The sequence below is a fragment of the Aythya marila genome (assembly GCF_965140915.1).
Source record: "Aythya marila genome assembly, chromosome: 2".
Lineage (NCBI taxonomy): Eukaryota > Metazoa > Chordata > Aves > Anseriformes > Anatidae > Aythya > Aythya marila.
Window position 1 is genome coordinate 34,751,207 of NC_139043.1, and position 72,089 is coordinate 34,823,295.

Below are 72,089 nucleotides of genomic sequence, written 5' to 3' on the forward strand. Positions count from 1 at the left end.
AGTTAAACTGAGTGTACAATTACCTTTGATCAAGCCATCCAATTACATAACTTTATTCTTCTAAATTGTTGCTAATGCAGGCTTAAATGCCACCTTACTGCAAAATCCTCTCTAGTCTCTTTCTTTTCCAGCCTAACTAGGGAAGAACAGCTTGAAAAAAAAAAAAAAAAGTCTTTTGTCATTTCATAAAGGTGCTGATGAAAGCTTCACAATGCTCTTTATGCAAAGCATCTTAATCATTTCAGAAGGCTGCAGAGCTGGGTGAGGTTACCTTCTGCACCTAGGGCTGCTCGATGAGGATTTTGGCATGGTGAAAGCTGTTGAGTTCTGCATAGCCATAAAAGCACCAAAATAAACACTGCTTCTAAAAAAATCTGTCAGTAATTAACTACAGCTTGAGCATCTCTACTAACAAGAAAGGAAACTGATGTTGGTTAATACTAGGTCTGCCTTCCTATTTGCAGGAAACACTTGTGCATTCAGTTTAAAAAAAGTCACTAAACAGAGTAACAGTAACAAATGTCTCAGTGGTTAATCTTAATTCTTGTCGTGTACTGGGACTAACAGCCCTTCAGAACTCGATCATTAAGCATGCTGTTCTACCTGACATAACTCAGAAACATCAGTTCTATAGCACACCTACAGCTTCCATGCTATTTTGAGTTTTCCACCCCATCCAATTTAGGAAGTGCAGCAAAAGTAGTGTTAAAAAACAGGTAGGATAGCCTAGCTGTGCTGGTTCTGGTTTGAAATGCTTTCTGACCTTGCCACGCTGACCACTTTTCACACTAGCTCCATTAGCATTTACTCCTTTCATGCTGAGCTTGTGCTTGTCTTGTAATGACAAAGCCAGACACCCAACTTTCCTCTTTACCCCCACTGTTCCTCACTTAAATTTCACACAATACAGAAAACGAAACTTTCAATACTTTTAATTTATCAGGTTGATCACTCTGAGTTGTGCTTGTGTTGTACACAGTAAATACATTCATCTGTACAATTCAATTAATTTGAAGAAAATGCAGTTAAAATGCTGCATTACACATGAAACAGACCCTTCTGTAGTGCTATAGGCTCCAGGTAGGCGCATAGGAAGACAATTTCCTTTTAGTCTACCAGTGCATTTATTCCTGTACCTGTTCATCAGAAGTTGCTTTTAAACAGTAGATTTTAGGTTAGTGCTTTTGCTGAAGTAAGATTTTATTAACTCTCAACTTGGTCTTTAGTAATTATCTTTCCAGAACATGTTTTTCTTTCATTACACTACAAATGGTTGTTTTCTAAAGATTTACTGAACACAGGCTTTCAACAATATTTACAAGAAATGAAGACGTTTCTGGAGTTATACTCTACTGGTGCATGCAACTGTCAAAGCCCATATAAATCAAGTAACATGCTTCCCCGGATAAAAGTGCCTAAGCACAGTTATCATTTCACAATTAGTAAGAAAGTGAAATTGTGTTCTTATCCCAAGTTTTAGACAGATTAATATATACCACAACACCCTGTACTGATCAAATTTAGAACTTTTTCTCTCTCTATATTTTTTAAAGTAAATCTTTAAAGTAACGTCACAGACTTATGGTGGAAGATGCCAAGGCCCATCCTCCTTTTTCATCTGGCAGAGTTGGGCTGCTAAACCTGTTCCATTATTAACAATTACTCATTCAATGTTTTTTTAAACAATAAAGAGGCCAGAAGTGTTGTTTTGTTTTTTTGTTTTTAATTCCATAATCAAGAATGACTGAACATTATATTCATTTGAACCAATCCAATTACATAGCTTCCATAAGTTAGTGGCTGCCAAACAAGCGTGTAGTCCAGCACCCCACCATGAGCAACGTTATCTGATGGTTAAGACCAATTTTAAGGTTAGACATGGTACATGTAAAAATAGAACATTTAAAAACCAATCTCGTCACAGATATTTGCATTGCCATCTCCTTTGTGAAATAAATAAGGCAGCAGATAACTTCTACTTCGCAGTGGCATCTTTCAGATATGCTATCAAGTCTGCTCTCTCAGACTTCTTCTTAATACCCGCGAAAATCATCTTTGTTCCTGGGATGTACTTCTTTGGATTTTCCAAGTACTCCATCAGGGTATCCTCACCCCAGGTGATACCTGGAAGAAAAAAGATAAGATGGTTAGAGCTGTCAAAAGTGAAACACACTTATTTCCTTGTCCTCCATGTTATTTTGCTTTCCGGCAGTCTTTAGTACTTGTAAGACTACCATCAAGGACTGAATGTTCTGGTCTGCAGTAGCTCAGAGAAGCAGCTTTACGCTTACCTTTGTTCTTATTAGCATCTGTGTAGGAGAAGCCCTCAGCCTGCCCGGTCTTGCGCCCAAACAGGCCGTGTAGGTTGGGGCCGGTCTTGTGCTTGCCTCCCTTCTCAACCGTATGGCACTGGGAGCACTTCTGCACGAAGATCTTCTTGCCCTTCTCCACGTCCCCCATCTTCAGCGCTAGAGCAGGAACACAGCGAGAGGTCAGCGCGCCGGCACCAAGGTCAAGCACCTCCGGGGGGCTCTGCCGGGACCCGCGCTGGCTCCCAGCACCACACCCGCGGCCCGCGCGCCCAGTACCGGTCCCGAAGGCCCATCCCCAGGCTGCACCCGCCGGGAGTGACCGTTACACGCAGCCAGCCCCCCTCGGCCATAACGGTCCCTAACGGTCCCTAACGGTCCCCAACGGTCCCGCCGGGACACGGCAGCGCCGGGTCCAGGCCCCAGCCCCCGCGGTTGGAAGCGGAGCCCACGCCCGCTAGGCCTCAGCCCAGGCCCCCCGCAGGCCGCGGCCCCCGCACCTGCCCCGCTGTCGCTCCCCGGCCGCCCCGCACCGCCCGGCGTCTGCCCAAGGACACGCCGGACTCCGCCCTATGTAACCCGGTGTCGGTGCAGCCAACCGCGCCGCAGCCTGCCGCCCGCCCACTCCGGCGCGCCAGCCAATCAGACCTCCGCTATCGGGCTTCTGATTGGTTGGAACGCCCGTCTGTCAATGTGAACGTCACGGCGCCGCCGGCTAGCGCGGTAGGTTGCGGCCGGCCTCGCGTTTCCTGCGGAAGGCGCCGTGCGCCGCGCTGTGACGTAACGACAAGCGGGGCGCGCGGGGAAAGGGGGGCGGGCGCTCGGCGCATGCGCACGGCGGGAGGCGAAGCAAAGGTCGCGCGGCGCCCCGAGCGCGCAGTCAGGGCGGCCCCGAGGGGGGGGGGCGGTGCCCGTGACGTAACGGCGCGCTCCGCCCCGCCCCGCCCCGCGGTTGCTAAGGGGAAGGGACCCGTGGCCTGGGCCTGGGGAGTGCCTCGGTGCCTGGCGGGGGCCTCACGGGGATATAATTGTTGTATAAGCAAATTAGCGCTCCTGGGTTGATGAGGGCACGTTTTTATCTGCTACATGTCATACCTGGAGCGTCACACATAACTTTGTCCGCTTCCCAGCGTTTCACCACTCAGCACACACAAAATACACATACACCGTGCCAGTCTGCTGCAGAGCTTTAGCAATTAGTGCTGTTCTCAGCTGTAGCATTACCCTAATAAAACTCATTTGCTTACGGTGTAGTTAAGTTCATTACTTTGTGGGGAGCAGGGTGACGTGACATGTGCAAGGGAACCACCTCAAAATGGCATCTTGACTTCTGTTGCCCAACTCAGATCTCAAACCAGGCTCCCAGAGTTAGGAGGTTGACTGAAAATATGCTACCTTAAATTTAGACAATAAATACATTGACTTTTAGACGATAAAGACATTATTTGCTATTTGGTTTTGAACCTTCGTCGTGCACTCGGCTCAGGCTTTTACACTTGTTGCCATTGTTGCAAGCACCATAGACTGCATTTTTTTTTTTTTTTTTAATAAGGGTTATGTGTCTCATATGACTTCAGGTATCAGATGTATGTAACTTAATGCCACAAGACTCCTGACATGACCCCTGGCCTCTTTCATCTTTAAAAGAGAAAGAGCAGAAAGTGCCTTTTAAGCTGCTTTAAGAAATCACAGTGGTGTAAATTCTTAAGCTTCTTTAAGCACTTCATGTGGACTGATGCAAGCTTCTTTAAGGACTTGATGTGTGCTAATTACTGACATCCATTCAAAAGGTTTCCTTTTCTTCATGGAATGCAGACTTCAGGCATCTTTAATTCCTTTAATTTCTTTTAGGTTTTGGTGTCTAAAAATGTATGCTCCATACTAGGCATTGCATGTTGAGCTTCACAATTACTCCTTGTGATGCATGTGGAAGGACATTGCAGCAATTTTTTTTTTTTCCTCAGGGATGCTGTTTATGAAAACTGTGCCTTGATTGAAGATGGTGGAATCCAGTTTTATTAAACATATAAAATAAGAAAATGTTCTCAGGGAAGATACTGAACCTGGGAGGCTTTCAGCACTGAAGGTGGATATGCCAAAGATCCGTCTGTAAAATGAAATGTTACCTACTTATAATTGTTCATGTCTTCTCTTCTAATATCTGCCTTACACCTCACCACCCAGATGCTGACATTATGATGCAGTACTGTTCCATGAAGGTGTAAATATTACAAAAGGGAACATTCACGGCTTTGCATACTGTATTGTTTGTAGAAGTTATATTGTAGGACAGAATATATTGTGGTATATCTAGAGGCAATGCAGAAGACAAAGTCAGGGCTTTTGTGGCTTAGCATTGCAGGAGTAAACTAAATTGACTCATTTTCAATGCACAATTACTTTCCCATGTATTAAAATTAATTGAAATGTTTGCTTTGATGTGGTTTGCCTGGAACGTTTGCGTTTCAGTCTGTCAGTTATTCCCTGTGGTTACACCTGAAATGCCTTTGTATTTTTACTACCTCAGACCATTATAAACTAGAACAATGGTTCTTTTGCAGTCAAAATTACTGCTATGAAATTCTGTCCTGAAGGAAGAAAAGATAAACCAAATATGCACTGAAGTCCAGTAGTAAAGAAAATGTAGCAAAACAGCCAAATGGTTCTCTTAAGAGGTATACTACAGATAAAAGAAGAAAGAAGGCCTTATAGGACTAGGCCGGAACTGAGGAAAGTACGGTTTATTTCTCAGTTTTGTGATAAACGTCTTGTGTGGTCTTTGACAAATATGTTATAACCAGTTCCTTGTATTGACATCATTCAGTGTTGGTGGATCAGCGATTTGTGCTGTGGTCACAGTGGTGTGCACTGGTTTTAAGAAAGATCTGTACAGTGAGTCATAAATCTCACCAGGTCACAAAACAATACTGGCTACTTTGTACTGTTAGGATTTATTATTATTTTAGGCTGTTCAGAGGACCTGGATCGTCTTGTCTCAGAGAGAGGCCAGACAGTCCAGGCAATGCACAAAGCAGAGCGGGCAGCTGGGAAATTGCCAACATATTTCCTAGCTGAATCAATCGCACAACCATTATAATGCAATGACTTACTGACTGTTAAATTTACTGATGATTTTAACAGGTGTGAAAATATTGAAGTACTTTGTCCTCTCTTTCATGCTGCAGATTTATGTTACAAGCATGGGTATGCATTTTATAGCCATTTAGTAGAATCTTCAGGACTGGGGCAGGTAGAAATCTCTGTGTCATTCCCAACAGCTGGCCTGTGGGGAGCTGGGTAGATTAAGAAGATCCAGGATAAAGAGTCACTCTTCATCAACTTAAAATGGCCACAGAGCTCTGACTGTCAGCCTTAACTCAAGTGGATTGCCTCACTCAAGCATTTTTTCTAGTACCTGCTTATACACTGACAGAGGTTGAATTATCTGTAGAGTAAATGAAGATTATAATGAGGTCTTAGACCTCAACATAACGTAGGCAGAAGCATGGAATACAACTGCTCTGTTATCAGTTTTTGTTTTGAAGCAAGAAACACAGCAGTGATGTCTGGTCAGGATGAGTATAGAAGAGTAGCGGGTACAAAACATAAATGAATGAAGTCGGGTAATTTGCAATGGAGCATGAAACAGCAGGAGAGGACCTCCAGATGCAAGAGTTGTCACAGGATAGTACTGAATCAGTTTCTGTTGAGAAACTATGAGAAAACTCATCCAGAATCCTTACAAACGAGGTCTTGTAGTGAAAGCAGCATAAAAACATAGATGATTCAAGATAGGGGAGGGGAGGGGAAGGGAAGGGAAGGGAAGGGAAGGGAAGGGAAGGGAAGGGAAGGGAAGGGAAGGGAAGGGAAGGGAAGGGAAGGGAAGGGAAGGGAAGGGAAGGGAAGGGAAGGGAAGGGAAGGGAAGGGAAGGGAAGGGAAGGGAAGGGAAGGGAAGGGAAGGGAAGGGAAGGGAAGATTTCTGGACTCAAGTCCAAAGTTACTTAATTTAACTCACAGGGAGTTTCAAATTTCAGAAATTCAGGATGTAGCAATTTGTCAAAAGTTTAGCTTTTCTTAGAAACAGTGTTGTTTTTTTTTTTGAGGTTTTGGAAAATAAATTTAAAATTAAGGGCTACTGAATTAAAAGACAAATGAAAGGGTGTCCTTTTTTGAAGTCTACTGTTTTAACTTTAAATGTAATCTCGTGTTATTGTGTAGTCTGATAGGGTTTACTGGAAAGCTTAGACTAAAAGAGGTATAATAAATGTCCATGAGCATTGTCTGAAAGAGTCTGATTCCATCTGACAAAAACATACTAGAAGAGTACTAATATCCACTGGCCTCAATTTCAGTTTATAGATGGCAAGAAATCAGTCAAATTACCACATTTTAAATTTATTTTTTGAATGACTTTTCATTTTAATGAATCAAATGGTTTGAAGAATTTATCTGTAGGAAAGGCCTGGAGCATCTCCTCTATGAGGAAAGGCTGAGAGACCTGGGTCTGTTCAGCCTTGAGAAAAGAACACTGAGAGGGGATCCTAGCAATGTGTATAAATATCTCAACTGTGGGAGACAGAGGGATATGGCCAACCTCTTTTCAGTGGTTTGTGGGGACGGGACAAGGGGCAATGGCCACAAAATGGAGCCCAGGCAGTTCCGCACCAACATGCAAAAGAACTTCTTCACGGTGAGGGTGACAGAGCACTGGGACAGGCTGCCCAGGGAGGTTGTGGAGTCTCCTTCTCTGGAGATATTCAAGGCCCATCTGGATGCCTACCTGGGCAGCCTGCTCTAGGGAACCTGCTCTGGCAGGGGGGTTGGACCCGATGATCTCTCGAGGTCCCTTCCAACCCCTACAATTCTGTGATTCTGTGAAGAGGGGCCTATTATCCTAAAGCATGAAGTCAGTCTCATAGCACTAAGAACGCTTACCAAATCTACTAACATTGCAAACGTTTTTCTTATGCTCCAAGGATTTGCCTCTAAGCCTTTTTTTTAATGATACTGAGCTCTTTGCCTTCTACATATACCAAGCAGAAAATTAAACAAGTAAATTAGAATGTGCTTCCCAAGTTCCTTATTTTGATTTTATGAGTTTGATCAAACAAAAATTTTCATTATGGGACTTATAGACATATGATACAAATGACTGATATGACTTTTATGTAGCAAGTATATTTTATATACTTGTCATTAAGTTGTAGTTTCTATTTTATTTGTTTCTTTGTTGGCTGGTTGGTTTTTGTTTATTTGTTTGTTTTCCAGAAAGAACAAGCTCAGTTTCTCATGTCTTTCTTGTTAAGTAACAAATTCCCTGATTTTAATAATGCTGAACCCCGATTTTAATAACCCTGAACTTTGAAAATTGGCTTGAAGGAAGAGTGGAGTATATCTGATCTCTCAATGGAACATCTTAGAAGACTGCAGTGAAGAAAGTCTTGATAAAAATAGAAAGGTATTTTGCTCCTTCTTCAGGTACTCTCTGAGAAACAACTGAATAGGCCCTCTTTTAATTAACCAGTTAAAACAAACAAACAAACAAAAAACAAATGTACATGTGCTGTTTCTGCTTTTTTAATCACTACCTGGCTTCTAGCTCCTTAAGGTATTCATTAAACCAATATTAGTTATGTTACCGAATTTTGGGAAACAGTGATCTCCTAGCTCACAGAAAACAGCAATTTAAACTTATTCTTTGCATCCCTTTTGCAAAACCAGCTGGTAATCCGTGAGGTGGCTTTCCAATAAATTTACTGTTGCACTGTTCTTATTTTTGAAAGGCTTTGCAAACAGGATTTCAGATGTTTAAAAATAATGTGTTTGGTGATTTTGTTGTTGTTGTCATTCATGTGTCCCCTCTCAGCTTCTTGTACACCCCTGGCCTCCTCATTGACACAGCAGCATGAGAAGCAGAAAAATCCTTTACTCCTGTGCAAGCACTGCACAGCAACAACTAAAACATCGATGTGTTATCAACAATATTTTCATCACACATGCAAAACACAGCACCACGTGAGCTACTATGAAGACAACAAATTATTTCAGCCATAACCGGTACACAAGAATAGACATGCTACGTTGAAGTACTTTTTATTTGTTAGTATTTTAAAAAGACCAGGGAATGTGTCAGTTATGGAAATAAAAAGCATTGAATCCATAGAATTTGTGTCTCCTTCCCTCAGTGATGTTATCTCTGAGATCTTTTGTCTCTCCATTGATAGAATCATGAAAACGTTTTTGTGCTGCTGTCTTAGAGAAGGAATCCTGCAGCTCCAGCAGTGCTGTTGGGCGCTGAAGAACCTCAAAGCCAGGGATCCATTCAGGCAGTGCTGTCTCTGTTTGCCTCTCTGGTCTCCATGCAGGCTGACTTGCTTCTTGGTACCAGAGGTTGTGCAATTCAATTCTTCTTTCCTCGCTGTTTACATCCTGTGGTAAGACTGGTTTATTTAGGCTGACTGGGTTTTCCCATACTGTATGTTGGTCCAAACGTTTGGGCTTGATATCTTCACAGGAAAGGCAATGTGCGCGTTTTGGAAGGGATTCAAGTTCAGACATTCCTGAAAACTGCCTCTTGTACAATGCTTCTGTTTGCCACGCGTCAGCGATTTTCTGAAATTCGTTTATTGGCAGCCCTGTATCCAGATAATGATCTTTCTGGTAACACAGGCAAGGCAGTTGGGCCTGCTCCTGGCAGGAGCCCTCTTCTTGCAGAATAGATTCATGGGGACGTCGTCCTTGAAGTAAACGTGCATTGCGCCCTTCAAGAGGTCTCACTTGTGAGAGACTAGACAGAAAGGTTTCTTTCTAATGGAGGAAGGAAAAGAATTAACACTGTAATTAGCAGGGATTGAGGCAACCATTTTCTGGGACGAGTGAAATTTACTCAGTTACGTGTCTATCTTTACTGCCCCACATTGTGGAAAGTGAGGGAAGCATTATTCCTAGGAACTTGGAGTACTGTGCCAGGTGTGAGAACTTTGTCACTCGTGGCCACTACTTCGCTCTGACAGTATGCAAAACAGGCTGGCAAAGGGAATCAGTCCATCAGTCCAGACAGTCATTACTGCCCTGCCATACGGAGAGATTAGAGCTGGTCTGTATGCTTTGGAAAAGACAAAATATTCTGCTCCATCCCTATTAGCTTAGGGATATAGTTTAGTGGGGACTGTTAGCATTAGGTCAGAGGTTGGACTCGATGATCTTGAGGTCTCTTCCAACCTAGAAATTCTGTGATTCTGTGATTCTGTGATATGCACAAGATGCAAATGGATATAATTAGATTGTGCTGTCTTTTTTCCTTTTTTTTTTTTTTTTCTTCTTTTCTTTTTTTCTTTCTGTAAGCATCTGTTTTCCAATTTGTGGTCTCCTAAATAATGTGATAGTATAAACAGTGACTATAATGGGCCTGGCTAAGAGCAAAGTCAGCACCCTGAACTTTAGAAGATCCAACTTCCAGCTGTTCAAAGAATTAGTGGACGAGATCCCATGGGACACAGTCTTCAGGCTTCTGATTCTTCACAGGCTTCAGATACCAGTGCAGAGACAAAGCTACATTGTATAGGGACTGTTCATACAAAGTAAGTTTGAGTCCTGTACCCAAAGAGTGGGCTTCAGCAATTACTGTGCTGAACAATCAGAATTTTTGATATTTAATGTATGTATCTTTTAAGTGGGATAATGATGCTCAGATAAATTAGCATGGCCTCTACTGATCACACTTTGGAAGCCAGAGGGCAATAAAACTGCTCTGTTTTGAATTAATGTAAGCCGCTAGTTTGGATTTTCATTTCCAGAGACAAGCTGTTGAAGGTGTTCTTTGAAGTTTTCATTGTCACAAAGCAAAACATTTGTTTCTTTATCATGCTGGAGAAAAAGCCAGACAACTTTTCCGATTCAGTTATCAAAGACTTGTAAATACCATTTCAAAAGGGATTTAATTTATTGGAATTAAAAATAATAATAATAATAATAAAAAGCACAACAATTTGGGGACTTTTTATCCAGGGCAATTTTTTGACTATAAACAAAGAAAATGATAGCATCTTACTTTGGTTGCCCTGCTTTTCATATATTTGTGCAATCACATATGAAGGCATTAGAGACAAAGAAGTTTGAACCTGCAAGCGCTGTTAAGTGAGCAGTGCTGTGAAAAGGTGAGCAGGAATCTGTTTTACATGCAAAATTGCTTAGTTGGTAACAATCAATTATAACTGTGTATGTACTCAGCATGACAATGTGCAGGTGTCACTGAAAGGGCTTAAGCCATTAGAGGTAATGATGCATTAGCAAAAAGCAAAACAAGTTGATTTGCTATTCCTACCTACCATGTTATGCTTTGTTTGCAAGGGTAGCATTTAATAAAATAGTATTTTTTGACTTTCTAAGAGGCCACATTGAATATCAAAGTTTTTGAAGACAATGAACATGGAGTTTCCATATCTATGTTCATGCCTATGTTCTTAAAAGTAAATAGTTGCAATGAAACAGAATTTGGCAAATTTACTGATGCATCCTAAGGGAAAAAAAAGCAAACCACTCACATAAATGGAGAAGGATGAATCACAAGAACTCTGCCAAACTTAAGCTGGTATAGTTAGTAAGGACATAGGAGTCTGCAATGATACTAGGCCACTTATCAAATAAAGCAATAAAGACAATAAGCTGATGTGGAGCTGTGCTGATTAACACCAGCTAAACGTCTAGCCAGTATGTTTCAGTCTCTGCAGTACTGCATGGTTCATAAGAGCTGCCAACTCATTTTATGGAGAATATTACTTCTACTTTCCAAGGCAAAAGGTCCTTTGAATTGCTGTCATGAGTTGGTGGCAGCTTTAAATGATAAGATAAAAAAATATTCAGATGATCACTGTAACCTACCCCCAGCACCTCATACCCTGAACAAATCACTAATCCATTACATAAGTTCTGTAAAGCAGCTCTGTCAGGAGTCATTTAGTATACTGAACTTTACCCTTTCTCTTAGAATGATTCTTGCCTTGCATTTAAGTATTATTAAAGGGAAGGCTTAATTCTTTTAGTTGAATCTGGAAATATTCTTGTCAATGTTACTGTGGTGAAAGCATCTGAGTTTTAGTAAAGACAGTACTTACAAGTTCCACGTCTGTACCTAGTTCTCCAGTTAGTCTGCCAACTGCTTTCATGTAATAGTCATCCAGTACAAGGGGATTCATAGGGCCTCTTCCTTAATGGAGACATATTTTATTATCACATATTTTTATTAGTTAGGAAAATGAAAATTAGTGCTCAGCCCCCCTGAAAAATCTCAGATAATTTACAGATTTTGAGACCTTTGTTACTAAATGACTTTTTTTTTTTAATTTTTTTTTTTTTTTTTTTAGAAAGAATTAAAGGGTGACATCTTGTGGTCTTTCCAAGTAAATGGAAAGGAAAGGAAAGGAAAGGAAAGGAAAGGAAAGGAAAGGAAAGGAAAGGAAAGGAAAGGAAAGGAAAGGAAAGGAAAGGAAAGGAAAGGAAAGGAAAGGAAAGGAAAGGAAAGGAAAGGAAAGGAAAGGAAAGGAAAGGAAAACAATTGCTTACCTGTGAAGTTGCGACTGTATGTTGTGATCCCCTGAGCCCTTTCAGTGTTTCGTAGCATGTTGGTTGTTCTTGGAGAGAGGTTATGTTCTAGCTCTTTAAAAGTGGAATTAGGGGCTACCATCTTTGGTGGATAAGGGTAGTATATTTGACCCTTTTCTTCAGCAAATTTAGGAAGCTGAAGGATAAGAAGAAACAGGTAAGGCATAAACCAAATAAATAAAATAACAATGTTCTAAAGGTTTAAAATATCCCTTCCATAGTATGCTAAATTAGCGTATTAGAAAATGCTAATAAAAATCTTCAGTACAGTATTTCTACTCAAATAGGAAGATTTAACAGGCACATAATTCAGCTGAATTCATTTCAAAGAACTTGGAATCAACTTAGGCATGGTAGCCACACCAAGGCAGAACATTACATGCTATATAAAGTTTCTTTTGCAGTCACAATAACAGCCTGAAAATGGACTGCCACTTTGATTTTCCCCTGCCACATCCATAAGATTGTCTGTCTCCAAAGGCTGTATCTTTCTTTGTTTACCACTGTCTTTTGCTACATTCTTCATGGCTTTTATCTGTCATCAAACTTCAGGCTATATCCCCCTAGGAAGAGAACAGCTGTTTAACAACTGTTTAGGCCGAAGAACAGTAGAAACCCAATCATTCATGACCAGTTTCACTCTTGTGTTTCATGGATCAGCCTAGTCTCCATCATTACAGCTGTGGAAAGCAAGGTTAGAGTCAGTGACCATTCACAATCTGTTTCCTTCAGAACATGGAAATAGAGACACCAGCCTGTCAGTATGCTGGCAGGACTTGTGGAGAGGTAAGAAGGAGCAAAAATCTGTTGCTGCTCAAATCCATTTATTTCTAGGGCTGGAGAGTGTAATCTGGGTTTCTTTAGCAACACCTCCCCCCATACGCTGTATGAATTACCTACTTGGAAGTATGTGTATTGTCCTGGCCAGTGCAAAGCTTTCTTCAGGGAGTCAGGGGGAATGCTGACAACCTCATGCCTGTATGGATTACCTGAAGGGGATATATTTAACATGTTCTAATGTAACACCATTGATCAGAATGACAGATGTATCTGCATATCAAGCTGTAGACGTATTATGCTCAGTTTATAGACAGCTGTGCTGGTGGAAGAGGTTCTTTCTGGAGCTGCTGCTGCTGTCTTTTCTACCTTGGGAGACTTACCTCATGGATCTGCAGACAGAACTCATCTTCACTCTGTAGTACAAAATCAGCAGAGCTAAATCAGATCAGATTAACTATTTAGGCAGCCTACGTTAACCCTCCTGCCTTGCTGGAAGTCTTCACATGAGCATCTGCACCACCAGATAGTTGTCTCAGGCAGAGGGGATGGTGACAAGTTGCTGAAGGTTGGATCTTATACCCCTGCTAGAGCTGACTGACACATGCCCGTGACCAATTGTAGGAGCTCCGGATTAATTCACACACCAGCAGATTCTTACTGCATTTTCTGTGCATGATTTTTACAAACAACAACAGCAAACAGTAAGATCAAGAAAGTTTCATGAGTTGTTGAAGCTGGTTTTGTACTCATAATGTCACCTTCAGCAGAATAACAGAATTCTTCCAGATGTCTGATAAAAATGAAACTGCAGAGTATGCTTGCAAGAGCTTTGTTTCTCACCCTGGCTCTGTAATTGACTACATAATAATTACTCTGAGTTTTGTAGAAGCAAGATGTAGAAAGGGAAAAATAAATAAATAAATAAATAAAATTTAAACATAACCTTGCTGTGAAAAATTTTAAACACAACTTTCCAGTGGTAAAAGTCACCCACATGTGATCTGTGTCATCTGTTCTTAACCAGAGGTTTCTCCTTCAGTCAGTGAGGAGTGGAGCATCCTGATCAAATGAAGTGAAGTTGTTTTTGGAGTGCCAGCAGTAGCTGCCCCCTTATCTTGTAATTCCGAACCTGTTAAGCTTTGCTGGAAATAGAGCTTGGCCTCCAATGATCCTTCTGTTGTGCAAAAATAGGCTTTGTAGTTGCTATAAACCCAGCTCCCCACATGTGATTAGTGTTTCTTACATTGAAAAATGATCACTGAAAAGTGACTAAAAATGACTGCTCCTGACATTATATGCTCTGTGGAGAGATATTTTGTTTGGATAGACAAATACCTCACAAAAAAAAGGCTCACATATCCAATTATATACATAATTGTACAGTACTGGCAGTGACTGGGAATGGCAGCTCATTAGTGCAAATTAACCTACTACTTAACATTATCAGCTTTTATAGTACTGAAGAGCTTCTTAGACACGCCAGTGTATGCTTCTTCTATTCCACAGTTTTGCCAAACCCCTTCTGAGGAGCAGTGCCATGGCACTGAGAGGTGCTGGCTTTCTGCTGTCCCAAATTCCCTGAGCCTGTGTGGCCAACAGCTGCTAAAGACTGCTCATCAGTTCATGCAGGTGATCAGCAGAGCCATACAGAATGAAGTACCTGTCAGAATCCCAATGCAGCAGACTGTCCCCAAGGAAAAGCACAATTTTTCATCTGATGCATTATGTAAGCCACTCCCAGGACAAAATTCTGCTGGGGTTAAAAACTAACATGTCACAATGGCTTACATGCTGTTCTGTAAAAAATCAGTTACTATGTGATTCTAGACCTTGTTCCACCACCTGTATGGTGATAAAATATTTTAAATCATTCAGCACTTCTTTCAGGGGTAACTTTTTGTCCTCAGCAAAGGTGTGGCAGACATGGCGTTTGCCCAGAATTTGTTAATTTTTGATCCCTCTTAAGGCATTTTTTTCCTTTCCCCACCACTCCCTCAGACTGTGAAGAATCATTTCCCTGCCAGAAGGTATCAGATACACTGAATGATACATATTTATGGAGAATACCATTTAAGAGCTTTAAGAACACTGCTGACTTCTGAAGCTACAAGGTCTTTGTATGAGACAGACATTAATTCATCACTCTCAGTGCTGAGGTATCTCCCTTGGAGAATGCAACCATCAGCATGAAGAGCTCCAATTTAAGCCAAGATGCGTAGCTTGGTCACTAATATTCTCAGATCCTAGCTGCATGGAGCTTCATTAGAAAGGAGTCACAAGACTTAAGCAGAATTTCTAAATAATATTCAAGAATAAACGATAAATCATCAGAGAATAGATGATAAATCCTCAGAGAGCAGTCTTACCTTTGGTCTTCCTTAGAACAACCACATCATAAGGCTTGCTAGGGATATTGGGGTGGAAAGGCTGATGATTGCTTGCATCGATCCCGGTGTCTCGATCCTCAGGTGATCTGAAGTTTGGGAACATGGCATACCTAGAGATGTGTGTCTGGTAGGGATGAGAGATGGGAAACGGCAGGCACAGCGGTCTTGGATTGGTTTCAGTTGTCAGGAGGATGAACAGAAAGAAAGAAAATTTCCTTATTTCACATTTCCTTATTTCACATTTCACAGAGCTTTAGCATTAAATATAACACTTCGCAAGAACTGGGAGAGAATTAAGAAGCAGAAAGGTGATGTCTTTTTTTTAAAATCCCATTTGGCTTGTACCCTACAATGAATTTACAATGATCATTCCCTTGCCTGCTCCTGTATTGTCTGCTTACGTGAAAGAGAATCGTTAGATTTACATTTGCAACTTGCATAACTGCATACCCAGGCCACCAACACTCCCCAGTCGAAGGTGCAGTGGCTATGCCTCTCAGACATGTCCAACAGTGACGTGGGTCTGTTGGTTATAGCAATTTTTACCTGATGCTTAACAACAGATCCAGTCGAACAGGAGAAAAGATGCCTCTGTCAGACCCCAAATGCAAGTAAAAATGTTTGCTTCTATCATTATAGTCTTCCTGTTAGCTACAATTACTATGAATAAGTCTTTCAGAGCAACACAATTGCTGTGAGTCTATCACAAACCATATTGGATATCATCATATTCAGGGATTTACTCTGCCCTTGATGGAATGCAGGGCAGGATTGCGCTTCAGAGAGAGGTGCCCACTCCAGAAATCATAAATAACTGAAGAATTGATGAGAAATCTTTCCAGGGGAAATTTATTTCCTGTAGACTCCAAAAACGACAGAGGTGAAAGGGGGAAGTAAAGCAAGATTGTCATGAGGAACAGTGTGAAAAGAGATGGTGGTGGTGGTGGTGGTGGGAATAACGAGTGAAGAAACCCCATCACAACAGAAGCAGTCTTATCTGCCATTTGGACTAGGACTAGGACTATTGGGATATTTGTGTATAAAAAGGTATTTATTTGTGAGAGGAAGAAGGATAAAGCTAAACTGGAGAGTTTTGTGGGGCACTGAGAACCAGGACTTCACAGAGAGTTCTGAGATTGCTGTAGCTATCCTTTTCAGCTTTCAGTTTTCCATAACAGCCTAATTAAAAAAAAAACAACAACAACAACAACAACAACAACAAAAATAACAGGAATCTTCTGAGGCAAATGAACGGCTTCTGACAAAAATTAGAGGTTTAAATGAAGTTTATTCCAGTAAGAGTAATCCACCCCTTTTGGATTCTTCTAAATTCTACCACAACTGCATGTAGCAGCTTACTGAGAGCAAATGCCTTTCCCGAGTTGCTGCTGAAAGCAAAGTTTTGACCTTACGTAGGAGCCAAGTTCATCCATTCCTGAGCCTGTCCATCATGAGGTAATAAGTTTTCTTACCAAGCTGAGCTCTTCCTAGGCTTCCCTCCCACAAATCTGCTTTATACATACATTAGATTTGCATACTTTCATTCACGTTGTTTAAAGAGGCCATGAACAACACAGCCAAGGAAACCCAATTAGCCCATAGGCAAGTCAGCAAGATCAGTATTTGTTAGGAGAGTGGGTGTGCTGGGCAAACACTGCTAACTTGCTAAACCTATCATTATATGCTTCATTTGAGAGAGAGCTTTTTGCCTAGTAGCTTTTTGCTGCTGCTTACTGCCAAGGAACATACACAGTGCAATTATGGCTATAAGAGAAAGGTCTTGTCTTTTTATTTCATTAAGGAAGTAATAAGGTACAATAAAGGTGAAATGTACTTACTTAGCCAAACTGCTTGGTGGCTTATGAAGCCTGTATTAGGGAAGAAAAAGAGTGAGTTACTTGAAATGGCCCACTTTCATTTGTACCTCTCACACTTTATCTGAATCAGTGCAATCAATATACATTAGGGACAAATCAATGTGTAAGCAGTGCAGACAATATTCTTACTGGTATCACTCAATCCACGAGAAATGTTTGGTGTTGCTAGGTGCCAAAGGCTGAAACAGTGCCTGGAACAAGTGGTATGTAGAATGTCTTCTTAAAAGGAGTGAGGGAAAAAATCTAGCCTCTTACACTTCTGTGTAATAAACTCTATATTAATTAACAACTGCACGTGCTATTAGTAAAAATAAATCAGTAATGCAAAACAGAAAACGTATCCTATTCATACTTGCAGGGAAAGTACTTATTAATTCCATGATAATAAATTATTTATATTTTACAATGGAGACTTATTTTATGCTTCAAATGAATTTTTAAAAAGCAATCAAAAGAAAACACTAAATTTAAAGGGCAAGAATTTCATCACTGAGGCTAGCTAAGAGTCTCTTGGTGATTGTTCCAAGGCAGAAAAATGTCTAAGATTAAGAAAAAAAAATACCTTGCTTAATGGTTCTGTGTGGTATAATGAAGGAAAAAAAAAAGACAATTTTATTACTGATCTTATCATCTAGTAAAAAATCTAAGTGGATCACCTGGAGCTCTGAAATCCTCAGGTTTTTCATGAGGAAGCCTAAATTACCTGGTCTTGCCTGAAAAGGTCTTTATATGGGTAGGAGAAGTTGTCTAATGATAATCTTAAGCTTTACTTTTTGTATGGTGTTCATGTTTCTTGATTCTACAGGCCATATACCAAAATCTTCATATTGCCAAAACCCTTCATATTTCCCAGTGAGGAGAGAGATGTCCAGGAATCATTCCTAAGCAGGAGGCGATGATAACTTCAGAGCTCCCGCTGTGCCATTTGAGGACAGAGCTGTGTGGGACGTTAATGTGCTCCATGAAGACTGCTTTATTTCAGCCTTAGTAGTTCCTTGGGAGACTTTTCCTCCCACAGCTCGAGACTACCCAGTCACCTGGTTAATGACATAGCCATGGCATGGGAGCTGCACCCAAACTCTGTTCAAGTCACCCGTGTCTCAAGAGCTACAACTTGGCTCCTCCATCATTAATCTAGCCTCCATAAAAATAGATACTGCACAAAGAGAAAATATGCTCCCTTGCCTAAAGAAGTTCAGTACAATCCTATGCTAATTTCTTTCCACACTGAAATGGTTCTTTTGAAGATAAACTTTCGTGTGCCAGATAATTTTGTTCATATGCTGTTCCGTTACACTAAGCAGTATTCATGCATTTCATTGTGAAGTCTATGTGATCACCATGAAGTGCTACATCTCCCAAATTACCATGCCAACATAACTCATGCCTCAACTGAGCTAAGCAAAAGATCTGCTTCCCTTTTAGTGTGTGATGCTAACAGCATTTAAACATTACATGTTGGATTTTGACAACCATTTGTATACTGTTATAATCATCTGGGACTCTGATTCAAACTTTGTCTTGAAAAATGAAAGCTTTTACAGAAATAGCCACACTTACAGAAAAACAATCTTTAGATGCTTTTTCCATAGATACTTCTAATTGGTTTTCCATTTCTACAGTTAGAACAGAAATTGCTCAGAGACATGGAGGAAAATTCCCAGTGTTTATTCTCCCTTCACATTATGTTACAGTGTGCATTGTTAAATTCTTCATTGCATTCATTGGACATATTCCTGATACAAATATGCAAGTGTAAGGAGAATAAGCCTCCTTTGTGCTGTATCGTGGCAGAACTGCTTAAATACCTTTGTAGATCACTTCTCATTATAACACAAGGCAGCAATAAAATAAGGATAACTATGCATTTTCATGACTGCTGTGATTCAGAGAAGCTTTGTGAGCTCAGGTTGTAACAGCCAGCGAAGCTTTATATTTTCAAAGGTATCTGGTTATTTAGAGCGTCCCTTACATTTTTAAAACTCAAACTGCATTATTGGTCCTGAAGCCACTTAGAATGGATGGAACTATAGAAAGGTCGAGCTCCAACAGGAAAGGAAGAAAGCAGTAGTAATTTTTCCAGACTTGGGTCTGAGATGCTTTCAGTGAACTTCTGGTAGACTGGAGTCTGCCAGTGTTACACAAGACACAGCTGCTCAGTAATCATTATCTCCCCCTTTGTGTTCAGTCCACAAAGAATATGGAGTCCGTCACTTCTTGAAAAGAAGTCAGGCTCGAGCTGGAGGGACTTAAGGTGCCAGTTTAGAAAGCTCCAGAATAGGTCCAGGGAGTGGTCCCGTAGGACACTGTCCCATTTCCATAGGAATGAGAGCACTTTGGGCACCTTGAGCTGCAGGTCAGGGAACCACCAGGGCTCAGGGAGCCAGGGCAAAAGCAGAGGAATGGAAGTGATATGTGGCATGATATGCATGATTTACAGATTAAAACCCATGTGGAGAAAACCCAGTGGAGAAAAACTATTCTGTAGTGCTGCTGAATGCACCCAAAACTTTGTTGGTGTGACTTGTCTTTGGAAGGAAAGTGTAAATGCACTGGCCTGATGCAGTGTGTGTGTGTGTTGCTAAGATTCTAGCAATGGCTCAAGGATGTTTTTCAAGGCCTTTCAGGATTTTTATGGTCTTGTTTGATGTGAACGTGAGGACTCATAACAGCTTTAGATGGAAGTAGGCAGCTACTTTTCTGCAGTACATTTGACAGAGAGGGCACATGTAGCCCACTGCTAATGCACTTGCGAAAGTACATCTGTGCAAACCAAGTGATTCATTCTAATGCAGCACTGCACAAGGATATGCAGGGTGCATATTTAAGGCAAAAGCATAGTTGTCTCATGAAGGTGTACAGAGTTACTGCAAATGTCTGGTAATTCATTTCCCGCAAAAGACAGTAATGGCTCAGAGGAGCCCTCACAGGCTATAAGGTAAATAAACTGAGTATTAACAGCTCCCAGGTAGACCTGCAGAGCAGCACTCAGTGGGCATTTTTCAGGAAAGGTTCCATGTGGCTGTCACCGCTTAATAGTCTCTGACAGCAGGAAGAATATTTTCTCTGAAAGACCTTGAACTATGAACATGACAGATGTATTTGGTGTATGTTTCACTTTTCATTTTAAAGGATACACTCTTTCCTTCAATTCAAAGGTCTCTAAAAGACAGAGAAAATATAACCTTAAAGAAAAAAAATGTTTAAACCAGAACAAAACATCAACCATAATATATTTTAGAGACCCAGCATGTTTCAGATGAAGATGTGAGTGCAAAATAATGGAGAAAGTTCATCGGTGTTCTAATGATCAAACATTCAGTGTCCAAGGTTGTGTACTTCTGAGTATGTGTTGAGGGCAGAGTCTAACCTATGCTTATATAAAACCTCCTTGTTTCTTATATAGCCAGTGCAAGGCCACATAGTTACAGCAGTTCCTGGTTACTTCCTCTTACTGAATCAAATCCCCAGAAGTGTCCCATGTCCTCTCCTGAGTATGTGGATATTCCATTCTGGTAGGCAACTGGCATAAGGAAAACTCTTGCTGTGAAGCGAACAGATCTCAGAGCATCCTTTACCAAGATGCATTTCAGGTTGAGCAGCCTAGGAATTACTGAAAACACTCCTACCCTATGCGAAGAACAGTTTTAAATTTTACTCCACAATCTGCCTGAGCTTCTGCTGTTTCATGGATACAAATAGACATGTCATGTAACAGGACAATTATTTGACTAGTAAGTCACAGTAGGCCAAATTGTTTTCTGGTATTCCACTGCATTTGATGCAGTTTTCCTGGGGATGGATTATGAAAAAGAATCAACCAGTTTTGCTATGCAACATAAAAGAAGCAAACATTCATGTAAGTGGCCAGTGTTAAAGGAAGAGTGAGCCTGTTTCTGCATCTGTTGTACATCTCAAACTTGAGGTGTATGCACAATTTCAAAAGGGCATGGGCCAGTTCTTGTCACTAAGTGCTTGGGAGATATGCAGGAAGAAACTTGCAAGGAAACTTACTACTTCCTTGTAGCTTGTAATCAAATTATGCAAAAGCAGCACAGCTCTAACGTGCATGGCTGGTGAAAGGCCATATGCTATCCCAGTATGAAGGAGTCTTGGCCTGTGCACTCTTGGAGGTAAACAAATTCATCTCTTCTTGTCCGGCTTACTGTAATGAGGTAGTAAAAAGAAAAGCCTGCGAAGAGCAGTGGACTACAAAGAGCAGGGTGGGAGGTTTCCTTGTGTAGCTTCTGTGGCTTGTTTACAATTAGCTCTCCTGCTTTTCTGAAGTGTGTTGAGTCTACACAAAATGGGGAGCAGGTACCTCACATGCAGGGGGGCTAAATGGAGACTTGTGGGGGTCAAAAAATACCCCTCACAGCCCTATAAAGATAATTGAAAAAATAATCACAGAAATATTCTCAGGTTTCTAATGTGCTGTAGCTATTAATGCTGACATGAGAGGTGTAGCTTCGTTCATTTCCTGCATTTGAAGAATTTACATTTAAACTTTAAATTACTTTAAATTAATTGCAGTAGTTTGAGCAATGTTAAATGTTTTGCTGGTGCCATCAAGTGGCAAAACGTCGGATTGCAGAAGTGCAGCCCCATCCAAATTCACTCAGTCTTTCTCTTAAGCAGTAGCAGTGAGAAAAACAATCCTTGCCAACCCTCCTCCTTAAATGCATCTCTCTCTATATATACACCAGAAAAATGGACTGAAATACACATGGTGTCATGGTTACTGCAGTTACTTCAATTTAATCTAGATTCTAAGTAGCAGAAAGGACCGTATTTTTGAGTATTACAAGTTGATAAATACGGAAAATCTGTAAAACAGATTCAGAGACCCTTGTTGAAGAGATACCAAACTGAAGGGGCACAATGCCATATTCTGAATTTCCTTTCTAGCTGCGTTTGCTGTTGTTTGTTATTTATTAGCTTATCCCTTTTTTACAGAATACGTTCCTTCAGATTTCATATATCATATGTGCACTTCATATCACGTATGCATAGTATCACCAGAGTGGAATGAATTTTCAGTTTGCTGATAAATTCACTAAATTCACAATCTGGGTAGCACACCGTTTAAACTTACAGATCGTCATTCATACGCACATCACTTTTTTTCAGCAGGGTGACATCATAGTACTGCTCAATGGGAAGGCCTCTGTGCAAAGAGAAAATGCAAATGTAGAACACTTATGCTTTATATGCTCATATACTTATATTCTCATAACAATTCAAATCGATGTGTATGTTTTTGTCTTGATTTTTCAGGTAATTCTTAATACCCAACTCATAGGTGCTACCCATGTGGAAATCTGTTCACAGTTTCAACATCTAAATTATGCAGGGCTGGATTTTGAGAGGTGTCAAGCAGCTGTGCCTGAATCTGAAGTTTCTGAGTATGCTGAGTACTTCCATCTGTGAAAGCTTGGCCCTTATAGCTCCAAACCATGCACACCTAACACTCAATAGGAGCTGTGGGAACTGTTTTCACTGTAAGTGGCATCAACCCTATTATATTCTGAACTCCTAGAGGAAGAACCAAAGATATGCTGTGTGCCTGTGTCACAGAGAAACAGAGTTGCAGCTGCAAGAGTGTAGATTTGTGTATTGTCTCGAGGAACTGTACTCCCTTGTATCTAGAGAGTTTGTTTTATAGGTCTAGAAAGGATTATTTAGGTTACAAGCAGGCTTAACATTATAAGGGCCAATGAGCCAAACTTATAGTTGTCCTTTTCAAAGAGGTTACCAGGTAAGGCTGAGGGGCTGACTCAAGCAAGGGCCAGCTGGTCATGTTAGATCTCTGGGCAGAGACTGTGGATTAGGGTCAGAGCTGGGATTTGTTTTTTAACTGACAAGCTGATGAACTGAATTTGAGGCTGGGCCTCATAGGGTGTCTGTTGACATTTTTCCCTGATAACTGCAATAGTAATTCAGCTTATCTGGGCAAACAGAGACATCTGGTCTAAGGTTAAGGTTGAGGTCAGGAAAAGAGAAAGGAGGAGCTAAACTCAAGTGCAATTTGGGACCAGAGAAGCTCGTGTGTGTGTGTATAGGCAGAAAGCACTGGGATAGGGTTTGACCCGGCAGGGAAGAGTGGGGAATATGACTTGGTGTGCAAGGTGCCATATGTACTGACTGTGTATCAACCCTAAACTGGTGGGCACTCCACATGCCAGGTGAAATCAAAGCTTCAGGCCTCCAATGGGCCCATGGCCAATGAGAACTGCTATTGTCTCCAGTAAAACTTCTCTCTGCAAGGTTCATGTTTGGTGTTCAGACCTCAGTCAAGAACAGGGCCTGGACAGAGCAAGGCTGATGGAGGCAGACAGGCCTGGAACTCAGCTGGGCTTGGGTGGTGGCTGTCTAGTGGGTGCAGAGCTAGGAATGGTGAGAGACACACTGCTGAGCTGGGCCTGACTGGATCATGTGTGGCTGAGTGACAGTTTCCTGAAAAAAGTAGCAGCAAAAGAGCATCCAGAAAGCTGACATGACAGTGGAGCTGTTAGAGAGGAAACCGTTTGTGCTAAGAGGCCAAGAAAAGGAGCCCTGGCTCAGAAAGCACACCCCAGATCTGTTCCCCTCATCTGTTGTCTGATGAAGACAGATCTTGGCTTTTACAACAGCTTTCTAAAAAAGCTGTGTGCCTACTTTTCATTTTTTATGCCTATGGGATTTGTGGATGCCGAGCATTCATGTAAATTAGGCCAGTAGTGACATTTTAAAGGCCAGGAAGGGTGTTTGGGACAACAGCCAACAGTAAATCATTACCAAATGATGGGCAAAAAATAAATGAAGTGTGGAGATTTGGAATTTTAAGTGTTTCAACAAAATGCTCTGTGGAGATTTGTGGGTACCAATATGTTCACGCATTAATATTTCAGGCATTGTAAAAAGGGTAGAAGCTTAAATTGCTCCATTTCTAGAATGCAGATATTTGCCTGTCTCAGCCTAAATTGCTGTCTAACCCAATACGTGTCTATTGCTATTCTTGCTAAAATCTCTTCACTTAAACATTTTGATTGTATTTGTCTAACTTACCTTGGACAAGGGTCAACAGCACTACCAAAATGGTAATGTCCTCTAACAACTGTGCATGGAGACTTGGCCTTTGCCCTCTGGTCTTCTGGCAATACAGGTAGTGCAGTTCCCCCATGCACACTTTGTATTCCCCCAGGAAGCTTGCAGCAGCAAAGGGATTCCCTGAACTTTTTATATCTGAAAGAAAGAATTCCCCAAAACACCCTTTAACAGCAGCAAAGGTGATGGTTGCTTGAAGTCTTTTAAACAGTGAAAATTTGGCTTAATTTTCTTGGCTCTGAGTTACTCAGCCTTATTCTGGATGATGCTATTTTGGTGAACTGGCACTAGGAGAAGTAGAACAGTGACTGTCAATTCTTTAATGAAGGTTGAATCAAGTCTATTATGTTTTGATCAGTGAGAGAAGAAAGAAGCTTTTACATGCAGCATGTGCATCTCACAATATAAATCTTAGCTGCCTGCACACAAATACCTGCATTGTTCCTTCAGTAAATACTACTGAGTGGCATATGGATGGTGAACATATACAACGTCACAGATGGGTGAACATATACAGTGTCACAGGTGGAAGCTTTAGAATCTAATTTCCACTGATTTCATGAATTTGTTATTTGTGCCTTCGAAAACCTTCTCTAGACCAGTCTCTAGAGAGGGGTGAGAAATGTTATTTTTTAGCCCTGAAATGGTCAAGCAGTTGGACTCAATGATTTTTGTAGGTCCCTTCCAACAGATCTAAACCTATTCTATTCTATTCATGTAAAGTTGGTAGCTCTAATTCACACTGAATGCTAGCTGTATCAGGTACTTCACATGTAGTGAAATGAATTTGCTAGTGGAAAAGTACATGCATTACAGTTTCATATACCTGTGTCATTTGAAATCAAGGAGTTGAACATGTTTAGGTGCATGATCACCTCACATGTTTTTGGTTAAAAGAGTTTTAAAGAGCAGCACCAAACTCACAGAAAATTTGAAGCTTCATTTTCGTTTGGACTGCAGCAGTTTCCCTGCCAGGGGTACAGATAGGCTCTTTTATTAAAGAGATAAGAGCAAAAATAAGTGTTATAAATTTGACTTAGTTGTGCAGAATTTTCTGAAAACACTGTGAAGGAGCTAATGAACTGCTGTGATATGTGATAGGCATGGTCACCCTCAGGATCTTTTATTCATGTGCCGTATTCATTTCTATGAAACCAGAAAGCATGATGTTTATGTTACTGGGTTGGGAACTAGCAGCCAGATCTGTCTGTTGTCAGTGTTTCCATCATGCATAACCCTGATTCTTGTATGTAGCTAGGCCTCATCTGTGCTACCTCCTTTTGCTGATACTAGGTATTTCTTTACTGATGAGTGAAGCATCTGGACATGGTTGCAGACCAGTAGGAGAGCATTTGTTGACTGGTGCAGCCACTGCTCTGCTATCACAGCACTGGACTTGGTGAAACACACAGATATCCCAGCTTGCTCCCAGCTAGCTTGGACTTCTCTGCCATGAGAGATGATGATGTATGAGATACGGACACAGTGCTGCTGTATGGTGGTTTGTTCTCTGTGGTTGCTTGGCAGTACAGTGCCATCCTGTCATTTAGTTTCTTCTTCAGGCATCAGGACCTCTCCGCTGCCACCTGATGCTGTTCCTTTATCCATTCTACCATGATGCAAGGGGTAATACATTTGTATTGTAAAGTGAACAAAAATAAAAATTTGTACATTTGTACTTCTTCATTTGTATTGTAGGATGAACAAAAATAAAAATCTGGTGTTCTGAGGTTTATCAGAAGGCTTAAGTTTCTGAAGAAACACAAGCATCCATTTTTAAAATTCTTTCTAAATCCTCATTTTCCCTTTATTAATGTAGGTAGACAGATACCATATCATTTGCATGGATATGGTATTTGTATTCATTAAGTGGACTCACGCTGGAAACATTAATAGATCATTCCTGTTGTTTGCTATCTCCAGGTTACTAGGTAGCATAACAACCACTCTCCCTTAGGCAGTAAGGAAAAACACTGCACACACAGATTTCTGGGGCTGATCACCCATTCAGTCCAAACAGGACTCTATTAAGCTTAAAATGTTTCCAAGTCTCATTCTCACACACACACAAAAAAAAAAAAAAAAAAAAAAAAAAAAAAAAAAAAGCTGATATTGATCAAGTGATATTAAAGATGATTGCTTCTGTCCAGAGAATATCAAATGAGGTCTCAGGTAGACAGAGTTTTAAAGAGTACATCGTGAACTTCAGAGTCTCAGCAACGTAGTCAATGACTTACTAAGATTTTCCATTTCTGAATTCCATGACTCTAGATTTATTCTGAATGCTGAAAGCTGACTTCTAAATTTTTATCTTTTTTGTTCTGACCAAAAAAAAAAAAAAAAAAGAGGAAAAGGAAAAGAATAAAATGTCTTAGACTGTGAGCTTGTGAAGGGCTCCAGTAACTGCTTTGATCAGTACGTGAGGCCAATGATTCTGAGAGTGTGTTGCTGACAGCTTCCAGAAGGTCTGTGGAAAGTGTGTTTGTACAGGGAGAGGTTTAGGGCCTGATCCTATATGAGTTCACATGGGATGCATTCACACTGTCATTTTCATTTGGATCAGGAATACACTTTTGACATTAATTTTCCAGTGGTCAGTACCCTGCAGTGCTTTGGCTTGGAGTACGTGAACTGGGTTCCTTCTGGATGAAGTTAACTGCAAGACATGCTCCAGAAATGCAGTGGGAGCGTATTACAGCATTTAGTCCCTGGAATCACACTAGAGGTAATCTGAAGTAGAAAGCACATGAAATGCATTTTGTTCTGGACCTCAGGCCTCCAACACCGACTCTTTGACTCTACAGGTCTTCTGTACTCCGCTGTACCTGCCAGCATAGATGTAGTGACTGAGTAACATATTGATTTGGGATTCAGTGCATTGGAGGGAGGGTGAGAGTGGAAAAAGAAGAACCTTGTGTTATTTACTGTTGTCCAACTAACATACAAATAACTACATACATTGTCTTAGTATATCAACCTGAACCTGATTGTCTAATCACAGTGAAAAATCCTTGGGATACCTTTAATGTATATATATAAACTTATAGGGCTTTACGAATACATGTATGTACCCCTGGTTATGCTGAGGGCTGTTTATTAGTGCAAATCTTTGTGACAAATATTGTAATCCAAGATGATAATGTAATAAAATTCATGGATACAGTATTTTTAGTAGCTGACAGCAACTGTATTCTATTTATTTATGTGCTTATCACTATGTGACTAGAAAAAAATGCACCATTTAAAAATGCGTATGACATTCTAAGACATGCAGGCACCTTTTCAGATATAAATTGGTGAGTTCACTGGAGCGTGGATTTACTTTAGCAGAAAAGTGTAGCTCACTCTCTGTGTTACCATACAGATTTTCCTGTTCAGAAAGAAATAACCTGTCTGTGCTTGTTACTTGTTTGTTGTATTGCTACTAAAATAGTAGCAATATGAAAGATGTTTGCTAATGTGTTAGGATCCTAATGATGCAGACAATTCTGAGCTTATATTTTCCTTTTGAATGGTACCCTATGTAGCCAACGTGAATCTTTCCTGTACATTCACTGAAACTGGGCCTAACATTCAGCAGACTTTCAAGTCTGACAATAGTTAAAACAGTTCAGATGGAAATTCACCCAGACTCCTGTAATACAAGACCTAAAAAAACAAAAGCTGACTCAGGGAAGATACATAAGTGGGAGGCCTCAAGATAGTTTGACAGGCATGATAATTCAATATCACAATACTCTGTCTGGAATTCAGATGTTGGATATGAGATAACAGAAATAACAGAAGTTAGCAGTAGTAGTAAAACAGAAGGCTGTAGGTAAGATGAAAAACCAGAATTGAGTTTTCTAGCAACAGGGATAAAAATCTCACATCAAAGAACACTGATGGACTTACGTCTAACTCTTGAATGTTGTGTATATAAAAAATAGAAATTTAGATTAAAAAAAAAAAAAAAAAAATTGGCATGAGTACTGAACAACTAGAGGTTCAGATTTCCAGAACTTTAAAAGTTGCAGGAATTCTGCCATATACTGACCCCTAGCTAACACTTTGACTGGTCCTGTAAAACACAATAATACATTGATTCTTGAAACTTTCTTATTGCATGTTAATAACTACCAAAGCAAAAAGCAGGCTTCCTGTCATTAAATTTTAATTTTAAAGTTTTATCTCAGTTATTCTAGGCCAACTTGCAATCTAGAAAAAAAGGTTTGAAACAGGAGTAGATCAAAGTGTAACGTGATAAATGTTGGTGATCATTTTGTGAAATATGCACATTTTTTCTGAATTAGTAATGCAATATACATATTGTCTTTATTCTTTATGAAAATTATTTCAAGAGATTTTTGAGCCTTACAGCATAATATATTTCATCAGTCCTCTTTTCACTTGTAATCAACTTATTTCCCAGGGAACTGACAGACTATTGCACAACGTTATAATGAAAAGAAAAAATATATCATGCCATAAAAACATAACGTTTAGAAAAATGCTTTCTGGTAACAGTAATTAGATATCAAATACTTTTAATGAAATAATTTTTCTTTGTGAGCTCTGTTCTTACCTGTCTTGTGAGACAGTTAGATGTGAAGGAATTTGAAGTGGAGTTAGTATCTCATTGGACTCAAAGGTTCTTGATAGGTTTTCAGTTCCTTTAATTTCCCTGTGGTAGCGGGGCTGGTCATGCATCATCATGTTTTGTATTTGAGGGTCTAGGAGAAAGTAGAGGGATAAAATACCAAATCAGCAAAATTTTTTCAGTGCATCTGGATCCCAAATAAGAAACACAGATGAGTTCTGCCTAATTCTGGCAAGTGTAGACTGGAAACAATGGTTGTTCTTACTATAGCTACTGGTCTTTTGTACCAGGTTACAGAATAAAACAAAACCAAGAGACAGATTAAAGAGGTATGATACTGTTGTTTTGTGTTACCGATGAGTAGGAGTTAGAAAAAAACCTTACAAATAATGACTTAAGAAAGTTTGGACTTGCACTCAGAAAGTCTCATTTGTGATCATTTGGATATTTTCCAGTCCCACTCTAAAGGGTGATACTGCTTCACAGAGATTTTTTTCCTAGTTTTCTTGATTTTTGTCTTTCTAGCTCTGTGCTGAGGAGTGCTCTAGTCTTCCTTTCACTTGTATTTCAACACTGGTGGCTCTGATTACCTCTTTGTGAGGAAAGGTGCTATACCAGGTCAGCACAAATATCCTGCCAGGTTCAGTGTTCTGCCATCTATAACCCCATGCAGGTGTTTGTATCTGAACAAGTTGCCTGTATTCTGAGTTGCTCAGGTGTGCAAGAGAAAAGCACTGGGACTTGCCCTTTCCACTTGTTGAAACTCTGGTTCACAGCACTGGGAGTCTTCTGTCAAAAAACACCAGGAACTTCTTAAATAAATTATATGTGAAGATACACTACTGTTTCCTCTTCCTCTAACAGGAGAGCATTCCCCTGCATCTATTTCCTGCTTTTTATGGCAGAATCCTAGGTTTTCTAGAAGCACTGTCCCTATATGACATACCCAGTAGGGTTTTAAGTTTTAGTAAAATTTTATGGGTACGAAGGGAAGCACTGCCTTCACTCTGCTCTCCACAAGCAGTGACAAAGCTCCTTTTGACTCATGACCAATGGCTCATCACGTGGAGAAGGCTGAGAGGCCTTTGTTCTACCTCCATATATTTTGACTTGTACCTTCAATCAACTTGCTCTGCATTTTATAGTCTGCTAGTATATGTAGCTTAGTCAGCTTAGCTTAGTCTGCTTGGATATGTAGCTTACAATGGCAACAGGAGTCTGAGGAGAGACTCACGGAGAAAGGAGCAACATAAATTCATCTCACTGGTACATGTTTGTGATCCTGACTTTGGCCAAGTTTTGACAAATTGGATATTTTCATTAAGCTCTCTTCAGGAATATGCCAGTGAAATGCAAAAGATTTCACTTCCACTTACTAAAACAGGAAACAAATTCGAAAATATTTGAAGCTGTTCTTCTAGGATGCCTGGGCATTTGGGCCAGATGTGTCGTAAGAAAAAAAAGCCACTATAGTATGTTCAAGTGAAAAAAATAAAATTAATTCTTTCATGCTGGCAGTTTTTAGAGTGTTGGGTGGTCTACTATAGAATCTCATGCTGATTACTCAAGTTCAAGAACTACTGTCTTGCAAAGAGTTTATTCAGATTTGTTGATTCACAATCTTCATGTGCACAAAAAAACAGAAGCCAAACTTTCCTTCCAGCATAACTGCTATAGTTCTGTAAGTCCTGAGTCCACAGTTTTCAGAGCCTACCTGAATTTCCTCTCTATCCAGCTTTACTAACCTTTGTTAGTAAACAGTAAAAAGTGTGTTCCTGGCTTACAGAATTTCAGGTGACGCATATGACTGGTAGCTCTTATGTCCTTGCCTGTTGTATATGTAGGGAGCTGCCACAATTCTCAGCTTCTTTCTCTGGAGCTCCATGACAGTAGCTGTCTGCTGAGGCAGGGGTCCATGCCCCAGTTTTACTTCATCAGTCTCCTGGCACTTCAACCATTGTCTGTAGAACCAGATTCTGATCTCATTGCATTCAGCTCCAAAATGTACTTACACCCACCTGCAGTTTGACCCATTATACCAACACCAGCCACACTGAGAAGCCCCAGTCAGTAATAAAGCCCTCATCAATAGGGTTCTGCATCTATACACCTCATGTCCTTGCAGTGACACTTGTCCAATGACACCACCTAAATCCCCAAACCCGCCTTCAGCTCCAGAAACATAGTTCATTGTACATAGAGCATTTCCATGTGGCTGGGTTGGGAATCAGAATTTCACAGCCCTTGACAACTACTGTGAGCAGCAGGATTCAGACCAATGACTGAGGAGGTATCCTTATGCCTGGAAACACTTCTCTCTAGACACAGTCCAATGTCTGTGGAAGACCCCCATTCTCTGTCCAGTTTTGTTCCCTGGGAAACTGGCTCAACTCTTCTGCAGGAGAAACCTAGTTTTTTATAGCTCAGTGAGGCCATTCAGGCTAGACAGCTGGCAATAAGTAGGGGAGAGTAACTCTAGGAGAGGGATGATGGAATAATAAGCCAGATGGAGCCAGTTAGTGGCAGGACCAAAATCCCAAGTCCTTCCTGATCTAGGGGAAATTACTCACATAGGTTAGCTCCAAAGGAAATCACTAGTTTCCAGGATGATGTCTTTCCAAAGCAGGAAACACAATCCTTCATATTTCAGCCCCAGAGCTTTCAGAAATCTGTGGTTAAGACAATAAATTATCTCACTGTGAGCCTTTTGGTTAGGAAAAACTTCCAATGGGGGAAGGCAAGAATATACAGAAAAACTATAATGTCCTGAGGAATCCTGCATATATAAAATTTAATTTCTGAATGTAATAAACTTTTAAATGCAGTGTTTACCAAATGCCAGAGAGATTTTATTCCAAAGCAGGGGACAACATTTGGGGATTAGCCCCTCTATTCCCAAGCTTTACTGCCTGCCTGTCTTCTGCAGAACAGGTTAATCAGAAACAACACAGAGCAAAATGACAAACTGAGCCTACCTTCTTGTTCAGTGCAGCACACTGTGAGTATGCATAGGCTGGGGTTCTGGTACTATTTGACATCACAGTGAGAGAATGCTAGGGATCTTCTAGGGTGATACACAGAATGAGGCAGCTGGTGACGTTAGCAAGGCGTTACCTACAGCATGAAGGAGGAAGATGTTACAGCATGCTTGGGGGCATGGGTCTGAGACTCAAGTAGCTGATGGTTTGCTTCGCCTGTTTAACCCAGCGGGCAGTTGAGCACCACCCAGTTGCTCAATCACTCTCCCCAGGTGGGATGGGAGAGAGAATCAGAAAGGTAACAGTGCAAGACCTCACGGTTTGAGATAAAGACAGTTTACTAGGTAAAGCAAAAGCCCAGAAGCCATGTGTGCAAGCAAAGAAAAGCAAGAAATCCATTCGCTGCTTCCCACCAGCAGGCAGGTGTTCAGCTGCTCCCAGGAAAGCAGGGCCCATCACACGTAATGGTTTCTTGGGAAGACAAACACCATCACTCTGAACTCCCCCCCCCCCCCCCCCGTTCCTCCAGCAACTAAGATGTTGGTGTTCTCACTGCTAGTTTCATCAAAAATTCAAAACACAGCATCATACAAGCCTCCATGAAGAAAATTAACTCTATCCCAGCCAAAATCATGACATACCTTTCCTGAATAAAGCAGTAAAAGCACGGACCAAACCAAAAAATATAGCCAGTTCACTACAGAAATTCTGACCATGTCAAATATAATTGGGAGGAACTGAGTGAAGTCATGGGGGTGTTACTGAATTCTTCACAAACTGGCTGAGACTAGAACATTTCCAACAAGACAGACAGCACAACATCAGGGCTTCTGTGAACTGCAACTTCTTATTTCCATTCTCAGAGATAGCAATATTCTTTGCTTATGTTTTGTGCATGTGTGTGTAGGGGAATTCACAACATCCTTCAAAATAGTTGGACCTGGCACCGGTGGAATTTGGATTCTTGTTGGTTGGTTTGCTGGATGTTTCTGCCTACATGTTTGACAGACACAGTGATAGATTTTGATCTGTTTTACTGTATTCTGCTGACCTTTTCTTTCCTCTCAATGTGGTTTTTGTTTGAGATGAATTAATGTCAAAATAAATGGATGCGTTTGAAGAGAATGTTTTTGTTATGTTTTATCTTTCACCAAGCAGGGTAAAATTAGCTGGAGATCCTACTTTTCTTGGAAAAGCAGTAGGAAGAAAGCTGGAAGCAAGTCTTTTGGCAAGTGATAATACATAAATAGCTTTTCTGAATACGGATTAAATGGACTATTGTGTTATCATCCAGGAGAGCTGGTAATTGGTTTATTATGGTTTTGGACCACTGGTTTGTTTTTAACACGGGTGACTTGGCCATCACATTAAAGTGAACTATACTTTAATGTTTGTGCCACGTACTCTGTCAGTAATTCCCAGGGTTCACAAGTTCAATATATTCCAAAAAATAATATTTTCAGTGTTTCATTTTCAAGCTTCATCTTAGTCTAGAGCCAAATGTATGGAAAGGCTCAGAAGAATCTTTTCCTTCATTTAATTAATTACTCTACAGTTGAAAAATGCTATTATTTCCTTCCAAAAATACCATGGAAGATTTGGAGTTGTGGTTTTAAGATACCACGGGAATGACATTCATTATTTGTTATTATAGAGGATGTGCTGACTTGGGAGCAAAAGTCTTAGGTCATCACTTGTACCCTCCAAATCCTAACACAGAAGAGATCTCCCCACATGTAAATCTATCACTGCCTGCCAAGAATCTGGATGTATCTCTGCTATATGATCATCTCACACCTGTATCTCCAGGTTAGTGAGTTTCTTTGGGAAAAAATTGTCTGGGGGGACTAAGGTCCATAATACCTCTTTGTATTTCCCCCTGACCACACTACAGTGGTTGTTCTGCACTGATGTGATGAAAGAGTAGGGAAGATGGATACCAGAAGAACACAGAATCACAGAATGATGAGGTTGGAAGGGACCTTTGTAGGTCATATTGACCAAACTGCTCAAGCAGAGTCACCCAGAGCAGGCTGTCCAGGACCATGTCCAGACATCTTTAGAATATCTCCAAGGAGAGAATTTCCACAGGCTCTGTGGGCAACCTGTGCCAGTGCTCCATCATCCTCACAGTAAAAAAATATTTCCTGATGTTTTAATGGAGCCTCTCATGTTTTAGTTTGCACCCGCTGCCTCTTGACCCATCACTGGACACCACGTGAAGAGTCTGGCTCTGCCTTCCTTGCACCCTCCCTTCAGATATTTGTACACATGGATGAGATCCCAATCTAAAACCAGTCCAAAAAATGTAAGTTACAGGCTGACAGCTTTACTAAGCTATGTAGGTAAGCATATGAAGCTGTTGTGTCATGAGTTCCCCATGAGTTCCTTCCATTTTTACTTGTCTTTGACTCATCAGATCTTGCCCACAGATTTTATTTCTTACCTCAGTGGCCTATTAAATACTTGCTCCCACAATCCTACAATCAAGGCCTGTCAAAGGTGTCCCTGTGCTGGGGGAAGCTATGTGGAAAGTGGGAAAAAGAAAACTACCCCTTTGATGGGGGCAAAGAGAAGGAGTCCTGCAAAAAGATACCTCTTGAATTGGAGGCATAGTCTGCCTTCTTAAGCAAAATATTCAGCTCCCAAAGGATAGTCACTTGATGGCTCTGACAGACACATAAAATAGTCATTTGTGTTTGACTCTGGCAGATATATGACCTGATGTCAGAACTCTTTCAAACTTCCCATTGATTAATACAGAAAAGATGAAGATTTGCAGAGGCAGTTATTAAAGCAGTACCTCTCCACACTGAAACTGAATATGCTTCTAAATAAACTGTATATGGTGTAATGTAATTTAGCCAGAGGAAACAGAAAATTGAAGGATCATTTCTGAGTGGTTAAATCTCCATTTCTGTTACCTAAACGACAGTGGGCTGAGAAAACATGAGGCCAGATCAGCGAGGTAGGAAGGAAAGTCATTTCTCTAATTCACCTTATCCCCCAGATTGTGGTAGGGAAAACAGAGGGATATGAGCATTTAAGTGAAGAGGACTGCAATGCCATTCTCTGAACTTCTCACTGATTTTGATGGCCATGATTTTGTGTGAATTATAGATGCATCCAGATCCAAAAAGAGCCTAGGCAAGCTGTTTATTGAAGTGAGAAATGATGTATATTGTTATCCTTATGTCAGTGCTAAAAGGAAAAAGATATAAAGCAGGAATAATATTGATTGTTTAATACACACTTCAGGAAATGCTCTTTTCAGGCTTTACATCAAATACCGTTGTGATTTTTTTTTTTAGTTGTTCTAGAACAATTTATTTAAAGGTTTAAAGTTCAGTGTGACCAAAATTTGTTAATGCTGAAAATTCGTGAAACAGCTTTTGTAAAACTAACTTTGTACTTTACATTTTCTGACTCCTCCGGCAGGCTTTTAGGCAATCCACAGCACAGGTTCTTTAAGCGGATAAATTATTCTCTCCAAAACCGTGCTGTAAAATGAATGTTCTCTCTGCCCTCTCGTGGCCACAAGCCTGTGCTGCAGTTTTGTCACGATGGGAATTTCAAATGCCTGCACTGCATTTCGATGCTCCTAATGTTTTGCTTTTACTTTACAGAACAAAGTTTTGTATCCCCAAGCAAGTTCTTCTGTATACACTGTACTTATTAATATCTTTTATTTGAGCACAGAAGTTGACTACGTAGATTGTCAAATGAATTACATACCATATTCTTTGTTTTACCTTACAATACAGTCTGAAGATATGACTTGCATGTTAAAAGAAGTATGTATGAATAATTTCTTTTCTAGCCACTAAGGCCATTTTAGTCCAAGGATCTGTGCCTCACTTTTGGCCTGTTCACCTGACAGACATCAAATATCCACATATGCAGCTTCTTCACTTCAGTGATTCTTTATATATAAAAATCATGCTCAAAGTTTCCTTGTCAAGTCAATCAATCAATACATAAGCCAATCTCAGTGGAGTTCCTTTAGATTTATCCCAGAGCGAGGACAAGATAAGACCATATTTTACAAAGACCCTGTGCAGTTTAAGGTTTATCATGTATTCCATGTATGTATAATGCTATCAAATACAGGCTTATAGAGTGAATTGTACAATTTCATTCAAAGCCAAAGTGAGCTGTTACTGCTGCTTATCAGCTTTCCTGATGATCAAATACACACACTAAGAATAGGTACATATAAATGCACAGTGGTAGCTCTAATGCATGCTAGGTGGTAAGGATCTGAAGACAAAATTTTGTAGCCGACATAACAGAAAAAAAATATAGAGCCTATATCACAGTTATTTAAGAGAACAGTATTATACAAAACAATAACAGAACAGATTATTCACTGTCAAGATTAAATTAAAGAAGTGAGAGTATTTTGCTGTTTTAATAACACATGTATCAGAAAATGGAAAAAAAAAAGCCCATTACTTTGTACTTTACCTTCAGACTTTCTCCTACCTGTCCCTTTTCACAGCCAGCCCAAGTTCCCACACCCTTATCTCTCAGATTTCTGAGGTTATTAGGAAAATCCCCACTGAGGACTAGTGCACAAGCACAGCCTGTGCTGCTGTTGTGCCAGTTCCACCATGCACCAGCTGCACTTAGCATGAGAAGGAAATAAGACCCAGAAACTATTTACCACTGGTTGTAAATTTCAAATGGAGGTGGACTCTGCAACCCTCCAAGCTACCCTTGGGGATGCATAAATTCATGTGGTGTATAAATAAGTTTAAGCACAGATTTGTTAGGAAATGTCTCCTGGTATGGAGCTTAGGGAAGCAAGCAGCAGTGTCTGAGCCAGTGGGGGAAGTATCTTCTGACAGTGGTCTATTCTTTCCCCCCACCTGCTTTTTTCACACACAACTGACATTTCTAGTTCAAAAACAATTCAGAAACAGCTGCATTCACACTTTCCTATTTCAAGCCATATGTGAGCCCTGTATAAAAGCACGATAGGCACCCAGGTGTACCTTCCCTGGTATTTAATTTTTTTTTTTTTTTGTAGGCATCTAAATTAAATTGCTGCCTTTTCATTCCTAGCTGCCGAAAGAAATAAGCTGCTGAATTAGGATGTACCATTTCATTTGAAATGCCTCTGGAGAGACAGAGCAAACTTGCACCTCTCAGAATTAATGATGATCTCTAAGGGCAACTAGGCACTTAGTCAAAAAGGTAACCACATTCAAAGACAAGCACAGCACCCAACATATGTTTTTATTTTTAATTTGATCCTCTCTCTTCAACAGCAGGGTTCAGGGAAAGTTCTTCTCCGTTCTTTTATAAATAAAATTCTCCATTTTGGGCCTATAATGTAATTTTATTACCTCAAGATGCAGATGTACTTTAGGTACTCACAGACTTGAACAGCTAAGAGAAGCAGCTGATTTTACAAAGTTCCTCTCTGTTCTCCCTCACAAATTCATGCAAACAGACCAGCTAAGCCCTGCTGGGAATCAACAGCACATGGAGCTCATCAGAAAATACTGGCTCTGTTCAGCATCTCCACAAATTGTAAATCTATTTGTTTTCAGCTGAAAAAAATCAGAATAAAGGTCCTCAGAGATATAAGTTGACCTGTTGTATACTTTGAATCTCAGTGATGCAAAGTAATTTAATGTGTTCTCTTTGATGTGAGGCAGGGTGGTTTTAGGAACTAAGGGTCAAAACCCAAGCAGAGATTTGAGTTAGGATATGCCTTGTAGTTGCCTCTGGTTTTGAACCACTGCTCATCTATCACTTTTTACCTGTATAAGCATAAATGTGGTATTTGCAGTCAGATACAATGACTTAATGTGCCCTACAATATATATATTGCACTGTGCATGTTTATGCATCTCTCCTCTGATATACAGTGTATAAAATTTAACTCCTGTTTTTCATATTTAACCATTTATTTAATCATTATGTCTGAGGTATAATATATATATTTGATAATAATTTGATATATAAATATATTTGAGGAAAAAGAGAATACATGTTTTGCAATAGGTAGAATGTGAAGCAGTAATTGAAAGGATTGGTAATGTTCCTTGTTTAGTTATTGGCTGTCTCTAGCCATATATGTAAGATCAACCCCCCATACCTGCCTGAAGTGAAGGAAATCTGAGAAAAATTAAAGCAGGAAGTGTCTGATATTATGCTTTGCTTTCAACTCTGTTGAACCATAAACTGACTTCTATTTTAATTGAATATGGTTCCAGGTAAGGCAGAAGAATGTGGCTTACACCAGTCATCATGTAAACATCCTCCTGCAGATATTTGATTCTATTCCACATTCTGATAACAAAAAATACTGTCTTTTTTTGTTACTCTACAGCAGAAAGAAACAAGAATCTAAAGCTGCCACCTTTATGATTCTGTGCACATTTCAATTACTGTATGCTTTCCCTTTGTTATAGGTAATCCTGAAAATCCTAGTATATGAATATTCTACAATTTTCTATCTACCATTTCATAATTTTGCTGCTTTAGGTAACATATATCCTTGAGTAATGCCAAATTCCTATATTACCAAGACCTAAATTCCCTGAAAAGCAAGAATGGGATTTGAATAGCACTAACAGATAGGAGCTGTTCTTAGGAAAAGCAAGATATTCTCTTTGATACTATGGAAGAGAATCAAAATTCTTAGTTTGATAAGCATTTCTGCTAGATTTTTAGAAGAAAAATTGAAGTCCAGCTCACTCTTCAGATTTTGTTGACATCAAAAGAGTTTGTTCCTTCACTTAAGTCCTGTTGAAGTTCATTTATTAGCTGTATTAGAGTGTCATCAACTGGTTCCAGGTACTGCTGCTTTTCCCGCTGAGAAACTTAATGCATTTTTGGAAGACTCATCTCAATAAGGAAGATACTGCTGATTTAGGACTTGAATGTAGTAGTACCAGGCAAAACTTCTTATGAGATTACCCAGACCCTTACCTGACAGCAGCTCTAAAAAGGCAGGGTTTATTCTCAGATCCTGCCAAAAGGTAAGGCTGATTGCATCAGAACTGGATATATCAATAGGTTGGGTTTCCAACTCAGGCAAAAGCTTATTCAGGAGCTACTGTCAGGCTGCTTCCAAAACCAGAATGGCCTTATTGGTCAAGACAGAAGTTTCTCCGAGCCAAGCAACGTATCTCTGGCAGAAACCTGTGGCAGATATCGGCAGTGCACAGCATTCCATGACAATGAAGTCCATCATATTTGTGTTCTGTTTGCAAAAGCTCTTCCTTTAGTTTAGGTTAAAGCTTCTCACTCATAATTTCTTTCGATTCACTTATTTCTTGTGTTGTCAGAAAAAAAAAAAAAAAAAAGTTTTCTATTCTTCTATGTATGAGTCATGATTTTATAGGACTTTATTTTTTCCCGTCAATCATTTATTTCACTGCCCAAGAAGGAGTGGTCTATGTAGCTCTTCCTGTAATTTTGAACATTTTTGTCATGCTTTCCTATGGCCATTTGACTGAACTTCTAGCTAATTACTTCATAGGATTCATATGCACAGATATGAAAAGAAGAAAAAAAAATTTTACACTGTCCATGGTTCTTTGAGTTAAAACACACATAAGGATCCTGTAAGCCTCTTTTCCCCTTGCTAATGGTACAGATTTTTTTCATAAATATTCTGTGGCACCTCTATAGTTCACATCCTCAGGTGAGCAGCACAAGTGCAAATTGGCTATCTATGGATGCCCATGCATCTGTGCTAGATGTAATTTAATGGCTGTCAATAGCGAAAACATTTCCAACTCCTGTTAATGGTTACTTTTCAAGAGGGGGTAATTTTCAAAATGTCTTGTTCAGTGTCTGGAAATTTCTAGTAGCCTGTCATTTTGTAAGCACTTGGATCAAGGCCATCACACTTGTCATCTTTTGAAGAAAACACAGTGGGCAGTTGCAAAAGCAGTTGAAGCGAAACTAAGATTGAAAAATTGCCTGTGTTAAGCTCAACCTTCCCCTTTCCTTTGGATTGCCACTGGTGATTATAGGTCAATGCAAACAGAGCTAGCTAAAAACAAATCACAGGGGACTTTGTAGGGTTAGTTTCCATCCATGCAGTTTCATGATGGCTAATACTGGCACTAGAGATGTGGCAGGATATTATGGTCACAGGGTGGAGAGACACAGGGCTGCTCCTACTGCCAAGAGCCTGCAGTCAGAGCTGTTCAAACTGATCATGTACCTGTGTGCCAGATTCTTAGTATAAAGACAAAAATGGTCTCAGTTCCACTGACCAGCCTAGCCTGGCTCCTTAGGTCTTTGGAAATGCAAGAGATGGATTTCCTGCCCCTGTGAAGGAAAATTGTCAGAGAAATAGGAGTTTGTAATGCCAGATGCCCGTCTTCAGCTCCTTCTGAGAGTAAAACAGTGTCTCTTTACATTCCACTACATCTGTCCAAATGATTTATTGCAATTAACCGCATGATGAGCCCTCAGACTTTTAAATTAATCAGTAGATTGTCAGCTGTCCTCTCTATAAGCTTAAGTCAGAATCTAAAATAAGCCCAGTGTTGTTTTTGCATGGAGGCTTTAATAACAGACATAAATATTGTGTGTATGGCAGGGAAGGCTGGGAGCTCCTGAACCCTACTAGAATTCATGCCGGTAAGCCTTGATAGTCTGTCACTTGATTTACTTTAGTCCTTTCCTTGCTTTTTCCCAATTCATGAATAATATCTGTATTTGGATAATAAATAATCTGGTGAGTAATAGCTATAGCAATGTATGTTGCCTGTTGTACCCCTTTGCTTCCCATTGCACTATCCAGTGATTGTTTTCTTGGCTCACATGCTCTCAAACCAAACAGAAATTTTGCACAGCGTAGCATAATTCCTCCTTTATGTACTTTTCACCTAGCTCTTCCTCTGCTGAGGGAAAATAAATCAACAGTCATCTCCTGTGTCCATGCTGTGGAGCTTGCAATAAGAGGGCAACCTAATTGTACTTGCTGCTGGGCCAATGTTTGGGCTTCTGCTTTCATCCCATAGCAGCCATCATTAATGCCAGTTGACGTGTACCCCTTCCCTGTTGCTAGGTGATATGTGCCTTAAAAAAGCAGCTCCCATTGCTGCTCAGGGATTCTCACAAATCTTGTTTGCTCTCAGTTCGCATGATGTGCAGTGAGGTTTGCAGGACCAGAACACAAAGTTCAGGGAATTTCCTTCTGCTGTTCATTTGTCTGTAAATCACTAAGAAATTCCAGTTTTATTGATTACAGAAAGAATAATGTCCTGTCCTGGTGGCAGGCAATGACAAAACTTCTACTTCATAGGCTGGGGCCTGGATTTTCCCCCATACAGACGATGTGTTAACCAGTATCCTTCAGCATGGACCTGGCAGCAGTGCCCAAGTGTCAACGTGTCATGCTGCAAAACTGATGTTTCACCAATACTCATTGAGACTCTCTCACTGAGACTCGGAGACAAGCCTAAAGATTGGTTTGGGCCTCTACTTTCAAAAGGCTGAATTCCTTTCATAATCTTGTTGGTTCTCCCTCTCTTTGATGTTTCAAGTCTGCATGAATATTGAGACTAGATATTCTCAGGACTGCAGTTTCAGTAATTTGGATTGAATTAGATTAATCAGCCACCAGTTGATTAGTATTGTCTTTCAGGTAGCTGTAATAACTTTGTAGAGGAATAGCAGAGCTCAGGCTCTGTCCCAACTATGAATTTATCTGATTTTTTTTTTTTTTTTTTTTTTTTTTTTGGTCTGGGGGAGAGGTGTCTTCTAAAGATATGTGGAATGTAAGGATATCTGGTTACTGGTTATGCAGCATAAAAGGCTGGAGAAGTAATAAATTAAACCCTCAGTATCTAAACCCTGAGGAAGAGGAGATAGCAAAACAGTAACAAAGAGCAGAACTTTTAGATCATTAATTGATGGGGCCTTAAAGAACCACTCAACGCCTTGTGGAGGTTCAGCCAGAGCCTTGTAGCTGGTTATCATGGATCTCATGGGAAAAAGCAAACTTAAGATGGGGTTTTTGAAAGGGCTTGTGGGATCACATAAAACTTACTGGGGGATATTTTAAAGGGATGTGGGAAAGTGATGAACTTATTTGGGGACGGTTTAGGGGAGAGCCAAAGATAGTCAAGGGGAGGGGTCAAGATAGATGGGGGAAGAACATGCGTGGGAAAACGGAGAAGAGGGAGGATAAAGGAATTTGGCTTCATGCAAGCAATCTGCTGTGCTTGTCTGGTCATGTCATGTCTTGTGCCTGATTGTCGTGGTTTGTCCTATCCTCATGTTAATATCTGTATGTTTTCCTGTATGAATGTGCTCATGGACACCGGAGGGACCAGGGGTCTGTGAACCAGCTGCTGGAGTGACCACAGGTCTGGAACAGCTGCTGGAGGGAGATTCTGTTCACAGATCTGCTAGAAAGCACTGAATTTGATTAACCTATGAGTACGAACAGGATCAGGCCATTTGCAAGTTTGTGTGAGTCCTGTTGGTGTGTATGCGGTGTCTGTAAAGGCATCGCTGTCTGGTCTGTTGGTAGTCAGCTGTGGCTGTATATACTGTGTGTACGTGTTCTGTGTTTTCTTGGGGATGCCCAGTGCCACCACTGGCTGGACCTGACATCAGGTTAGTGAGGCTTCTGGGGACTAGAAGGAAGAATCCCACAGATCTTGGGTGTACTCCAATAGATTTGACTTCCCTTTAATGGGTATGAATTCATTTTCTTTTCAAAACTTACTGAAAACTTACTGAAATTTTGGAGGAAGCCTAAAGAAACAATATTCCGCTTAGAAGAGAATGTTTTGATAAGAAATATGAAATGGAAATATGGGCTTATAATGGAGGAGCCCCTTCTGCATGTGTATCTGGTAACTGTAATGTTGTTCATATTAATAGAGGAATCAGGACACCCACAGGGCAGATCTTGTAGGTCATTAGGGAGGACATTATCTCACATATAAAAAACAAGGTAATTGCATTACAGTATGACTTTGGTTAGATGTTATTCCTCTGTGGGGGTCCAAGAAGCTTGTTTTTTTCCTGACTAGTCGCCTTTCAGATTTATATCTTGCAGGACTCATAAACAACAGGAAAAGTGCTTTCTCTACATTTCACTTGATTTTCTTCAGATACATAAGACAAAAAGGTACCAGTAGTTTTGGTCCTGCATCTGTTTGTTATTCACACGGTAGGATTCTTTTTATTTGTACCATGCTTCTTTATTTTTACTATGTTTCTTTTAATTTTGCTTAAAATGCTTTCCGTTATATAGCTATTGTTTTGAAATTACTTTTTACAACCAACAAGATATCAGTTGCACAGAAGTAAATAGAATTTATACTGTACTGCCACTGAAGTAAACTAGTACAACACTCACTACAATCATTCCCTTATACATCAATCATTTATACAGAATACATACATTATAACATGAAGACAGGTTTGCATTTCAGTTCTCATATATGTTTTCTTCTTATGACCTTTAGTTTTGAATACACATTGCTTCTTCTCCAAGTCTTTCACTTTTACTCTTCTGATTCCGATATTAATGTATCAAATTCATATCCCTAAAAATATCAGAAAAATAAAACAAAATCTATAATAGTCAGGTTAGATGGTGAGTAAAGAATAAAAGAAATCCAATTAAATAGTAAAGAATATTGGCTTTTGATAGTATCAGGTATCTTTCCTGGCCTAAACTTCCACTTTATGCATATGACAGATGCAAGTCAGGGGTAGCCAACTGAAACATGGTTCCAAAACAAATAGGCAGTTCAGATTTAAAACAGTGGATATGAGAAGAAGGACTGTTATTGAAGAACTGTTTAAAATTATTCTTAGAAAGGACAGGAAATATTTTTCCTAACTTGAAAAAAAATTTGAGACATCAAAAAAACTTCTCATCTTAACTTGGAATGAAAAATCAAAATCTGAAACATTACCTCAGAAAGACAATCTGAAAACAAAAATAGGTTTGGATCAGGAAAAAAAAAAAAGTTGTTCTTACCATTTCAAAAAGCTGCAATGGAGTTTTGATTTTTTTTTTTTTACTCTAATTTGCATAAATTTAGAAAATGAAAGAGTAATTTTTAGATAATTTTCTTTGGTCATTTTATAGTGCTGAAATGGGATATTTTAATGATTCTGAGCCTTTTCACCAAAGCTTTAAACTTTTCAAAATGAAACCTGATCTAAAAAAGCGTTGCCAAACCTAATCTCATATGAGCTTTTTGGCTTTGACTATGTGGCACTTTCTCATTAGCAAAGATTTCATAGAGATTCTCTACTAGTTCTTGTGATGAGGCTTTTTGATTTCATGAACTGCAAATCTTTCTTTTGGCAAATTGGTCTCATATTGAAATGCTTAGAGAATATTCCTAGAGGAAGGCTGGTTGTGTTTGATCATTATTAACTTGTGATTTAATAATTTTAATACATGGCTTGAATACTTGCTTATTGTTACCTGGTTCAGATTCCTGGACACCTTGAGACAGACTGACAGGCAGTGACTTCCCAAATCTCTGTGGCAAATTTAGAAGTGATTGAATGGAACTTCTAACAAGTGGAGATCTCCCAAGCCTCTGTGATAAATTTGGAGCATGCCTAGGTAGATTCCCTCCAAAAGCTCTTCCAAATCTCAGAGGCATATTAGCAATTGGTTTAATGCTTCTTTCTTCTGGATAGTTTCTTCCAAACCTAAGAGGTAAATTAGCAACTGAATTTGGCACTTTGTTTAATGTAGGAGTGTTCATTTTAATGATGTTTTTTGATCCCCAGTCTTTCATTTCTTCAAAATTCAGGCTCCTCTGTTTTTCTTCCAAGGCATTGTCTTTAATCTGAAGAAAAAGTAAAAATGATACTAGCATCTGTATAGCGTATTATTTCAGCTACTAGTCAGACAAAGGATTCATTTTATCATCTCTCTGGAAAGCTTCTGTGTATCATTCTTTTTCTCTTTTTCTGTTATCTAATGCTTTCTAGACTATTTGTTGAACTCCATTCTAGTGTGGATTACTTCATTTGGAGACATTGTTCTGCATACCTTTTCAGTTCTCTGACTGCAAGTTCACATCAGCTTCTGCAACTGTTCAAATGGAGTCAATTGGAAATATTTCTGGGCATAGGTGTTGTTAACTCTGCCATCAGTTTTGCGTGGACAGGTATTGTTGTCATGTCCACATTTGCTAATATCACTGTCTGAAGGAGAAGAAGATCTTGGGTAGAAGATGCTGGCTATATTTAGTGACTTGATACAGATACAACCTCTTACTCATCTGGTCCAGATGAACAGGAAGATGGGCCAAGCCACCTGGAGGTGTGTCTCATTTCTTCCTAAGCACTGGGTGGGTGCTTTTGACCCAACATGCTAATGGACATGCAAAACAAATGGAAAGTATATGGGTCAAGTCCATCTCAAACCTCTTCTGGCCTTGTAGCACAGAGGTTTTCCTGAACTTTAAGTTGCTTTAACCCTCCACTAGCATACAAGAAACATGAGTTGCTCCTGGGCTGTCAGAGCCAACCAGCACAAAATCTAACTTCTGTGGCTACAATAAAGAACTGAGCTCAGTATGTTACTTGTCTTATGATGTAAAGTGCAGCTTTTACCTGCAAAATAACTATATCAACCTGACCCTTTCCTATATATCATGTTCTTTCCCTGGGTGTATTGAAAATCACTCATTCTGATTTTTGTGACAAAAATAAATTTCTCTGCCTTAGCAGCAAACATGTACAAATATGATTTTCTACTTCAATTAAAGTAGTAGCACAATTAGTAGCACAAATGCTACTAATCCTAATTTCAGTTTCTTATCCACATTTGGTGGTTTCCCCACCACCAAGGAATGAACCACTCTAGTTCATACTTCATGATTAAAATGTCAAATAAACTATGCCTCTTATTGCACCTGTGAACCTGAAGAGAGATCTGAAGACCAGGAGATTTCACTAAAATAATTAAAGGTGTATTTTGCTTTGAGGGATTTTTATTACACCAATGACAATAAGACAAAAAGAGAAGTTGGCTCTCACTTCCCAGGGAGTATTTGCAGGGCAGACAAGAAAAAAAAATACAGATGAGCTGTGCAAATTTGATTTGGCATCCATTGAGATATAATAAATGTGCAACCCTGCAAAGATATTTTTATAGTCAATTTCCAGAGCAGAATTTAGGAACATTAACTATATTAGATTTATAATGTTCTCTGTTTATCATTATTCTTTGAGTATTACAAGCATGCCTTTATTAATTCTGGATTAATAATGTATTTGTTATATTATGTGCATAAAATGCCTGACAGGAATGTTAATTGAGGCCCCACTGTGTAAGTAAGAAACATTTCAGAAAAAAGTCTCAACCTAATCGCAAGGCTGTATTGCAAGAAAATTGAAACATGAATTGATTTACACAGTGTGTGTGTCAGAGCAAATGAATTTCCTGAAAATTTTGTCAACAAGCCTCTTTCATACTGCTAGTGCTGTAATGTCAAATACTGTGCTATGAGGTTAGAAGAGCCATTGTCAAAAAATTCAAAGTACTCAAGATTTGACCCACAGTTCCCCCAAATACTCTCTTAGTAATACAAATCTTACCTTGTAATATTTATCATCATCATCTTCTCTGCTCTGCAGACTGGACTTCATCAGTTCATCTAGGCACATACTACTCGATGTTAGAAAGACCACTGTAACTAAAGCAAGTAGAATAAACTTCTGGGTTGAAATGACTTCCATTTTTTCTCAAATTGAGCTCAGTTAGAAAGCTCAGAATCTGTACAGAAAAGCAAACTGCCATCATTTTATATCATCAGTAAACAAAAAGACATCATTTCCTATGACATCAATCTCAAAAGCTTCAATCCTTAATATTAATTAATGAAGTAATTTGAATATGTTTGAAGAATGTTGGGAATTTTTTTGTGTGAACCTTTTTAATCAACATAGCTACTTGTTAGGGACACGCTGACTTTACAGTTATTTTCTTTGCATGAAATATGTCTTAATTAGCTAAATTTGAGAGCCATGACAGGAGAGACTTAAAACAGCCACAATGTTCTATCTCTATTTGTAGACAAAAACACCTTCTTTCTTTTGTTTCAGTGTCCTCAGAAAGACTATGAAAAGAAGCTTTCTCCATGTATGCATTCTTCTGCTTCAGTGGTCCTTTTGAACTATATAATTCTCATTTTTAGATGTGTACAACTGGGGGCATTTGGCCCATTGAAAACAAGTGCTATATATTGACGTAGTTGATAAGGTTATATAATCATCAAATTACAGACTATCCTGAGTTGGAAGGGACCCACAAGGATCATCAGGTCCAACTCCTGGGTCTGCACAGGACCACCCAAAAATCAGGCCATATGTCTGAGAGCATTGTCCAAATGCTTCCTGAACTCCAGCAGGCTTGGTGCCATGACCACTGCCTTGGGGAGCCTGTCCCAGTGCCCGACCACCCTCTGGGTGCAGAGCCTTTCCTAACACCTATCCTGACCCTCCCGTGTTCCAGCTCCGTGCTGTTCCTTCGGGTCCTGTCACTGTCCCCTGAGAGCAGAGCTCAGCGCCTGCCCCTCCGCTCCCCTCGTGAGGGAGCTGCAGGCCTCCCCTCAGCCTGCTCTGCTCTGGGCTGGACAAACCAAGGGACCTCAGCCTTGGTTCTTATATGTCTTGCCCTCCAGACCCTTCACTGTCTTTGTAGCCCTCCTTTGAACACTCTGTAATAGTTTTATGTCAGTTTTATACTGTGATGCCCCAAACCAGACACAGTGCTCAAGGTGAGGTTGCACCAGCACAAAGCAGAGCAGGACAATCCCTTCCCTCACACGGCTGGCAGTGCTGTGCCTGATGCACCCCAGGGTACGGTTGGCCCTCCTGGCTGCCAGGACACACTGCAGGCTCACATTTAACTTGCCATTGACCAGAAACCCCAGATTCCTTTTTGTGGGGCTGCTTTCCAGCCTCTCATCCTCCAGACTGTACGTATAGCCAGGGTTGCCCCTTCCCAAGTGCAGAATCTGGCAGTTTTCTTATTAAACTTCATGTTGTTGGTGATTGCCCAGCCCTCTAATTTGTCAAGAACTCTCTGCAAGGCCTCTCCACCCTTGACAGAGTATCCCAAGAGAGACATAAGAGACATTATACATGAATGAGATCTATTGATATATATATAGTGTCTCTGCTCTAAATTAAACATGTTAATTTGCATTCAAACTGAATTAGGAATGTGTATTTAAAACACTGTCCATCACTTAAGGTTTTAGAAATTTCAAAGTTTTTATTAGATTTATATTCTTAGGGCAAAATTTCCAACAGTAGTTTTTAAAAGGGCATCTGCCACTTTGCTGCATGCAGTGAAGGCACTGGACTGCCTGTGCATGCTCTATCCCAGAAGGTGATTCAGGCTCCATGTTAAATGAAGGCTCCATATTAAATGAAATTAAGGCGGATACTGAGTTGATTGCTAGATAGGCTGGTGAGCCAAGCTGCCATAAGAAAACATATTGTGTTGCTCTTCCATTTGTTATTCTTAAATTCTTAAAAACTGCCTAAATCTCATATGCTAATACTTAAAATCAGCTGCATAATGAGAAATCTGCTCATGATAAATATTCATGCTGGAAAACTGGACTCTAGACAAGTTGATAGCATTTACTGCACTGTAAAGCTGAAGCATTTCTGAATAACCTCATTTTAGAATTAAGTTGGCTGTTTTCATGGGTTTAAAGCTGTGTGATATGCATGGAGTAATTTCTGTTTTAGCTTCTCTGAGGCTAAGATCCTAGAGGCCTTAAACTGCTTTGTATTAGAGCTAAAAAGATACTCAAACCTCCCTTTGGACTGCAGGTCAAGTGTTGGAAACTTCTCTGACATGACTGTTACTGTAATTTGACCGACATAACAGGAAACACTAACCATACCTCCTAAACTGTGTACTAGAGCCACTTAAAGTGAAAAAAAAAAAAAAAATTCCAAGGACTGATCTTCTTACGAGAAATGACATCTTTTCCTTTCCCACACTTTAATCCTTATCCAATAGCACAAGGAACAGTAAGCTCCTCCTGTTACTGGGGAACTTCTAGGGTAGGATGACAATCAAAAGTGTTGGGTGTGTCTCCTTGAAGATGATAGGAGTAAGCAGTTTTAGAGGGAATTTGAAGCCTTCTTGGGAAGAGGATATATCTTCTGGACATATTCCTTGTGCAACCTGCTTGAGGTGGTCCTGCTTGAGTAGGAACATTAGACCTGATGACCTACAGAGGTTCCTTCCAACCTCAACCGTTCTGTGATTCTGTGATAACATGATGGGGCTTGGGACATGCTACACAATGCCTACTACCAGACTTTTGTACTTTCTAGTGAAGCATCTGGCATGTTACCATGAGAGAGCAGTAAACAATGGACCAGACAGACTGTGTGACTGGTTTTACCTGGTAATTCCTGTGAAATGCTTCTCTTTCAGCTTGGCTTCAGTGCTAGTCCACCTGCCATAATTTTCACATTTGTTCCGGATAAATGGTGAGCCTGCATTTCCTCTCTTGTGTTCTCTCTGAATTCTGAGGGATGAGTTCAGGAATCAGGAATAATCCCATCCCTAAGATAAGGACCACTAGACTTCCAGACACTATAGTTTGCTGTGTCACCCATTCCTCCAGTAGGACTGAGACTATAGAATGAACCAGATGACAGTGGGAGCCAGAAGGGGTAACATCTGGAAGCATAGCTGTGTGAGGTGAGCTGTGTGTGAGGACCTGTCCAGGTGCTTTGCTACCAGTATCTGCGGTGAACCTGCCTGACACCGTGTGTGGGAAAATATCCCCTTTCCCAGGGGAGAGGGAAATACCATTAACAGAGCTAGAAGTGAAAAGGAAGCAGGTTTTCTCAGGTGGAGAAGGTGTGAAAGATTCTGCCCATTTCTTATGTGGCAGGAGGCCATTAAATTGTTAAAACATGAGAATGTTATTAGTAAGCTAATTAGGAGCTTATGTGAGAAAAGAGTACATTTTAATTAGTCACTGGCTTTTGTGTTCAGCTTTCCCTTGTTGTTAGAGACATTATTTGCATTCATTTCCTCCTTGTTTCTTTGCTGTATGTAATCCTTCTGGCCCTGGCTGACAGCAGAAAATGTTGGGTTGAAAGATCTGGGACTTCTTTCAGAAAACTTGGAAAAAACGGAGTATGATGAGAAACTAAACACAGTTCTGCACAGGGGCAATGCTTCCCCTTGCATTCTCCAAACCTATTGTACAAAATGTTTTGGAGTGTGGTGTGGTAGATGGAGGGAAAAGGATACTGGACCAGTAATGATTCATTAAGTGTAGTTGTATGTGGGTACATAAAAAAATTATATCGGAAGTAAGAAAGCATCATATGCCCTCAGAGTTCCTTGGTGATAGCCCTCTCTCTCAGAGTAAGCGACCTCTTCTGTTTGGAAAATCACATATATTCTATGGGTGGGGAAATGGAGTTTTGGGGGTGCCTGAATTATTTCCAAATCCAGGCCAAATTCATTGGAAAACAGAGGAAATAAAAGGAAGATTTTAATGGATAATACCTTAAAAGGAGCCCATGTCCTCTTAGTGCTCTGGCAGGTCAGGTGCAGCAGTTGTCTCTTTTCACCAAGGCTGAGTGTGGTGGGTTCCTGACTCTCTGGAGCCTCATGTTATGGGGCTTCCATCTGTGGGAACAGATGGATTTTCCAAATTCCTTTTTTTAATGGTAACAATAAAAACAATAATGCATGCAATTCCTGTGCTAATATCTATTGAACATGTGGTCATTTACCATTGGGTTTTCCTTTAATTTGCTACTGGATTATGAACCTCTCTTGATCAATGGTTTTTCAATTAACTGTGTGGGAATATTTGATCTCTAAAATAAATGGAATTGGCATGATCCAAAAACTCTTCTGCATTGTTTGGCACAAATACAAATTCTGTTTTCCCTAGACAGAATAGGAAAATTTATTGCTGTTGTCTAAGCTGTATCGGGCTTTCATGACATTGTCTTCTATGTATATTGATTTTCTAAGACAATGTAAAGTGAAGTTTTTCAGGTATTTTGCATGCCAGGCAGTCAAAGAGTTGTATATCCCCTGTACTTTCTCATGGGTTAATTTGCCTTTGATGGCACTATGACAGGAACTCTTTGGAAATTTCATGTCAAGCAGCTATGATGATTGGTCATTATCTTTCCTGAGGTAGGGATTATCAGGCCCTAGAGCTCAAGTACTGGAAAAGGCAATAGGAGCACTCCTCATCATTGTGACTACAAATTCTGCTATGTTTAGACCACCTGCAGTAGTGGCACAAACTGACCAAGCTGACTTGGAGCAGAGGCAGCTGAAGCATCCTGGCACGACCTATTAAAATGATTTATTTTGGGAGGGAAGACACATTTGTTGGTGGTAACAAATGATGTTGAGGAAGAGGTCTGTCTATACTCAAATTGTTCCAGCTTGATCCACAAAAACGTCTGGTTAAAGCATATGGGAATCTCTAGTACTGTTGAAAACAACTTTAGTGTTCCTAGCCTCTTGTCCCAGACTTGTTTTGTCTTGCTATCTTTTGTCACTCATCAGCCAAGCTGTTCAGAGGACTTGACCATAACTGAACTTCTGAAAATTCCCCAGACAGTTAAATAGGAATGAGCCCTCCCACCTGCATGTGAAATAAGCGTCACAGGGCTAATTTAAAGAGTTTTCCTACAGGTTCATGTTACAAACTAGGACAAGGTAGTGCTTGCTTCTTTTCTTCTCTCTGTTTAGTGTAGGTAGGCATGGGAAAGAGCATTTATTTTGGCTTAGTGGTACAACAGTAATTTTGATCTGGTCTGTGATGAGTTGCTACAGTGGCTTGATGTACATCTACTTTAAAAATTTGACATTAAAATGTAATTAGTAGTAATGGTATGAGTAGCTCAACGTCATAGGCAGCTCAATGTACTGTAAGTTATTTGATTCCAGTGAAAGAACAAGTTTTAATATTGCTCCTTCTGTTTCGTGTAATAATATACTGATAAATCCTTATCTATTATTAACAACATATTGTGTGAAAATTGCATGTTATATGACTCATGCCACCAATATGCATCTGCACAGTTCCATAATGATAAATCATTCATAATATATTCATTTTGCCGTTATGTATTATGTGACCTATTCTATGGCTCATTTTGAATTAAGAAGATTTAAAAATATATACATTTTTTAATTGGCAAACAATTCAATTCGTTTTTCACTCATTCCTATGGGATGCAATGATGGGTTTGTGCTGGTGTTGCTGTGTTATGCTTCAGTTCTGGCATGCAATAGGAGGTGTATTTGCCCATAATATTTATGGATCTAAGCAGGTAGTCATACCTGCACTGCAGTCAGTATCCTGACGTTGTATATGTATACAGGCCTGGTTTTTCCCTCATACTGAGAATAAATATTTCACTGATAAGTGTAACCAGCGAAACTTGGTTTCCCTTAACTTTGTGACTGAAGAGTAAACGCTAGTGTGAATTCTCCAAGGTGCAGTAAGGATTAGTTTTACTTCAGGATCCCTGCATGAGCTGCATGTCTGTCCTCTCTTGCCTTGCATGTTATCATGAAGCAGAATTTCAGTGAGACTTCTGCCCTGCCAAATTGAACTTGGCTTCAGATTTGGAAGTTATCAAGGGTCACTGACAGACACACACTTCTGCACAGAGAAACAGATTTGCCTCATTTCATTAGGAAACCAGTACTAAATCAGAAATGACTCTGGTGAAATACCACAGATGTAAAGACTCAAAATCTGTACAATTACTGTGGGCACAATGATAGTTTCTATCTTTGTTAATGAGGCATTAGTTTAGGTTTGGGTATTTTGCAGGAAAATAGGGGAATTTACTCGTCTATGAAAGCCCCCTTCTTTGTGAAGTATGACTTGGCAAGAAAAAAAAATCCTTTGTGAACCTGCTCTCCCTGATTTGCAGAATCAGACCTTTGATTTTAAACTAGATGTTCAACTTCATGTTGTTCTGAGCTTTCCTGTTAGCTGGGTAGTAGTAGACAAAAGGCAAATGCACGCAAACATCATGGTACAAATAATCTTATTTTAAGGTAAACCCTTATGAATCATTCTACAGTGTCAGAAGATATTTCGCACTTTGATTAGCTAAATCTGGAATATGAATGTGTAACTTCACATTTTAATGTTTTTATTTTCCTTGAACTTTTGGAGCAGCAGAACAGCATGGGAGAGAGAAAACAATAAAAGGCTTGAGTTATTAGGGTAACAAGCTGAAAACGACTTTATCTTCTTGTTAAAAAAAAAGGTGTGAACAATAATTTAAGGTTAGACAGGTTCTTCAATTATACATTGGTGTTAGTAATAAAATAAACATGTATTCAAATAGCATTTGGGATATAAATGCATTCTTCTTTTTTTTACTAACTACTCTGCAGAGTATAATACTGTACTTACCAATCTACTACAGTGTGTAGCAGCTCGAGCCCATTCTTGTCTATTAAAAATTAAACTCTTTTACCATACATTATTAAAAGTGCTTTGGTTGGCTGCAAATCAAGAAAGACTTCATAAAGTCTTAGAAGAAAGAGAAATCTGATTAAGTCTATGGTCCACAGGCAGCAATGGAAAGTACATGAGAAAAAATTAAACTATGTCTTAAAAACTCTTTCAAGACTTTAAAAAATAATTAATAGCTTTTATTCAAGTTAACTATTAACCAAGAGACTTTTAATAGATTTATTATTACAAGTTCCCCCTTTCCTATTGCAGTTTGGAACCTGTGTTAGTTACAGATATAGATGCCCTTACTCCGTATTCTTCCCTTTTTCAGAATGACTTCCCTCCCCACCTCCCCCAGAAATATGGTGCTCATTTAATGGTTCCCCTATGCCTTGTACATAAGCACTGAGGAGCATGAAGATTATACTATATATTATCTGAATTGTGGTTGCAATGTCTGATTTTCACTTTAGGAAAAAATGTAGGCAATTTAGGAGAGAAAAAAAGTTAAAGGAAAACATCCAGTTTCCTGGAGTGAGACACAGGCTGCAAGCATTTTGCTGACAAAGCTGGTGAATAAGAAAGTCCAGCTTATTTGAAATAAAGCTTCTCTTTCTTTCATTTTCTTAATGTAGCTTTTCAAAGGGAAAGGAGGAGAGAAAAATCTGTTCTTTTCATCCTCGCTGTTTTATGACAGTTATGTCAGACAGTGTCCTCAGATGGGAAGTAGCATCTCACTGGGAAGTACTGAGCTCTGCATGTCGTGGTGAAGGAGATGACTGTGTCATTACTTAACCTTGAGTTGAGTGTTAGCTGTGAGGTCTGTAACATCTCTTTACATTGTGAAAAAATGACAGGGAAGGTGAAGCAGCACAGCCATCACACTGGGGTCATGGTCCATGACTGGGAGTTATTTTTGTTGTTTACATAGAAATATTCATTTACAAACTTAGCTCAGAAGGGCAAGAAGTCTCCATGCCACCACTTTGAACGTGAAGAGAGGTGGGATGCACTCAAGCTTCATTTCAAGCATACATCTCCCTGCCTCAGGGCAGGGCTGGGCTCACCTCTGACAAACCAGGACACCAAGAGGCCGTCTGATGCTCTAGAGGCCTGCCAGCTCCTTCTGCTGATAATCAAATAAAATGGAACCAGAAAAAGTCTTCTGGACAGACTACTCTTCTTTTCTTTCTCACCTGGGAAAGAAATGAAACCTGCTAGGAACCAGAAAGCCATCAAGCAAGCATCCTGCCAGGGCCCCCTCCCAAGAAGAGGGTCAAGGCCTGACTAAGTGAGGCCTGAGGAGAGAGGTACCAACTATTTGAAAACAGACAAGGTTAACAAAGCAGAAAGTTGTTCAATTATCGCAGATTTTGTGCAACCTTCTTTGAAATGTGCTGCTGGATACTGCTTGAGATAGCATGGTAGGTTAGCTGGAGAGTGTGGCTGCTTTAGCACCAAGACTTTTATGTTCTTGTGAAAAAAAGAGTCACTCTTTGGACTGCTAGCGTTAGGTCAGAGGTTGGACTCGGTGATCTTGAGGTCTCTTCCAACCTAGAAATTCTGTGATTCTGTGATTCTCCACTACTTCCTTATTTATTTATTTATTTATTTATTTATTATTTAACGGTCTGTGCATCCCTGTTCATCTGAAATCCAGAGGAGAGATCTTTGTGAAGGTCTGATCCACTGGTCTTTGTGGATCAACAGGTTTCTAATGGGAAAACTGCAAGTGGTAAGGTGCAAGTGAGTACTGGAGCTCATTCACTGTCTATTCTGTAGCATTTCAAAACCATGGCACAATGTGTCCCAAATTTATGAGTAAAGAACATTTGTCAGTCCTGCTTGGAGTTACCAGTAATCCCCAAAATTTTTGTGATGGTCTGACAGTGTCCTGAAGAGTCATGTTCTAATTCTTGATGTATTGGCTTGGGCAGTAGATAAGCAAGTACTGAAGGAAGGTTTAATACCAAACCATCCCTCAAAATCCTCATCAGATGCCAAGCCACTGATTCTGATAATTTGTGTTCATCATGTTTGCCACTCAGTTCCCTGAACCTTGTGCTGACTTTCTCAGAGACAAAAATCAAGGAGTTTTAGTCCTGGTAGGAAAGGAGCCGTGATGGCAGGTGTTGCATGGTAGGGGAAGCACTAGGAGCAGTGAGAGCTGTGTGTGGGGCCCATGAAGGAATTAGAGCAAGAGGCAGCTGCAGAAAGAGCAGAAGGAGAACAGCAAACCAGGAAAGCCTGTGCAGGGTGTCAATCCTAAGCACAGATCCTCTCTCTATAAAGTGTAAGAACTAAGTAAATTTTGAGTTATAGGGCTATAATTCCATCACTGGATTGTGGTGACTGTATAAGGCCACTTGAGCTTTGCTCTTATAGTTTATGATAGCACCACAATCCCTGGGTGGATTTACAGCACTGTAATTTTTTACAATAGTGAGCTGTTTGTTTTTCTATTTACAACAGTACATCACTGGAGATACTGATAACAGTCACCTAGTTCTGTCATGTAGTTCTCTATACTCTCGCATTTGTTTTTGTAGAAAAAATTAAAGCCATTCTTTAGGAACTGGGAGGGGGAAGGAAGGGAGGAGGGCGCTACATCTACATCATCTGCCTATCTTTGTCTCTTTAAAGACTGTTTAATTTAGCAACTATTTGTCCAGATGCAGGAGGGCATAATGATGACCAATTTCACATTGCAGTATGACAAACAGCTGTATGACTCCCACTTTCACATATTTTCTTTTCTCTTTCTTGCCCCCTGCCATATATTAATTTCTCAATTAAGGTCCATCTCACCAGTCTGCTGCACAGGATGGGGCCATAAGAGAAGGCTGAGGGGAGGTCAGCATGGTACATCGTGTGCAGAAACAGGGCTCAGGCTTGACCCCACGCTGAAGCAGTCCCATGGATTTTGGTTCAGAACAGATGGATGTACAGTTAATTTGATTAGTTACGAGTATGGCAGGGAGGTAATCACAGCAAAAGGGGAAGAGCACGGCAGGTAGCTAATTTAAGTGTCATGCTGTAGCCTGCTGCAGCGTCACAGCCATATTCTGCTCTGCAGGTAATTTCACCAATTATTTAGTGCAAATAAATAAATAAGTTGTGTCTAACAATAAACTCAATTGGACATCCCACTGTACCTTGAGCAATGGGAGAGGGGACAGCACAAATTTGGCAGCAAATCTGAGGAGCTAGTTATGAGAGTTAAAAGGATTTGAATGGAGAGGTAGGGGATGCCCAGAAGCCTTTGATTTTGATGGAAGTAACTGACCTTGGCATTTAGAAAAACTCATGGTGACCCTACTTACATCTTTCAGTAAAACCTGCAGTGATTTTACTGCAGGTCAAAAAGTATGTCTGCGGCCAAAAGGAATGGAACCTCTGTCTCCACATGCAGACTAATGGCTGTATAATGGACATGTCTGCAGGCCTGTGATTCTAGATGAACACAAATTATCAGAATGGACTGAGTTATTTTCAGTTCTAATCCAGAAAATTACCACTGCAGTGTGATAAGATTTGTCACATGTGGGAAGTCTTTTGTTTCATTTCAGTCTCTTTTTTTTCAGTGTGGGATGTAAAGAAATATGATAACAAATCCATCTTGATATATCTCTGCTTTGCCAGGACACCAGAGGCCAGACTTTGGTTTAGAAAAACACAACAACAAATATTTCCCTCCTTAATATTAAATCTACGAATTTTGATCATGATTTGATATATTTAGGCTGTATTTTTAATTAAATAATACCTAAAAGCCTAAGGTGACTAGTCATTAACAGAAGGATTTTAGCTAATGCCTTCCCAATCACCGGTCAATACAATACACATTGCAGTTTCAAGTGAGTCATTTTTTATCAGATTTTTGTGCACTCTCTCCCAGGCTAGGTCATGGTAATGCCTAAAACAGTACTGTATTTTCTAGATTTTACTTATGTGCAGACTTTGTTGGTAAAATATCTAAATTAGGCTATTATGCAGTTTGGTTATCATTCTTCTTTTGGTATGCAAAAGAAGAGCTGTATGCAAATAAAAAGAAATATAAAAGCAACTTTAAAGGATTTATTCAGCATTCTCTCAATTTAACCACACGGGGGCATGAGATATTTATTTAAGAGACCTTTTTCGGCATTGGGAAATATATGAAGATAGGAAGCCTTACTGATAAAAGAGTCAGAACTGTCACTTGCTTGTTAGCCTTTTTGCTTGCCTTCAGAAATACTTAGCAAATAATTATTGCAAATGGCAATAAGATAAAATATAATAAAAACCAAAAATACAATGTGGACAGGAGAGAATATGAAAACAGATTTTAAACATCCCCATTAGTTAACTTGGCCTTTAAATATATTTTTATGACACTATTTTGAATTCTGGTGGCTCTGTAAACAAATTCTGAAATCCTCCATATAACCCTACATATCTGACTTAAATAACCTGAACATCTAAATTAAATGAAAAGATGGCAGCTCTGAGATATAATGACCTCAATCTGGAGTAAATTCATTTCATTAATTGCTTAGATGACATTAATTTTTGTCATTCACTTGCAGGATGAGTAATATGCTCTATACATTTAGGCCCAGATCCAGCAAAGCACATAAAATCATAGTTAATGATATTAAATACTGGAATAGTTCTCCTTGAGCACATGCCTTAAACTGAGTACATATTGAAGTGCATTCTAGCACAGAGAAAGTGGCACAATCAAACTTTTAATTAGTTTTAAAATGGAATTCAAAATGCAATGCAATTCTTTGCACTTTACATTGAAAACAATGCATACTATGGGATTCTCCTGGGACAGAGATGACTAAACCTATTTATCCACTTTGGTTTCCAAAGGGAATGAATGCTCATTGTTTTCTGCTGTTATTCTTCCCCAAATTTATAAATTTATTTTGCTCAGTCAACTTGTTTTGTTTAAAGCTTAATATTTATATGAATATTTCCAAGTCTGTTATTTTACACACTTTTTTATTTATAAGATAATTCTTGCATTTTATTGGTATTTAAGAGTGTGGAATATTTTTACTTCTGCTTCTGCAATCTTAAATCAAAGCAAAATGAGCAGCAGTAGCACCATACAAACCATTGTACCTGAAAGTTTGTTTCTGGTCAAAATAAGCTGAAAATCAGGATTTTGTGCTGCACATTTCTGATCCAAATATTTAATGCTCACCCAGCTCAAAGGAGACATAAATTTAGGTCTTTTATTTTGAGCTATTGTATGCTTTCCACTCTGCAGTTTCTAGCATGTGCCTCTGACATACCAATCTCTATCCAAGCAAGATTACTGCACACAGGTGAATTCTAACAAGGAGCACTGTCTTCCTGTTCCTCTCAGAGAGAATAAGTTGAGAAAGGCGTTTCTGAATTCAACCTGGACATCACCAAAACCTGGAGTACTTTGTTCTTTGGCTTTGGTATAAACCCATCTTTGTTGTAAATATATTTTTTGCAAGGAGTCAAAATAATGCCCAGATTCGTAGCAGGCAGAGGCAAAATTATTTCCGAGCATAATGTAGCTGGTATAGCACAGTGAAACTAACTCCTGAACTAGCAGAAAACAACTGTTGGATACTTTTTCCAAAGCTACAAAACCTTCTTATTTCAATACCTATAGATCCAATTTGATTGCTTCAACTATTTCTTCTTGACATCTTGCCTTTTATAAGTGCTCTGTAAAAGCTTGCGGGAAAATCCCTCCTAACAAGCTTTAAAATAACCTGAGACTGTTGCTCCTTTTGCATAACAAAGAAATTCATGTGTCTCCTTGCCATGTTCTTCCTCAGACTTAGAATTTTATGTGGGGAATTACAACCAGTAAGCAGAGGATGAGCCCATATTGCAGCCTTACTCTGGCGAAATGCCCACTGATACCAAGCATGCAATTTCTGTCCCCAAAATAAAGTCGTGTAGTATGTTTGATTGTGTTTCTTTTATTTTCCCTAGTATGTCTGTTCACTGCTAGCAATGAAGTCCTGGCGTGTTTTAATCTCTGAAGCTATCAGTTCATCTATATGCTCCCTGGAATGGATGAGGCAATGAACATGGTGTCAGATACTGTTTTCCCGTAAGTTTTTCTGATCCACTAATGCATCAAATATATTTGAATTTACTATTCACATAACTTTTTATGGGACACTATTAAGCCAATTTGCTTGATAACCACTGTAACCTTTTTAGTAAGTTACAGCACAGTGAGGTCATTATTCCTGGATGTGGTTTGCTGTATCTTATACCACACACTTTTACCATGACATCCCTGTATGAAAGGGGAGAATGCAGTTTGGTGATTTGGGGGTGGTGTTTTTTTTTTTTTTTTTTTTTTAATATGATTTCTTGTTCATAAATAGAGAACTGATTAGGGAGAATGATTTAATATTGCTTTGCCTCAAAAGCAATGGAATCTTGGGAAAGGATCAAACAGTCCCCTTAAATTGGCTACCACCTTCCTGACTTCATATTGTTTTTAAATGAAACATCTGACACATTCTCCAGCTGGGGTGTTATTTTCTTCCTCTTGACAAAGTGATTCAAAATTCACTGAAAAACAAGCTGAATGGAAGAGATTTTTTTTTATTTTATTTTTTTCCATAGACATCTGGAGCTTTCTTTCAAAGCTGATGTGATCTTTCATCTGGACAAGAAAGGCTTTGATCCAAACTCTAAGATCCCCCTATCTCCCAGTTAATTGGTGTTAGTGAGGTAGGTTTGACAGTCCCTAACGCAGTCTCTGGAATGCCTTACTCTGTTAAGACCTGTCTTTTGTGGCTCAGTCAGCTCAAAGACATCAGCTTTCTCTTTGTTTGACTTCTGCCCCGCTGGGGATGGTTACAGGTTTTATTTGCTTTCATTATTTTCTCTTGTAAAACCATTGAATGCCAACAAAGGAAAACACTTTCCAAACAGAGGAAAACCCAATCACTTACAGGCTTTGATTGTCACAAAAACTCACATATAATAAGTGAGAAGGAAAAGGGGATTGCATTATAAATTCAGTTCATTTTTAAAGATCTTGCCCACTTTTTATTGTGGTCATGTCTGTTTTCCTGTTATACATTTATTAAATGAAACAATAAAAGAAAGTGTCTTTGCTCCCACCATGTGTACATCAGCTATAGACTGTATATATGAACATATTGTTCTCTGAAAAAAAAAATAAAAATTCTAATTTCTAATTTCTAGAAAAAAAAATCTAATTCTAAAAAAAAGAAATTTCTAATTTCTTAATCCAATTTTTAATGTGATTAATTTAAACAAAATCTTTGCTCTTCCCTCATGACAGGACATGGGAATAAAGGAAATTTTACCTTCTCCACATTGTAGCAGTTGGCACTGTGGGTAATAGTTAGGTAAAGAGAGCTTACTCTGTGGGGCTTTTTCTCCAACTCCTGTGACAATGGAGACCATACACACTGGATGAACAGAGCCCACATTCAGCTGCACCATTATCAGAATGAGAGATGAGACAGGAAAGAAATACATAAAATTCATTTCCTTTTATGCTTTGGGAGAACTACACAAACCCTTGTCACTTCTCAGCCAGGGCACACTGCAACTCCACATTCCTATACTTACCTAGACTGCAAGGAATGGTACACCAAAGAAGCAAAACCATGCAACACTTAAAATTTCCTCTACCGAGTTTCTACAGCTGAAAAACTGGAAGCTTCATGATCCATCCCTTTTTCAATGGAACTAATTGCTCTTTCTCTCAGACAGCCTAACAATTGCAATTAACCAGTTAAAGCTAGTTATTCTCAATATGCATTTAGCTAAAAAAAAAACAAAAACAAAAACAAAAACAAAAAAACCCAACAACAACAAAAAAACACATCTGCTTTTATTGTGCCTAGAATATTTTATATGTGCCTAGAAGTGTATATATATATATATTTTTTTTTTTCCTACAGCAGTGTTTAGTCTTATAAAATATATTTCGCTTTTGCTTAAACCCTGCCCACTTCAATACCATTCCAACTACTACTAAGATACAACTTCACTAGACAATGCAATTGTTTTATATATCTGTGAGATGGACAAAGTCAGCATCCCCCTATGGAAAAACACAGGAGAACAGCATGCTTAAGTAATTGATTCAATCAGACAGATACAGCTCTCATATTTTTGAGGATCTGTAGGCACTGGCAATTTTCCAGCTACTCTTTAAGGTACAGGAAGCAATATGATACAGAACAACTCTTCTCATTAGGTATCATGCTGAACTGTTGTGGTATTGCTTTGGTTGCTGGCAGACATTTCCCCAAACCAACAGCTCTTGACCACTTACATTACTGAAAAGAGCGTCTGACACCACATAAACTCAACATTGCAGAATTACACTTAGGAAAGAGTGTAGGACTTTTGTGGTGTGTTTATTGTCTGTACAGCTAGGGGGTAAGCTTACTCATGGCCCTGACATCCGATCATGAAAGAATATTTGAATTTCAATATTGAAAATATCAAAGATGAAAGTAGAGATTCCTCATCCACTAGACATAAAAAACACACAGCAAAAGTCATTATTAGCTGATATGTTTGAGAAACTATACGACAGCAATAACCCTGCAGCTGTTATTGATCTTGGCAGTTAGAGGTTTAATATTGATTAGAAACTGATATACCACTGACATTCACATATCTATTTCTCTCAGAATATATGTCTCATCTTTTTTCTCTAGGTTCATCTCTGGAGCAAAGATCTCAGAGTTCAATGAGCTACTCAATGGTAGGTTCTGTATCCCACAGCTTTTCTTTAGCACAGCTTCTTCCAAAAAGTTGATGGAAAGGCAGTGCCTTTGAACTGCAGTGAGCATATCTGCAGTGTATAAGGTTTTGTTACAAGTAGGTAGTTGAGTAGGAAGAAAAATGAAAAGAGGCTGTAAAACTATTTTTTCAAGATTGAAGGGGGGGTGGGGAGGAATATTGTAAATAATAAGAGAAGCCAGGATGTAAATGTAGGTACTGACTGACTGCTGATTGCTTTTGCTATTCAGGGCCAAGATAAAAATCTGTTCTCTACTCAGCAAAGAAGAGAGATTTAAGGATCAAACCTCTTCTTACAAGTAATGCTGACATGTCCAAGTTTAAACTCTCAGTGCCAAATACTTCAGTGGACATTGAGATTGCTCAATGGTGGGTGATTAGCAAGTTTTGAGGAGATGGGGAGAGACATACAGATCCAGTGGCTAAATGTTTAGGTTGTAAGGTCAGATACCCCATGCTGGGGTCCATGCTCCTGGTGCCTGAAGCAGCTTGGAGGGTTTGCTTCCTCTGGTCAGACCTGTTTGCATGCAGGAGCTTCTCCCTCCCATGGGATGGAGCGTCTCGTCTCTTTGTACGTGAGATTTACAGCTTTCAGTCTGCCATTTACATGCTGTTCCAAGGGCTTCCTGGCTTTTTGAAAAAGCCTCAAACTCCTGTTTTTGCCAGTAAAGGTTGAAGAAATGAAGGGCTTGAGGGTCACTGCTCCAGCTCTGCAGCTGTTAGTTGCCACTCTGGAGTGTGAGAAAGAAAACAGGCAATACAAAGTGCACTAAGCAGCTGCTGTGTAATGATTCCCACTGTTTGGGATCAGAGATTTTTGTTTGTTGGATTGTTTTTTTTTAGGAGTGCAGTCATTTATTTTTGGCACATTAATTTTCCATTAGCTGACTTTTTTAGGAAGGTGTAACAATTGTAGTTATCATATCCTGGCATCCTGAGAGAAATGACAGGCTGTTTCTGTATCAATACTGGAATGTGAGACCAGTGGAGATTTGGGGCAGTTGTTGAGTTACATACATAAGCTCAAAATCTCCTACATGAGCTTAGGGTTTTTCTTATTTAAGCACCTAGGATTGATTCAGAGCAACTTTGATGGAATAACCAGGCTTTATGCATTAGACATGAAAGGCATTTGAATAAATTCCAGTTCAGTATTTAGGTCTGGCATTTTCAGGATCTACTCTTAGCTCACTTCCTTTCAGCAAAATTGGGACTGTGCTTTACCCAGCTTTTCAAGCATTTCCAGAGAAATACCGTTGGAGAAAAGAAATCTGGCTGAAGAATGTACTTGCTTTCCTTACTTATTTGCAGTTTCAGCAACAAAACCAGGCAGCTCTTGATTTTTAACCTCTTCAGGGCTGAACTTCTAAGAAAGCTCAGTCACAATCTGGGAAGTTTCAGTTACACATTGCCACCATTTTTGACTGGCATAGATGTAATCTCATTAGGGTATCAGGGAAGATTGACATGCATGGAGAAATATTATCTATTGTTAATTTGTGCTATATGTTGGGATAATCTGTGAAGCCCTAGTGGAGCTGTAACTCTGAACATGCTGATCGGAAGCATTAAGGAAATTAACATAAAGCTCTATTAATGGCTTAAGGGAATCTGACTAAACAAACAAGGCCACACTGAGCAATAAATGCGAGTCTCAGACTGCATGACTTTCCTCATAACTACTCTAATTAATTGCTACAAAAGATTAATTTTATAATACTGCATGGATATCAAAGGGAATGGCTTAGTGATTTAAGTGTTATGTGTCTCCCTGGGAGATGTAGGTTCAGTTCTTCATGAGGCTGTTGTCAGCCTTCCAAAATATAATAGCTAAAATGAATTTCTTGTATTTTGCTGCTGGAGTTTCAACGGAACAAAGAGCTTGGCTGTTCTGCTGAAGATGGTGGCAGGTTTGCTATTAATTTCAGTAGAAGTAGGAGTAGAACCACAAATATTAAAACCAAATTCTGCTTTGAAACGATATTTGCACTTCATTTGAAACCATGTCTTCACACAAAAGCCCTGCCAAAACCCTGCTTTCCAGCAAGGTTCCCGCTATACATTGTGACCAGCTCCATACAACTCTTAAAAACTCACAAGTTGGATGTATAATTAGCTGCAATTGATTGCATTGGCTCCTGAATCAGGATGTGACAGAACTGTGATTTAGTGTGCTTGGAAGTTCAGCAGAGCAAGAGCCTAGCTAGGTTAATAAACATTTTTGTGAAATACATTCGACAGACAAATGCAAGCTCCCTTTGCGTGGACTTTCCTTTGGTCACTAATTCAATTCTGCCCTGGAGGTACCCCAGAAAAGAAATATGAGCTGGGGTTGCCTGAAGGAGTCTGAACCCAGAAAGCACTTTCTTTTTGGACTGAACCAAAGTTCAGTTTAATTGCATCCTTTTATATTCTGCTCTGCTTGGATGAACTTGGATGTAGGAGTCCAAACTTGAACTTTCAGGTTAGAGGATAAATGATTGTCTGAGAGCTTAAGACGCACACAATAGGACTCAGACCAAGTAAAGTTCTTTTTTTTTGAGTCCATGTATCCATCTGAGGTGAATGAGTTGACTCCCTTCATAAACAGGAGAGAAAAATGGCACTTTTCAGGTGCAATTCCTCTGACTTTGAGACTCGTACTTTATGAGAAGGTGGACGTCACCCAAGTTGTCTCAGGAATAGCTCTGCTTTTGGTTATATGCATCCCAACTGCAATCAGTCTGTTGCTTTCAGTAGTTGCCAGTATTGTGTGTCTAAGCCCTTTGGTATCTACATGTATGATTTTAGTGACAGCAAATACAAGACAACCTGACTTTGATTAGCCCCAGTGAAGGCAGTGAAGCCAAGACACATTATTTTGTATTTGCAAGGCCACGCACACAGGAAGTGTGCTGATAGCTCAGCTGATGTGCAATACCCTAACTGTATATCTGAGCCCAAAGGGTCATCATTCAGGCTTGCTAATCACCTCAGTGAAGAACTGTCAAGCAGAACAATGTCCCTCCACTTGTAGATCTTGGCTGAAGCTGTTCTTTTTTGATGGCTCGCTTAGTCTTTCCTCTCCAAAAACTTGTGAATGGAATCCAATAATTATTCTTGGTTTATTTTGACAAGTGTTTCCATTGCTTCCCCTTCACTTAATATTTATCTACATGAGCCAAGTTGGAGGCTTATGCTTTAAAGAAAATGAATGGTAAAATAAGACTCTGCATTCAGAATTAGACACCTAACTAGGTGACCTGATTTTCAAAAATGCCAATTACCCAGAAAGACTTCCAGCTCTAGAGACCATTAAAAGAATCTTAGCTTTATAACTGTTATTACAATGATTATTTATGGTATGTATTGCAGTAGTACCCTGGCAACAGACAAAGACCCATTGTGCAAGGCACTGTATGACTACAGAGAAGAAAGTTCTGTGGATTAAAATTCCAACTGCCTTTTCCTTGGTGGAAACAAACTCAGAATACACACACTTAACACGGCCACCCCCTCTTTGGAAAATGTCTGTCAGCTATTCGGATGTCCTACTTTCAAAGCAAGTCAACCAGTAGCCCTCACAGGTCAAAAGAAGGGCCAAGAAGCTCTGTCCTGTCCACCCCATTATTTTTGAGACCCCTTGGGACACCAGTAAGGGATCCTCTCTGTTGCTCTCCACCCTTGGGTATGTCACATAGTCACTCAGTATGAGCCCAGACAGCTTTGACCAGGCAGCACTAATGGCTTTGGCTGCAGTGACAGGTCCTCTTCTTTGTGGCTGTTTCTTTGCCTTTCACACCCGATCAAAAATGTTTACAAAGGTGCAGTCAGGGAATGAAGGCAGAGGGAGCAGAAGAAAAGAAATCCAATTTTGTTTGGAAACAGTTTCAGAGCTTAATTAGTAAGGAGGGGGGTAGGAAGGGGGGCTGAACAGGTGGTGTATTATTCTGCCAGGGATCTTCAAAAGAGAGGGAGTGTGCATTGTTAGTTTGCTGCAGAATGAAAAATGGGAAGTTCGATAATACCTGGATACCTAAGAGCAGGTGAGCTGCCGAGGTGAGGTCTGAGTTGTGCACATATACACACTCAAAAATCTGCATAGGAAAAAAATAAATTTTCCTTTTTGCCCACAGGGGGACAGATCCCAGGTCTGCATCTGAGATTTACATGGATTCATATTCATTACATTAGCAGTAGCCACATTTAGCAGTGATTCCCAAAGGAGCACAAAAATGATGGCCTAGAAGAAAGCTGCCACATTTCAAACTCTCCAGCTGTGCCTTGCCACCATTGCTAGATTCCACTGCCAAATGCAGTAATTTATGAATTTGTCTTTTTTATCTCCAAAAAAGGTTAATTTACAGAATAAAGAGAAGAATAGGAAAGGACTAACATGGTTAGAAAAGGAATGTCTGCATTTTCTCTTAACTGCTTTATAACTATTTCTTGGATGCTGTAAATGTTATTTGTGCTCACAAGATCATTATTATTTTGCATTAGATGCTTAAAAGAAAGCAGGGGTGCCAGCAGATAGTGCATTCCAGCTTACAGAAGAGTCATTTTAAAGAAATGGTAGCCCAGCAAGACTACAACAGAGTTTGAATAAATAGAGAATGAATTATGAATGGTAATGATTTTTTTGGTGGGTTGTTTATTTAAGTACTGAGTGCATGCCATAAAAGAATAATAGGTATTGCAGTTGTTTCAGAAAAGCTGTTTTGTGTTGCAATGGTTGGAACTTGTACATATACATATGTTCCAGCAGGGCAGAGTAGGACCCATATGCCCTCTGGGTGAAATTACTTGAGTACAGGAAAGTCCTTATAAATAAATAAATAATTAATTAAATATTCCTAATTAAATATTTTTCCTCCCTCAGCATTGTTGCTGAAAGCATCATGCAGAGCTACCTACGGGACCACCAAAAGAGTTGATTTTTGCAGTCTGAAAAAGATGTGCGTAATAGTCTTGCTAATGGTTTGATTCTGTTTCATGGTGCTTCTATTTTCAGTCTGAAACAAACAAGTTGTACTGTATACATTTGTGGATTTTATATAATTTCTTAAGAAAGGAGGTTATAAGCACATATTCATGTAAAATCCTCTGTACCTCACAAGACACCAGCTTGGTAGAGTACAAAGCTTTCTTATATAACTGTTTAATAAGTTCAGCACTATCACTGAGATGCAGAATAAGCCGTCCTAATACAAAGAGGCTGGCTACAGTGGTGTTGAAAGGAATGAAAAGTCTTTCCAGAGACCAGAGAGAGTAGTTTGCATCCAGCAATATCTGCTAGCAGATCAGCAGGTAGAGCTGTATAAAACCTTTATGTGCTCCTCTGTGAAACCAGGCATTTATAATGTTGACTAATTCTGGTGTCTTCTTTCCCTGGTGCTCAATGATTCTTAATTTTATGGGCTACTTAACGAAGCAAAATTCCCCATTAGTTTTTAAAATGTCTTTACCTCTTAATGCCAAGGGCTGTCTTTTCAAACTGATGCTTGCCTGGACCAAAGGATCTCATTCTGTTGACAGGTGAGGGCAAGGCACTCACAGAAGGAAACAAACAGCTCAAGCCTCCAGGAAGAAAAGGTACATTTTGTACCTTGATGTGGAAAACAAACCGTATAGCTCTTTGTGGAGGTACTCTGCCCATTGTGCTGTGCACAAAGGCAGTGCAGGTTAACAGTCTGAGAGGAGATGGCTCATGCACTCATTCTCAGTCCTGACACCCCTGGCAAAATAGATGAGAGCAGCCAGCATGCCATCCCTGACGAGTGCCACCTATGGCTCAGCAATCAAGTAGCATCTATGAGCAAGTACCTCGAGTGCGCTGTGGGCAGGTGGAAGGGATTCGTTGTGAATCACAGGGGAGGCTGGTGTTATGGCCTGCCTCACAGGGCTTAGTCAACACTGAATTCTCCAAAACCCTCCTAGGTCTCCTGGCCAGTAATGGTGTGAACAAAATAGAAGTGGTTTTGTGTCCTGTCTTAGCAGGTGATTTCAACATCTCCTTGACCCTTCTCAAAGGAGGATTCCTTTATTTCACTTCAAGGTTTCTTCTGTTCACTTTGTGCTATTCCTTTTCCTCACTCCCATCCTGAATGCTGAAAATACTGATCTCCTGGACTTCCAAATTTGTTTGATGCTAGTATTTAGGCACTGTGAACCAAAATCTCCTTTTCCTTATAGGCCTTTCATAATGCCCCTGATTTCAGTCAAGGTTTGTAGGATTTACACCAGTATAAATGAAATCAACACATGACCCATGACAGGGGCTCCTTATCAGTCTTTTCTCTAGGCCGTGTAAATTAATTTTCCTTGAGTCTCCTCTCAGGATAGCATAAATTATGAGGCAAAAGCCTGTAATTCACTGCTAAGCGAGCAGCAGTAACTCCCCCTCTACCACTTTCCTGCCAAAATTACGGGAGAATAGCTGGTGATCTCAGCTCATATTTGCACGGCATGAATAAGAGCAAGACAGAAGAATGATGGCTCAGGTGGCACAAAGGACCAGCACCCATTGTTGCCACTGCCTTGCTTCCAACAGGTAAAAATGCATGGGAGAGCAAAGAAGCACTAGCTGTGCTCTTTTGCTTCTCAGTCCATTTTAACATGTGAAGTGAAGAATATTAATGTTGTATAGAATTTGTGTGCTGATAAGTGCACAAAATATTCTTCTGGGTTTTTCTGGTTACTGATTTTACATCACTGGGGCTTCTTTTTTCCTTCCTCTTCATTGATTCAGGATCTCTCTGTGTAAATATTAACTATAGCCATCAAGAGGTGGAGGAAGTTCCAGGAGACCAGGCCATCGGATATTGTCCCTTTAAATCATGCTAATATTTCTTCTTGCCCTGTGTTCTAAAGGTTATGCCTGTTCTCACCCCATATGGAGAGTGTTGTCTGATGGAAGCCTAAAAAATGCAAGTCCTGCTATTCCTTTTGGTCTGATGGCTGCATGTGCAGATGCTAAGCCTGCCCGTTACTCCCACTGGCTGCTCACAAGCTTTGGATCAGCCATCCCCGCAGGAGAGCTGGAGTGGCTCAGGTGTCAAAGAGCAGATCGTGAGAGACAAGAAGCTCTGTAACCCCCCTCTCCATCTAGCAGCAGCAATGTCACTGTGTAGGCTGCTGAATCAGATGGTAAAAACAAAGCAGCTGGCAGATGACTATGTTGGCTGACATACTGCCTGTTGTGCTGAAGTCAGACCAACCCAGCTGGCTGGAGATGCTCCTGGCTTCCAGCACAAATCCAGCAATTCCTTGCATTATGCAGGTGGAGATTAGAGCAGCTTGGATTTTCCAGTTGTTTTAGCAACTACACGGCTCCATTTCTATTTGCTATTGTATCACCACACTTTTGAAATACATTTAGCCTTCTTTATTGGCTTCCCCATGAAAAGTAGTGAGCGTTATAAGCCCCTTTCGTCTATGGCAACAACTGAAGGTTTTCATGTTGAGATTCGGCCTTTACTCTCTTCTGAACTGTGAGAGTGAGTTACTACCTTGTAAGTGACTCACAGGTATTTATTATCCTGTGTATAAAGGTCAGGTTTTAATGTTCTGTGTGATATATGCACATGGCTCAAGATCAGGCAGTCCTGAATGATAGATCTTAAATTATGATCCAGTGGAAGAGGAAAGAAATGAAAAATTGCAACTTTTGTTAAACAAGCCTGAAAAAACACTTGCACATATGTGGGCTGGTGGTGGAAGCCTGCCAACTTCAGAGGCTGGTTCACTGCACCATGGTATTGTGGCTCATGGAGCCCAGCTTGGAGGGAGAACTGAAGTGAAATTTAAAAAATCCAGGTTCATGTCTTTACTTTCTTGCAGCTGAAGTCCTCTGCTATGGAAAGATGCAGCATTAAAAGACAGCAGGCTGATAGCAAAGCCTAAAAGAAGACTTCTCAGGAGCCTTTCCAATGCTAGAAGATCCACTAACACTTTTCTGAGAGTGCATTGATATTCCTACATCTACAGGTTACCCCTAAGGGACAGAGTTTTCAAGAAGAGCTCAGCCCCTGGGTCCCAGTGTAGAATCATGTGTAGGTGGCAGAAGGCCAGCAGTGGCACTTGTCTGCTCTCTGCTCCCTGCCTTCCCACACAGAGGCAGGGCAGAGGTTAAAGGAGGTGCGTGAGAAGTGTGGCTTTCAAGGACAGAGGCATGACTGGAGCATAAAACATCCCCTGGTGCTCCACCAGGTTGGCAGTCCCTGTGAGGAGCTCCGCCAACAGGGTAATACAAAACAGTCCAGGACGTTGTAGGAAAATATAGGTGGAAATTGGCACAAAGCTGCCTTCTTTCCTCTCCCCCTGAGCTGCTCTAAGGCTGAATTCCATGCAACTGAAGGTTTGGCCTCAAGTCTTATATTTTCAATATGTTTTACATAGTTCACCCTCAAAAGGCCCTAGAAAGATAATAAAGGATTTTTTTTTTTTGGTGGCTTTATGTCTGATGAAGGGGATAACTGAATTTTGGGGCTTCTTGCTTCTTCCTGATAACCTATTAATCTGCTACTGATGCTGGAGAAAATTACCTCAGTAAATTGTAGTTTTGGGTGTCAGCAATAACGTGCCATGACTTTATTCAGAAAACCTAACAGCTATGGGTTACATACAGCTGTTGTGGGTTTGGCTATGTGTAAAAAATATAGAAGTGGAGGGGAATGTCATCTGTGAACAATTTTAGCCTACAGTTCTCTGTATTCTCATGTCTTCTACTGTCTGAGAACAGGAATATTTATTCCAGAGCTCTGGTAAGCAAAGTACAGAAGTGCATAATGGAACTAAAACTGGGCAAAATTGTTTCTGAATTTGGTAACCAGGTCTTAAGTAGGAAAATGAGTGACAATAATTTTAGTGACTTTTAGCTCTTCGTGTAAATTTCTGCTACTGTCCCCTTAGTAGTGGTGGGGCTAGTTCACATTCATACTGCCATCAGGGAGAATGGAATTTCAGGCAATTTTGCCTACTGTTGGGAATGTTCCTTAAAAAAATAATATAATTAAATGTGGGGTCAGAGTTCAACTGGAATAGTCCAAAACCTTTTATTTTTCTTAACAGTAGAAATCCTACTTACTCTGTCATGTGTATGGAAATGTGTCTTTCTTTTAAACTGGAGAAGGAAATGGCAGTGATGATGTTGGTTGTTTAGACAGGGAAATGTTAGCTGCTTATAGAAAATGGATGCTTCCTGCCTCTTTCATTTTGGATACATTTTACAGATGTGCTGCTTGTTGATTTTAGTCTCAAATATTATTATTTAGATTTGATTTATGGTTATGATACTTCTGAGACAGTAAAAAAATCAGAACAAAATGTTCTTAAAAAGTCATTTCTTACTAGGTCTTAAATAAAAATTGTGAAATTAAGTGGAAATTAAATATGTCATAAATAAGACTGTTTTCCAGTGTTGGCTAAGTTCCTTTTTATAACTATGATTTGTGCATAGATAAGCTCCAAATCAGTGTCTTCATCTACATACACATTTCTTATATCTGGCAGTTACCTAGCTGACCTAGATTGTATTCCTTAATTCAACTTAGTGAATAAAGGTGTTTTAGATTGATTGTTGTGCAAAAAATTGGACTGATAATTAGAAAAAAGAAAATGTTGAAAGTAACCTTAGCATGTAAAAGTCAGACTGTATTTGTTGAAAACAGAACACGGGTATTCCTGAGCCACAACATTTTGAGTTTTCTTTTAAATCAAATTGGATCCTTTTTGTTTGTTTGTTTGTTTTTCTGGCTCCACTTGAACAACATCTTCCAAATGCTATTTAGCATTTCATTAGGGCTGTAGTATGGAGGGCCACAGGTGGGGCCTTACCTGACTTTATATCCTGGGAGCATCTGACTCCCCTGATGACAATCATTCAGTGGGGAAGTTGTACAGGAGGTATAATCTAGCAAAGGAGTCAAGACAGCAGAAAAAAGCAGAAATATGGAAAACCAAATCCAACTGACTCCAATCAAGCATTGCAGCAATCAGTTGAGCCCCTGTTAATAATCTATTTTCTGCTGATATGAAAAAAAAAAAAAATATGCACCAACTTTCCATGCAAACCGCCCTTGCTCATGCTACGTACTTGCTTGCATTTTCCTATCAAAATGTTGGTGAAAGCTTAAAAATTCTTATTGGATCCAATTGCTTGCTTTCTTCTCCCAGATTCCAAGCAAACAGATAAATCTCATTCACTTCTAGTAGCAACTTTATTGCCCTGATCTGATGGTCCTGGTTAAGAAACA

At 39.8% G+C, this 72,089-nt stretch overlaps 3 protein-coding genes across 3 annotated transcripts; all 3 read right to left on the bottom strand.

Moving 5' to 3' along the window:
• Positions 1-1,701: 1,701 nt before the first annotated feature.
• Positions 1,702-2,901, bottom strand: CYCS (cytochrome c, somatic). Its single transcript, XM_082753217.1, has 3 exons — positions 2,810-2,901; positions 2,292-2,468; positions 1,702-2,124 (listed from the first exon to the last, which is right to left on the bottom strand). Exons 2-3 carry the CDS (start codon positions 2,458-2,460, stop codon positions 1,976-1,978), a joined length of 318 nt encoding a protein of 105 aa, XP_082609343.1. The 5' UTR covers positions 2,461-2,468; positions 2,810-2,901; the 3' UTR covers positions 1,702-1,975.
• A 5,538-nt stretch (positions 2,902-8,439) lies between these two features.
• On the bottom strand, positions 8,440-30,653 carry SPMIP4 (sperm microtubule inner protein 4; the record flags this gene model as incomplete). Its single annotated transcript, XM_082755339.1, has 10 exons — positions 8,440-9,117; positions 11,424-11,515; positions 11,872-11,985; positions 12,807-12,899; positions 15,057-15,241; positions 16,916-16,945; positions 22,050-22,121; positions 24,002-24,178; positions 28,605-28,752; positions 30,638-30,653. The coding sequence occupies 10 exons, from the start codon at positions 30,651-30,653 to the stop codon at positions 8,440-8,442; spliced, it is 1,605 nt and encodes a 534-aa protein (XP_082611465.1).
• Positions 30,654-43,095: 12,442 nt separating this feature from the next.
• NPVF (neuropeptide VF precursor) lies at positions 43,096-46,306 on the bottom strand (the record flags this gene model as incomplete). The annotated part of the gene is made up of 3 exons (XM_082755340.1): positions 43,096-43,137; positions 44,020-44,406; positions 46,166-46,306. 3 exons carry the CDS (start codon positions 46,304-46,306, stop codon positions 43,096-43,098), a joined length of 570 nt encoding a protein of 189 aa, XP_082611466.1.
• Positions 46,307-72,089: the final 25,783 nt, after the last annotated feature.

Bases quoted from the DNA above. Each gene is read 5' to 3' on its own strand.
- CYCS (XM_082753217.1), bottom strand. From the start codon at position 2,460: ATGGGGGACGTGGAGAAGGGCAAGAAGATCTTCGTGCAGAAGTGCTCC. The intron at 2,125-2,291 runs GTAAGCGTAAAG...TTTTTCTTCCAG, and splicing joins AGATGCTAATAAGAACAAAG to GTATCACCTGGGGTGAGGAT.